Source organism: Hevea brasiliensis, chromosome 15, assembly GCF_030052815.1.
Source record: "Hevea brasiliensis isolate MT/VB/25A 57/8 chromosome 15, ASM3005281v1, whole genome shotgun sequence".
NCBI lineage: Eukaryota > Viridiplantae > Streptophyta > Magnoliopsida > Malpighiales > Euphorbiaceae > Hevea > Hevea brasiliensis.
Genome location: NC_079507.1, coordinates 38,500,754 through 38,572,842, shown reverse-complemented (window position 1 = coordinate 38,572,842; position 72,089 = coordinate 38,500,754). Strand labels below are relative to the sequence as shown.

Here is a 72,089-nt window from a genome sequence, read left to right as displayed (position 1 = left end):
GCTACCTTTTGACCTCAATGTCCATTAAGAATAAATGATATTGCACTTAGGAAATGTCATGAAAAATTAAAATAGGATACAATGTATAAATAGTAAAAGAATGGAGATAAATGAGCAAATAAGGAAACTTTAACTAATTAAACATTAAAAAGAACATAGTGCTCCTCTAACTTGGATATTGGGACACTTATCTAAGCCTTGGTACAGTAGATGGCACTCATTATCATCTTCTTCTTCATCCCACTTCACCTTGCCGAAATGAAGTTCACCATGGAAATCACCATGGCCGCCCCACATGCAACCTATATGGGTGCATGATCAAGCCACCATTTCTACTTGGTTCCTTCATTAAAGCTTGCCTACTTACCTTGAGGAAGATATTGGCAACAAGAAAAATAAGATTTTGTGAAGTTTTGATAAGCTTCAAAAGTGGCAAGTGTCCAAAACCTCTCCCTTGCTTTAGTAAACCTTGTGTTTAGGTTGAGGTGAGTATTTTGGTGAAGAGAAATGAAGAAAATCTTGAGAAATGAAATGGTCCATTTTTGGCAGCCATGATTATGTGTTGTATTTGAGTTTTTCTTACCTCTAATGGATGGAAATTATGGTTGATTAACTTAAATGGAGGATGTAGTAAGTTAAAATCTAAGTATGTACATGTAGTGCTTGAATTAAGGGTGTGAAATGGAACCTTAATGCTTTGGGCAAACTGCCATGTTTGGTAGCCTATTAAATTATGAATTTGTGTGTGAATATGTAGGTTATTAATGAAATATGCTAGTGTTAAATTATGGGCAGCATGTGTAAGTGATATTGAAGTATGATTATGTTGAAGTGTATGTGTAATATTGACATTGAGATATGTTGAATTTTGGTGGAAGTGAATGTTGAACTTAATAGTGAATTGTGTGCATTGAGCACTTGAATGTTCTGCCCAAAATTATTGCTGGAATTGTGTACAATATATATATGGAAGTGTCATTGATTGAATATTGAAGTAATGAGGAGGAGAAGGAATATCAAATTGGAAGTGTATGTGCTTTATGCAGGTTGTGTATTGAAGGCAGTACCTAAATTAGGTCATAAGTGCCAAAATGTGAACCCAATTGGTATGAGGCCAATGGGGGGTGAAACAAGACACCAAATAGGCCAACTTTCATGTAGAAATGTTGCCAAAATTCTTCCTAGAAACTGACCTTAAAAATGACCTAATCCGGAATAGCAACCTTGCAATCTAGATTTTTGACCATATGAACAGTAATCAATAGGATGAACATAACTCACTCAAAACAGTTCCAATTGACCTGAAATTTTTACCATGGATAGCGTAGATATAGAGCTACATTTCTTATGAAGACACCAAAGCCCACAAATGACCAGAACCAAGTCAAATAGCTTGCATAAGTTCGGGTACCAAAACTGCCAGGACTAAAAGTGACCTAAAATTGACAAAATTTTGCGCTAATGGTGCAATCTGTCCAGCTTTAGTAAATTGACCATATCTTGGTCTATACAACTCGGAATGACCTAAAATTTTGCCCTGCATGCAATAAGACATAGAGCTACAATTTTTCTTCTTTGACCAGAAGCTAAAAACCAAGAGAAATAGGACTTTAAGCTAAACCAATCTAGCACACCAAAAATTGAGAATTTGACATTTACATACAATGATGCTTGAAGCACTTTGGCAATGAATGCCAACTTGTAAAAATGGTAAATTGCATTATATTGGCAGCATATTGACATGTTGATGCTAGAAACCACTTATCCATAGTACCTAAAAAGGTTAACATATGCATTGACTTATGAATTACATAATAGTTAGTAAACTCTAAAAATTGAAGGATTAAACAATTAATTTATAATGTACTCTAGTTTGCCTAGTTGACTAGTTTGGATAGGTTGGCATGCCAATAGGATTCTGACAGCTGTTCTGTAAATGGCTTCATGCCATACTGTGTTTTTACGGCTTATTATGCCGCACTGTGACTTTAATAGCCTACGGCTATACGTATTGTGTATTTATTTTTAGCTTATTGCCAAATTGACTATATGGCTTTTTAGCCACGCTATTTGCATACCGAGAGACACTTTGTGACCGATGGTCTGATGGCCCGAGGTACTAGGTACCTAGAGCCAGTGTATCCGTTTATCCAGTTTGGTCAGTATATAGGCTACACGGGCAGTAATTTAAGTACTATTAAATTCAAATACCTAAATCCAGTCTACTGACATACAACACCACCAAAAATTCATAAACACTTTATTTACTTTATTTTAGTGTATATTTCTTTATATTTGGCACCACTAAGCAAAATTGCTTAGCGCGTTGCTTTTGTAACGTGTAGGTATTGGAGACACAGCTGGGGAGCCCAGCAGACCTATGACCGGGTGAGACATCAGATCTGCACAGGAGTCCAGAGTCATCTGCACTGCATTACATACATGATAGGACTTAGGATATCTTGTATTTTGTACTTTTGTTGTATTTTTGAAATTCGGTCTTGTATTTGGTAATGTTATGAAAGCTCTAAAGTTCGTAATATTTTGTATATATTAAATAACATGGAGATTTTCTGGATATATTTGAATTATTATGGAACTGTTTAGTGACTATAAAAGTCTATTGACTTTACTGAGAAATAGAGACTGTGAAATATTTGAGATTTTGATATTATCATATTAAACTGTTTTCAATAAGTTTGGAAGGATAGTTTGTCCGAAATACAGATGACATCTTGCCAAATTTTTATTACCAATCTTAAAACACTGATTTTATCAAAGTATGAAAATAGTATCAGCATGATATGAATATTACATAAAAGACTTCTTAAAATCAAATTGAGCTCAGGAAATGAAATAATCATAGACTAGGTGTTCCGGCACGCCGTGTAGCACGCCTTGCTCGGCTATCTGTAGACGGGTGAAGGGTGTTACACATTACATGCCAGCTTAAAGATTAATGATGAGGGGTAGACAGCAGTTGCATGGCATATACAGCCAGTGTTGATTGATCAGATCAGAATGGCTGCTCAGAATGATCAGAAGTATCTGAAGCTATTGGAAGAAGTCCGGCAGGGCAAGAAACTAGAATTCTCAATAAGAGATGATGGTCTATTGCTACTCCAAGGTAGAATGTGTGTTCCTAATGATGTTGATTTGAGGCAGATCATTTTGAAGGAAGCACATGAGTCTCCTTTTACCATGCACCCTGGTGGTACAAAAATATATAGAGGGCTAAAGAGCATTACTGGTGGATGGGTATGAAGAGAGATGTGGTAGAGTTTATTTCTAAGTGCCTAACTTGTCAGCAAGAGAAGGCAGAACATCAAGTACCAACTGGGTTGTTACATCCACTACCAGTACCAGAATGGAAATGGGAGAGAATAACTATGGATTTTGTGATGGGACTTCTGAGGACACAGAAGAGTCATGATGCAGTTTGGGTCATTATTGATAGACTGACCAAGTCTGCTCATTTTCTGCCTATTCGGATGGACTATAATCTAGAAAGATTGGCCAAATTGTACATTGATAAGATAGTAAGACTGCATGGAGTGCCAGTATCCATCGTATCTAACAGAGATCCTAGGTTCACTTCTAGATTCTGGGGTAGTTATCAGAGAGCCCTAGGAACTAAATTGAACTTTAGTACTGCATTCCACCCACAGACAGATGGCCAATCTGATAGGGTAATTCAAATCTTGGAGGACATGCTACAGGCTTGTGTGATTGAGTTTGAGGGCAGTTGGGACATACACTTGCCTTTGATTGAGTTTGCTTACAACAACAGCTACCAATCAAGCATTAGGATGCCTCCATATAAAGCTTTGTATGGCAGAAAATGTAGAACCCCATTGTGTTGGGATGATGTGGGTGAAAGGAAGATGATTAGGCCCGAAATTGTTCAGCAGACTGAGGAGAAAATCAGGGTGATCAGAGATCGACTTAAGACTGCATCAGACCGTCAGAAGTCCTATGTTGATCTAAAGAGAAGGGATATTGAATATGCAGTGGGTGACAAAGTATTCCTCAAGGTTTCCCCTTGGAAGAGAATTATGAGATTCGGCAGAAAGGGGAAACTGATTCCTCATTTCATTGGGCCTTATGAGGTCCTGGAAAGAGTGGATCCTTTGGCATATCGTTTGGCACTACCTCCAGAGTTAGAAAAGATACATAATGTCTTCCATGTGTCCATGTTAAGGAAGTATAGATCAGACCCATCTCATGTACAACTGGTAGAGGAAATTGAAGTGAATCCAGACCTCACATATGAGGAAGAACCCATAGAGATTCTGGCTTATGAGGTGAAGCAGCTATGGAATAAGCAAATACCATTGGTGAAGGTGTTGTGGAACCATCAGTTGGGCCAAGAAGCTACTTGGGAACGAGAGGAGGATATGAGGAGACAGCACCTACAGCTGTTCAGAGATTGATACCAAGTAAAATTTCGAGACGAAATTTATTTTAAGGGAGGGAGAATTGTAACACCCCTATTTGCATAGCCTGGTATATTTCACTATTTCGGTGACCGGTGCCGGCCTAGATAATTAAGGGAATTAGAACCACACTTAAGACAACTAGATAAGCCATAAACACAAATAATTAGTAATTGTCAATTAGTTAAGTATAAATAAGAAAAACAGAACATAAGAAGTTAAACGAGCCGAGAATCACAGCGATGGGTGACCTTCTCGGGAAGGACTGCAAAGTCGATTTAAACTCAAATTTCGAATCGTAAAATGTGATGTTGCGATCCTTAGGACTATTGCGAACACAGTGGAAAAGAGAAAGTCACAAAAAAAAATTGTTAAGCCAGTCAAATAATTAGGTCAGGGAGCCAGAAGAAATATTGAATTATTTACAAATCGGGTCGAACCGATGAGGGGCAAATTGGTCAATTGACCCCGAGAGCTGACTCCTGACCTAACTGTCAAATAAAATCAGAGAAAAGAAAATTTCAGAACCAGAAATTATGTCACACCCTACCCCTCTGTAAGGCATAACATGATCCCGTAGTATACCTAATGAATTACCAACTCCGTCTACTGATAATCCATTAAATACATTACAAGGGATTTTAAAAACTTTTCTTACCTCTTTTACAGTGGTGAGCACTATTTACAGGTGTTAAAGACTTTGGTGAACTGAAGTGAAACAACTAACTCATTTGGTTTATTTGGAATTTCTGTAAAAATTTTGGCAGAGTGCCATCTGTATTTTGGACAAAACAGTTCTTCAGAAAACCTGTAAAAAGCGCTTCAATAATTTTCCAAATCTCAACTTCAATACATTTCTCAACACAACAATTTATCAACTCAATTCCATAGAAATTTTTCAAAGTTTGAGATAAGGAAATATAATACAATTTTTACAAGTCAAATAACTCATAATTAATTTACAACTTCAAGGTACAATTTGAATTTGCAACTGCTCAAAACCAAAAACAAAATATACATACAGTGAATATACATTACATTACAAAATACAAAATGCGTTATACTCACTATAACCAAAAATCTCTCATTGGTACTAGCGACCTAGTCTCACGCCTCTATCTGTCTGTCTACTGCGATAAAGAATAAAAAGCTATCGCTGAGACAATGTCTCAGTGGTGCACAACATTAACCAAATACAAATTTTAAATCACAATTCATAAATCATATCAATAGTGGATACTTAAAACCATAGTTAAATTCAAGACAATGAATGTCATAAGGAATTTAAACTCCAATTCACAAATTATCAAAATTCATAATAACACAATTTAGTCAAATAGTTTAAGAATCTCAGATTGCCAATTCATGCACAATTTGATCAAATAACTGAATAATACCTTTTTGCAAATCAATAACACAATTGATCAAATAACTGAATAATATCGTTTTGCAAATCAATAACACAATTCGATCAAATAATTGAATAATATCGTTTTGCAAATCAATAACACAATTCGATCAAATAATTGAATAATATCGTTTTGCAAATCAATAACACAATTCGATCAAATAATTGAACAATACAATGTTGCCAATCAATAACACAATTTAGGTCATGACACACATTTTTCCATATATGCCGTGTTGTACACCACGACAAGACATACTCACCCCATTAATCGAAATCAATGAGGGAGGGAGCTAGCTATATAACGAGTACTCATCCATACTCACCTCAGACTGGGAAGTCAAAGAGGGAGGAACATAATCATACTCACCCCAGACTGATAAGTCAAGGGAGGAATAATCACACTCACCCCATTAATGGAGGAGGAACATAGTATCAGTGTCATGCCAATTGTGAGTCAAAACAATTCCAAACATTTTATTCAATGATCCGTAAGAATCCAATAAATTTCCAAAGTTATAATTTCATTCACAAAATGGCAACATAATTCGTAATTCACTTCAATTTCCACAAAAACCATTTACAGTGCTTTTCAATCAATAAGTATCCATCAATATCATTCAAACAATTTTCACGATTTCAAACCATTCACAATGTTTTTCAATCAATAAGTGTCCATCAAACACATTTCCACAATTTAAAACAATAATATACAAATAGTCAATATTTATTTCAATTGAAAATAATTCAAAAGAAACAGTTGTTGTGCACAAACACAATTTAAAACAATAATATACAAATATTCAATATTTATTTCAATGGAAAAATTCAAAAGCAATAGCCGTTGTGCACAAACATCTGATATTTGTCTCCTGGTCCTGACTCGAGATTTCTTTCCCTTTTGAGTCCTTGTTAATCGAGAAACACAATTCAAGTGTTTGATCAAATTAAATTGTCTCTATCGATGGTGTTTGGTAAATAATGCACTGAACTCAATTATTCACTTAATCACCTAATATACCGATCCTCGTTGCGTTTTAGGTAAATTAGGTTTTAGTGTCGTTAATATATCACATTCGATAGGGTTTTAGGTTTGGTACGTTTTGCCAAACTCGTTTCCTTGTTTAGTGCATTTTAATGCAACTTGCTGGATTCCGGGATACTGGTTTGACCTAGCCGGACGGCCTAGTTCCCTCGGTTTTCGGGTTTCAGTCAAAACTACAAACTTGTAGATCTATGTCTTATTGCACGCGGGGCAAAATTTTAGGTCAATCCGAGTTAAGTAGACCAAGTTATGGTCACTATACTACTGCTGGTCAAATGGCACCAATTTAGGTCAATTTTAGGTCAATTTGGTCAACTCTGGTTCGGCCAGTTTTTGGACCCGAACTTGTGCAAGTTGTTTGACTTGCTTATGGTCATTTCTGGGTCTTGGTGTCTTCATAAGACTTGTAGGTATGGGTCTTAACTATTCATGGTTAAAATTTCAGGTCAATTGAACCTGTTTTGAGTAAGTTATGGCCTAAACACTCACTGCTGCCCAAATGGTCAGTTTTTAGGTCTCAAGTGTACCTAATCCGAATTGGTCATTTTCTTAGGTCACCTTGCAAGCAGAATTTTGGTATGTTTTCTCAATGAAAGTTGGCACATTTTGTGCCTAGTTTCACCTCCAATTGGTCTCATACCAATTGAGGTTACACATTTAAACTTATTGGTCTATTTGCACACTGTCCTCTATATATCTTTCAAACCCCAATTCAAACACACATTTAACTTGCTCTACTTTAAATCCCCATACCCAATTCTGATTTTATACCATTCCATATTCATTTATCACTTCTTACTATGGTCAATTTGGACAGAATACAAACATTCTCAATACATCAAATACAACCCTAAACCACAAAGTCCAAATTTAGCAATATATGTACATAAATACACCTAATCATTACATATAATCTCCACTACTAATTTACATATACATTCATCAATTCTTCTATGTCAACATTCTGCCAACACTTCCATCAATACATACAATTATTCAAGGGTTCCCAAGCTGCTGAAAATTGTTCTTCAACATCAAAGTGCCCTACAATTTACCAATTCCCATCCAAGTACATAAATCACCATATATATGTGAAATAATCCTCTAGGATATTAAATCACCATGATCAACATTATTTCTCATCAATTATATGCATAAATATCTCATCAAAAACGTGACTCCATGGCTGTCCAAAATGAAAACAACAATAACTCTTCAAACTCAAAATTTTCCTTCACAAAACCAACACCCATAACATGCACACAAAACTTAACAAAGCTATCTTCAAAATTATGAACTTACCTTATGCTTGGAGCTTGTTAAACCTTGCTTAAACTTCTCAAATTTAGTATCAAACTCTTCCTTGTGATGAGTAGACAAAGTTTCATGAAGGAACCAAAGAGATTGGAGTTGAAAATGGAGAGTTAAGAGAGCTTGCATGAAAAATGGCCATGGTGTTTCCTCTCACCTTCATTCACGGCAATGTTGAGATAACTTTGAGGAAGATGAAGTTCAGCTGATTTAGTGGAGTTACAGCTGCCCTATTATATGTTTATTTTATGCATTAGTGGTCCACTCACAATTTTAATCATATTTTAAGCTAAACTTTCATTTAATCCCACATTAAACCCCTGATTTTAGCTATTTACTTTAGGTACCACCAAATTAATTTTTCATTTTATTTTCTAAGTGTAATATTATTTATTTTTAATGGACATTTAGGTCAAAAGACACTTCGGGGTGTCAAATGACCATAATGCCCCTGTTCGGGTTACGTTCCCGATTTTTCGGTAACACCGGGTTTTGTCTGTTTTTCGATTTCTCACTTTTCTTTGTACTAATTATTTAATTTTTCTTTTATCTTTCTAATGATATTTATTCTTCAATAAGGGTCTATTTAAGTCCTAAAAATGTTTTCCAGGGTTCCCCGCAGTCCAGGGCTAGTCAACGGTCCACGCCGTGACTTCCCGGTGCGGTCACCCATCGCTAGGTTTCCCGGCTCGTTTAACTTGATCACATTTCTTTGCTATCATTTTTCCTTTGTTTTTCTTGTACTTTCTTTTCTTGTATTTCATTATTTTATGTCTCCTCACTCTCATTGAAGTGTGGTTCTAGGCATCCTAGCTGTCCGGACAGCACTGGTCACTGGAACAGCAGAACGCACTACCGAACTTAGGGGTGTTACAATTCTCCCCCCCTTAAATAAATTTCGTCCACGAAATTTTACCCAATAGCTATCTTACAATAGTCATACGTTTATTTTCTCCTGTCTATATGATCGTATAATCTTCTTTTCCTCAAATTTTTATAAGACTTTTAACAATCTAATACCACGTTTAATTTGTTTGTATAATACTAATCTCCTCTTACTATTGTGTTGTCTAATATTTCGGTTCACGTTCCTTCTTGAATGACCCTTGAGGTCATGTTAGAATCATTCATCAGTCATTGGTCCTCTGACCATTCTAGTCCATAGTCTTCCTCACATTTGTAATATTTCTTTGTTACACATGAATCAACTGTTCAATTCTCTACTTTCATAACTCTTTTTATCTGTCAATATTCTATAACTTACTTCCTTTTGTACTGAACTATAACCTTTCGATATTTTAACTTTTGAGTTTTAGATCCCTAAGTAGGATTTTCAAACTTATTTTTAACAATTAAATTCTATCATGGCATAACTATACCAAAACAGATGCCGTTGGCAACTATTCTTATCTAGGTGTACTATCGGGTAGTACGTAGCTCTACACAATAATCTCAAGTCGATCTTTATGTCTGCGACGGTATAAACATCAAGAACATTGCATAGTTACTACGATACATCCCAATAGATCAAACTTTGTTATCTTTTGTTCTTTTTGAATTCACTGATATTCGAATCTTATTCTGATTACAATATCCATTAGCAATTTCTAACAGTAACCTCCTTACCCTCATCTAGAGCAATTCCATTACTGCATCTTACTTTTACGTCCTCTTGCCTTACATTAAGTAGGCTCGCCAATTAACTTTATAATTTATGGTGTGTTAGAAAATACTTTTCGCCGATAAACTCTTTCAAAACTAATTTCACTTATTATCACAATCCTTATCTTAAGGGCTAATCACTAATGCGTCAAAATTTATTCCCCTGTAAAGGAATAACAATAAAACATATAGTTCTAACACTAACGTAAAAATATGCAAATTCCAGGTCAAACAATACATATATATATCTTAGTTGCTAATTGAGAAAGTACCAGCAATGATGTCAAAAGTCTCAGTCTCTTTTCTGTCGTATAGCGTATACTCTAGTTGAAGCATCACCCTGTTTTGGCTGATTCACAGTAGTCTGACTTCTAGGTGTACTACCCCTACCTCTACCTTTGCCTCTACTAACTGATGGTGAACTATTTGGGGTAGAAACTTGGGTTGATCCCTTTGGTGTAGTAAATGATCCAGAACGACCTGGATTTACACAATCCCTAGCAAAATGACCAGTCTCTCCACAGTTAAAGCATGCTCCTACGGCTTTATAACATAGCCCACTATGTGGTTTACCACAAGTTTCACAAAGTCGATCTGACAGCGCATTTCTGGGTTTCTGTTGAGTTTGCTGATCGGATCGAGGTGGTTTCTGTCCAAAAAATCTATTTCTACCGGACTTCTTACTATCTCTGTCGTATCCCCCAAAGTTTTTCCTCTTTCCAGTAGGACCACTAGAACTCTGTTCTACTGACTTTCCCTCTTTTTCTGTCTTCTCTGATTTCTTTTTCTCAGGGGCCACTTCAGATTCAATTCTTTCTAATTCTAGTGCTTGAGAAATAAGTTCAGAGAAGTTGTTATGTTTGAATCCGACCACTTGTAATCTGATACTAGGCTTTAAGCCGGTTTCAAACCTCTTACATCTCTCCCTACTGGTAGAAAGTAGACTTACTGCATAATGGCTTAGGCGGGAAAATTCCCTTTCATACTCAGCCACTGATCTGCCCCCCTGTTTCAGACTTAGGAATTCTTGCAGCTTCTGGTCTACATAAGCATTAGGGACATATTTTTGCCTGAATTCCCTGAGGAATTCATTCCATGTTAGCACTGTAGGTTCTACCAGACTGTGGGGAATGGTTTTCCACCAATCATAAGCATCCCCCTGTAGCAAAGATACTGAGTACTCAAATCTGAGCTCCTCTGTGCAATGCAGTTTCTTGAATACCCTATCCATCCTCTCTAACCATTGTTCAGCTTCTAGAGGATCTACTGTCCCCTCAAACTCTGTAGCCCCATACTTCATCAATTTGTCATATTGTCTAGCAGAAGACTGTGGTTGTACCACTGGAGTCTGTATTGGGGCTTGAGTAGGCACATTACCATCCATTTGTTGGAACATTGCAGCCGTCTGCTGAGCGAACTGAGCAGAGAACTGCGGTACTGCAGGGGCTGGTGCTACTGAACCACTGACATTATGTAGGCATGGGGCATCCCCTTGCACCTCAGCCTCTATCGATTGATCGACTGAACGATCACCCTCTTCCATAATCAATTCGAGGATTTTAGACCTCCTGTACAATGATACAAGGAGATTTCCTCCCGTTAGTGCATTTTTATAATGTAATGTACTGTATGTATCAAATAATGATATTGAGCAGTTGTACTGTGAAGAAAGAATATTCAAATAACATGTGAAAACAGAATTTAAAAACTTTGCTCTGATACCACTAAAACATGTCACACCCTACCCCTCTGTAAGGCATAACATGATCCCGTAGTATACCTAATGAATTACCAACTCCGTCTACTGATAATCCATTAAATACACTACAAGGGATTTTAAAAACTTTTCTTACCTCTTTTACGATGGTGAGCACTATTTACAGTGTTAAAGACTTTGGTGAACTGAAGTGAAACAACTAACTCATTTGGTTTATTTGGAATTTCTGTAAAAATTTTGGCAGAGTGCCATCTGTATTTTGGACAAAACAGTTTCTTCAGAACACCTGTAAAAAGCGCTTCAATAATTTTCCAAATCTCAACTTCAATACATTTCTCAACACAACAATTTATCAACTCAATTCCATAGAAATTTTTCAAAGTTTGAGATAAGGAAATATAATACAATTTTTACAAGTCAAATAACTCATAATTAATTTACAACTTCAAGGTACAATTTGAATTTGCAACTTCTCAAAACCAAAAACAAAATATACATACAGTGAATATACATTACATTACAAAATACAAAATGCGGTATACTCACTATACCCAAAAATCTCTCGCTGGCGGTACTAGCAGCCTAGTCTGCTGCCCTATCTGTCTGTCTACCTGCGACAGCAATAAAAAGCTATCGCTGAGACAATGTCTCAGTGGTGCACAACATTAACCAAATACAAATTTTAAATCACAATTCATAAATCATATCAATAGTGGATACTTAAAACCATAGTTAAATTCAAGACAATGAATGTCATAAGGAATTTAAACTCCAATTCACAAATTATCAAAATTCATAATAACACAATTTAGTCAAATAGTTTAAGAATCTTTGTATTGCCAATTCATGCACAATTTGATCAAATAACTGAATAATACCTTTTGCAAATCAATAACACAATTGATCAAATAACTGAATAATATCGTTTTGCAAATCAATAACACAATTCGATCAAATAATTGAATAATATCGTTTTGCAAATCAATAACACAATTCGATCAAATAATTGAATAATATCGTTTTGCAAATCAATAACACAATTCGATCAAATAATTGAACAATACAATGTTGCCAATCAATAACACAATTTAGGTCATGACACACATTTTTCCATATATGCCGTGTTGTACACCACGACAAGACATACTCACCCCATTAATCGAAATCAATGAGGGAGGGAGCTAGCTATATAACGAGTACTCATCCATACTCACCTCAGACTGGGAAGTCAAAGAGGGAGGAACATAATCATACTCACCCCAGACTGATAAGTCAAAGAGGGAGGAATAATCACACTCACCCCATTAATGGAGGAGGAACATAGTATCAGTGTCATGCCAATTGTGAGTCAAAACAATTCCAAACATTTTATTCAATGATCCGTAAGAATCCAATAAATTTCCAAAGTTATAATTTCATTCACAAAATGGCAACATAATTCGTAATTCACTTCAATTTCCACAAAAACTATTTACAGTGCTTTTTAATCAATAAGTATACAGCAATATCATTCAAACAATTTTTCTGATTTCAAACCATTCACAATGTTTTTCAATCAATAAGTGTCCATCAAACACATTTCCACAATTTAAAACAATAATATACAAATAGTCAATATTTATTTCAATTGAAAATAATTCAAAAGAAACAGTTGTTGTGCACAAACACAATTTAAAACAATAATATACAAATATTCAATATTTATTTCAATTGAAAAATTCAAAAGCAATAGCCGTTGTGCACAAACCTCTGATATTTGTCTCCTGGTCCTGACTCAGTATTTCTTTCCCTTTTGCTGAGTCCTTGTTAACTGAGAAACACAATTCGAAGTGTTTCAGTACCAAATTAAATTGTCTCTATCGATGGTGTTTGGTAAATAATGCACTGAACTCAATTATTCACTTAATCACCTAATATACCGACCCTCGTTGCGTTTTAGGTAAATTAGGTTTTAGTGTCGTTAATATATCACATTCGATAGGGTTTTAGGTTTGGTACGTTTTGCCAAACTCGTTTCCTTGTTTAGTGCATTTTAATGCAACTTGCTGGATTCCGGGATACTGGTTTGACCTAGCCGGACGGCCTAGTTCCCTCGGTTTTCGGGTTTCAGTCAAAACTACAAACTTGTAGATCTATGTCTTATTGCACGCGGGGCAAAATTTTAGGTCAATCCGAGTTAAGTAGACCAAGTTATGGTCACTATACTACTGCTGGTCAAATGGCACCAATTTAGGTCAATTTTAGGTCAATTTGGTCAACTCTGGTTCGGCCAGTTTTTGGACCCGAACTTGTGCAAGTTGTTTGACTTGCTTATGGTCATTTCTGGGTCTTGGTGTCTTCATAAGACTTGTAGGTATGGGTCTTAACTATTCATGGTTAAAATTTCAGGTCAATTGAACCTGTTTTGAGTAAGTTATGGCCTAAACACTCACTGCTGCCCAAATGGTCAGTTTTTAGGTCTCAAGTGTACCTAATCCGAATTGGTCATTTTCTTAGGTCACCTTGCAAGCAGAATTTTGGTATGTTTTCTCAATGAAAGTTGGCACATTTTGTGCCTAGTTTCACCTCCAATTGGTCTCATACCAATTGAGGTTACACATTTAAACTTATTGGTCTATTTGCACACTGTCCTCTATATATCTTTCAAACCCCAATTCAAACACACATTTAACTTGCTCTACTTTAAATCCCCATACCCAATTCTGATTTTATACCATTCCATATTCATTTATCACTTCTTACTATGGTCAATTTGGACAGAATACAAACATTCTCAATACATCAAATACAACCCTAAACCACAAAGTCCAAATTTAGCAATATATGTACATAAATACACCTAATCATTACATATAATCTCCACTACTAATTTACATATACATTCATCAATTCTTCTATGTCAACATTCTGCCAACACTTCCATCAATACATACAATTATTCAAGGGTTCCCAAGCTGCTGAAAATTGTTCTTCAACATCAAAGTGCCCTACAATTTACCAATTCCCATCCAAGTACATAAATCACCATATATATGTGAAATAATCCTCTAGGATATTAAATCACCATGATCAACATTATTTCTCATCAATTATATGCATAAATATCTCATCAAAAACGTGACTCCATGGCTGTCCAAAATGAAAACAACAATAACTCTTCAAACTCAAAATTTTCCTTCACAAAACCAACACCCATAACATGCACACAAAACTTAACAAAGCTATCTTCAAAATTATGAACTTACCTTATGCTTGGAGCTTGTTAAACCTTGCTTAAACTTCTCAAATTTAGTATCAAACTCTTCCTTGTGATGAGTAGACAAAGTTTCATGAAGGAACCAAAGAGATTGGAGTTGAAAATGGAGAGTTAAGAGAGCTTGCATGAAAAATGGCCATGGTGTTTCCTCTCACCTTCATTCACGGCAATGTTGAGATAACTTTGAGGAAGATGAAGTTCAGCTGATTTAGTGGAGTTACAGCTGCCCTATTATATGTTTATTTTATGCATTAGTGGTCCACTCACAATTTTAATCATATTTTAAGCTAAACTTTCATTTAATCCCACATTAAACCCCTGATTTTAGCTATTTACTTTAGGTACAACCAAATTAATTTTTCATTTTATTTTCTAAGTGTAATATTATTTATTTTTAATGGACATTTAGGTCAAAAGACACTTCGGGGTGTCAAATGACCATAATGCAACTGTTCGGTTTACGTTAGCGATTTTTCGGTAACACCAGGTTTTGTCTGTTTTTCGATTTCTCACTTTTCTTTGTACTAATTATTTAATTTTTCTTTTATCTTTCTAATGATATTTATTCTTCAATAAGGGTCTATTTAAGTCCTAAAAATGTTTTCCAGGGTTCCCCGCAGTCCAGGGCTAGTCAACGGTCCACGCCGTGACTTCCCGATGCGGTCACCCATCGCTAGGTTTCCCGGCTCGTTTAACTTGATCACATTTCTTTGCTATCATTTTTCCTTTGTTTTTCTTGTACTTTCTTTTCTTGTATTTCATTATTTTATGTCTCCTCACTCTCATTGAAGTGTGGTTCTAGGCATCCTAGCTGTCCGGACAGCACTGGTCACTGGAACAGCAGAACGCACTACCGAACTTAGGGGTGTTACAAATTAAATTAAAGAACTAATAGAAAAAAATAAATAGAAAAAAAAGGAAAATGAAAAAGGTGAAAAGAGATGACATCATGCATTATGCCATAAATATTATAATTAAAAATTAAATTTATGGTAATTTATGGTCTTTCATAAGACAAAGACATTAAAAAAAAAAAAGAAAAGAAAAAGAAAAAAAAAAAAAGAGAAGTCATCTTCTTCATTGCCGTCACTCACCTCTCTCTCCCTCACCCTCACTTTCCTCCATAAAGCTCATTTTGAGCTTGTAGAACTACTTGATCTAGCCATAAATCCCATAGTCCCCTTAATTAAACTTGGTCTTTTAGTCTTGAAAAGAAGCTTGAGGAAGAAAGAAAGAAGAAAAGAGGAAGGGAATTGAAGTTTTGGAAATCCAAAGTAAGGTTAGTAAGCAAACTTAACACTTTTAGTTTGATTCTTACATTTTTAACTTATTGAACTTGGAAATAAACTTTAAATGAAAAGAAAATTTTTATTGAGGGACCATATGTGAATTCGGCCAGCTTGATAAGGTGTTGGATTTGATAGTGTTTAGTTAAACTAAACATGAATTAGAGCTTAAATAAGGTTGAATATGTGATTAATGTAATGATTTGATTAAGGAATTGATCAATGGCATGAACTAGGGTTTTGGCATCTAGGGTTTTGGAGACAAAAAAGTGGGAATGTGTTAAATGGTGTGTTGGACTTGGTTTGAGATGAGAAATGGTCATTTGTGACCAATTGGAGCATGTTAGAAGTGTTGGAACCAAATGCAAATTCGGATTGCTTAGGGTCATGCTGCAGGCAGCAGGACCAAGGTCCCTTTGAGGGACCAAACTGAAAATTTATAAGTCCAATTGGTATGAGACCATTGGGAATGAAAATGGACACAAAATGGAACATTTTTCATTTAGGAATCATGCCTAAAAAGTGACCAAATGAATAGTGTTTCATTTGGCCAAAACTTGGGCTAAGCAGGTCTAAATGACCTAAAATTTTACCAGTGGAAAGCTGAGATATAGACCTAAAACTTTCATGAAGAAAAAAACCCAAATTACGCCCTTAACCAAGTCATTTAGCCACCCAAAGTTGGTGACTTAAAACTGCCAGAACCAGAATTTGCCCAGAAAATATAGGTTAAGTCCAATCCGGCAACTATGATTCAAATGGCTATAACTTGAGCTACAAAACTCAAATTGGAGTGATTTAAAAGGGAGAATAAAGTTAAGACAATAGGAAACATTTTCTATGAAGAAAATTTTGCCAAATTCTAACAGTAAGATGACCAATGGAACAGTGCAACTTAAGACACCAAAACTGAAAATTTGCAAACTTGCCTAAAAGACTTAGAATTTGAGTAAACAACCAAAACCAACAAAATTGGTGACCAAAATGTGGTATATGGGTGAAGTTGGAGTTCCCATACCTATTAAGCCTTAGAAAGTCAACAAATTGACTTGGATAGTACCATGAATAGTAACTTCAACATGAAATTGCAAGAATGTAAGTTTAAACATATTGGAATTAGTTATTGGAATTGTTAGGAAGTAAAGATACTGAGACACTATAAATTTTGTGTTTCAGCTGAAAAAGACTCAGAAAGTCTGAGAGACTGAGTCAAGACCTAGAGGCGACTCACGTCAGGTTTGTGTACAATAAACCCTATTTCAGCATTTTATCCTTGAAAAATTGATTTAGTATGCATTATGAGTTTAAGAACTTTTATGTTGCCACTTTGTGATGAAATTGTAACTTTGGGAATTGATTTGATTTTTGTATGCAATATTTGAATAAAATGTTCGAAATGGACTTCTGATTCACACTTAGCATGACAGTGCCTCATTATTCCTCCTCCATTTTATGGGGTTGAGATCGATTATTTACCTCCCTCTCTGGTTTACCAGTTGAGGTTGTAGATCAAATGAGTACTCATTAGCTAGCTAGCCACCTCCCTCATTGATTTCGATTAGTGGGGTTGTAGATTGCTTTGTCGTGGTGTACAACACGGCATTGATCGAAAATTTTGTGTCATGGCTTAAGTTGTGTATGAATTAGCAACACTGTGTTTATTAAATTATTTGACCAAAATTATGCTATAATGAGTTTTGATAAATTGTGAAATGTGATTATGAAATATTCAAATTGTGAATGTGTCAAGGAATGTTTTATGTACTGCATTTCAATTTTTATTGTGCACCACTGAGTATTTTTATACTTAGCAATAGCTTATTTTGCTGTCGCAGATAAGGGCAAGGAAAAAGCAGCAGAGTGAGCTGCTGGATTGGCAAGAACTTCTTTGATCACTTTTGTACAGGTATTCATTTATACCCTTGTAATTATTTGATGTAAACATTGTAATGTTTTATGTATCAATGTAAAGTTAAGCAGTTGTATAATAAATTATAATAATAATATTATTTTTGTATTTTATATCTGTAAATTAAACTTGTGAATGTAAATTAGCTTTATTGAATGAAATGATGAAATATTTTGAGATGAAAAACTTGGATTAAATTGTGGAATTATTTTGAAGTGGTTTGATTTGAGAATTTTGAGTTGATTTGGGTTGGGAGTTGTGGAAAAATTTATTGCAAGTGTTTTTCTCATGTATTTGAAGAACTGTTTTCTCAAAATACAGACGGCACTCTGCCTAAATTTTTATAAAATTTGCAGAAAAATAAAATGGGCAAAAGTTTTAACTAGTTTTGAAACTTTAATTAAATGATTTTAATTCCTACCAAAATGCTCACCACTTCCAAAAAGCAAGAAAATGGTTTTAAAATCCCTTGTAGGGTACTTAATGAATTATCGGTAGGTGAAGTTCGGTAGTTCATTAGGTATTCTAAGGGATCATATTGTGCCTTACAGAGGGGTAAGGTGTGACAATCATATCTCATTGCCAATTAGTGATGAGCCTAGTGAGTCATACACATACACAAGTAATCACCAAGTTAAATGTGATTTAATTAATTAGTTAAATAGTTTAATTGATTAATTAAATAGGTTTGGTTCGCAATTAGATTGCAAAGTCCCTAGCATGGCTCGAAACAAAATCTAGGTTATTGGATGTATAGTGTTTAAATATGAATTTAATCATGACAAATTAATTAATAGAGATTAATTAATTTATTTATATTTGATATAAATTGATTAGAAGAGGAGAAATAATTATTTTGGGTTGAAAACTCAAAATTAAGACGCAAGGGTAATTTGGTCATTTCATAGGGTGACATGTGGCACCATGAGATGGTGACGTGTGGCACTACACATAAGCTTGCCATTTTTCTTTTAATCATGCAAGATGATCAAAGTCAAGATTAAATCTAAGTTTGACACTTAGCACAATGTGATTGGGTCAATTAAACTAGGAGCCAATTAGAAGATGACATGTGGCAAGGGTTTTAAGTGATGACCTAGCTATATAAGGGAAAGGATGAAAGAACAAAAATGCAATCTAATTTTCTCAAAGAGGTGCTATCACACTTGTCTTCTTCTTCATCTCTTCTTCTTCATCTCTCATCAATTTAAAGAGAATTGCCAACATTCTCTTGAATTAAAATTGCGAGAAATCGTTTCTAGTGTCCTATATACATCTATAACATCTCTAAAGGCAAAACCTTAATTTCTAATTGATTGAAAAGGCTTGAGAAGCTGTTCAAGGGGCTGCCATCGGTGATCTTGGTTTGGACAAGCTAGAGGAACAACATTTGGGGTCATAGGTGTTCACAAAGGTACCAAACACAACTATAGTGCATCAAAAGGTTAGTGCACATCTTCTTGATTTAATCTAAGGTTCTAATGAATTAATCTATTAATTCTAAAAATCTTAAATGGGAAACATAGATCCAAATACATATTAAAAGAGTTTTAATATGCAATTGAACATTGAAATCAATAGGTAAAAATTGAATCTTGCATTATGCATGAGACCCTAGAAGAAAATTTTAAATTCAATTTTCTAATCTAATAATTTTTCATGCTTCCGCTCCTTCACATACTGCGTACCATATTTAATAGGGTGCGATTTCTTCTTTCAAATACACCATTTAGTTGTGGTGTTCCTGGAGGAGTCAGTTGGGAGACAATGCCATGCTCTTTTAAGTATTCATCAAATTCAGTACTTAAGTATTCGCCTCCACGATCTGATTAAAGAGTTTTAATACTTTTTCCTGCTTGATTTTCTACTTGACATTTAAATTCTTTGAACTTTTCAAAGGATTCATGTTTATATTTCATCAAATAAAATACCCAAACCTTGATTTATCATCAGTAAAGGTAATAAAGTAATGAAAACCGCCTCTAGCCATTTCTTTAAATGGACCACATACATCACTATGTATCAATTCCAAAATATTTTCAGCTCTTAACCCTTGTCCAACAAAAGGTGATCTAATCATTTTGCCTTCAAGGCAGGATTCATAAGTTACATTTTCATAAGTTTCAAAGTAAAATACAAAATAGTTACAAACTCAAAATGTGATAGCAATGCAATGCTTTTTAAATACAAACTGCTCAATGTCCGTACATCCATACATATAGGTACAAAATACATCTAAAGGAATCACAAGGGTATACCTAACGTAAATACCCACAAACAATACCAAAATGATGCTTTTAAGTCTCTCACTCGGCAGCCTTCTCCTTCCCTTACCTGCGACAGCATAAAGAAGCTATCGCTGAGTATATCACTCAGTGGTGCACAACTAATAACTTTAAAACTTAAGGTAAAACACAATTTGTCAAAGTATAATAAATCACATTTTTCTTAAGCATGAAAACTTCACAATAGTTCTAAGTCCATAAGAGCCATTTATTCGAGTAACATTTCAATGAGAAATTACACTTCATAAATCACAATTCACAAAGCATTAGTGTTGCCAACATCAACACACAGTTCAGGCCATGACACAAAATTTCATGATCAGTGCCGTGTTGTACACCATGAAAAAGCAATCTCAACCTCACTAACCGTTATTAATGAGGGAAGGGCTAGCTAGCTAATGAGTACTCATGTAGTCTTACCCCACTAGCCGTTATTAATGAGAGACATAATCAATATCAATTATCAACCCCAAGTAGCCGTTACTACTTGGGAGTTCCGAAAGGGACTTTCATGCTAACTGTGGTTTCAAAACAGTTTTCAAAAATTTTTCACTGAACAATCACATTTATGAACCAATAAACACATTTAAATTCATCATAATATCCATATAAAGGTGGCAACACCTAAATTTCTTAAATGCAAGAGAAAAACCATATTTCAATCAAAGTAAACTCATTTCAAATCAAACTCAATTTACGAAGCTAAAACAAAGAAAAAGGTTAGTTGTGCACAAACCTTCAATAATTCTCCTTCCTTGTTACCTACTTCTCCTTGTCCGTTCTAACTTCTTTTTCTACTGAAAATACACAAATAGAATACCTCAATACCAATCTCAATTGCTGCCAAGAACCCATTATATGCATGTCTAGTGCATCCCAAGTTAGCCTTGAAAATTTTAGAATATTTTGGTTTTGGGACAGCTTGGTGCCCCAATCTTTGAACCCAATTTGTACCTAGTTTCGATCATAATTTGCTGAGGTGTTCTTCATGAAAATTGTTCATTTAGGCCTTAAATTTATTTTCCTTTTTTAATCGCCTAATTCAGAGCTGTGTAGCTCAAGTTATGCCCAAAACATGATTACTATTCAAGTCACTATTTATGCTACAGATTTAGTTCTGGCAGATTTTTTGATCCAACTTCGTTCAGCAATTTGATCAAGTTAAGTCCATAATTTGGTCTAATGTTCTTCATATGAAATGTTCTACTATGTCTTAGGTTTCTATCGGTCCAATACTTGCCTAAATCGGAGTTTTCTAGAGAGAGTTATAGCCTTGCAAAGTTTACTGTTCATTTGGTCAATTTTAGGTGCCCAGATTTTGGCAAATTCGGTGACCCAAATTCGTTCCGCAATTTGATTGAGTTAAGTTCATAATTTGGCCTAACATTTTGCATATGAAATGTTCTAATATATCTTAGGTTTACATCGGTTCAAGAATCACCTAAATTAGTGTTTTCTAGAGAGAGTTATGGCTGTTTAAACTTTACTGTTCACGTGCATAATTCAGCAGGTTTTAGAATTTTATCTCCCATTTCAAGGCTCATTTCGGGTAGCTTAAGGTCATTTTCGGGGTAAGGTATCTTCATGAAAATTCTAGCCCTATGTCTTAAGTTTCATTTCTAATTGGTTTTACACCAATTGGAGTTGTGTAACTCAATTTATGGGATGTTAAACACACTGAACTCAGTGTGCAAATTCTGCCCTAGGTTTAAAATTTTCATTTCTTCAATTATTCCCTCTAACCAACCTCAATTCACATTTAATTCACCCAAAATGACTATAATTTAGCATTGACACATCAATGGCACTTCCTAGCACAAAACCCACAATTTTCAAATACCAAAGTTTGCAATTTTCCTTAATCCTACCATTTCATTACTTCCATTCATCAACCCAATGTCAATTCAAACTAAATAAGCCTCAAATGATCATAATTTAACACTAAACACACTAATTTCACTCTCTAGTACCAAAACCCAATTTCCCCATGAACCCTAATCTTCCATAATTCAATTTATGCAATCCCATGAAATCTTACTACTTCCAATCATGCATACTACTTCACTTTAACTTAGATTTATCATCAATTTAACTAAAAATACATCAAACCCTAATTTTTCTCCCATTTGGCCAAAACCCTAGTTTAGGTTTCATACATGTTTTCTTTCATTTTCTTATGAAATTTCATCATAAATTAACTTCATTCCAAGTTTATACAACTAATCTAACATGAAAAGAAACTTACCTCTTGTTGATTTCTTTCCAACTTCACTTTTCTTCCAATTCTTGTTCTCCTTACTTTTAATCTCTCAATCAAAGATCTCTTTGATGTTTTCTTTTATTGGGCTATGGAATTTATGAAGGGAATTTAAGGGAATTAAAACTTGGGAGGGGAAATCAATGAGGGGAAGAAGTGGAAGAAAAAGAAAAAAAAGAGAGAGAGGAAGAGAGACGAGAGGGTGGTGGCATCTTATGAAAAAAAAGAAATGAAGAAGACATTTGTCTTCTTATTTATATATATATATATATATATATATATATATATATTTATCCCCAAAATTAGCTTATTAAAATTATAAATTTTAATTGTGTCATAAGGAGAATTAAACTTAAATTTTTATTCCTTTTTTTTTTTTTTTACATTTACACTTAATTTTTCCTTTTAATTAAATAATTAAATTTAACTATCAAAAGCCCATAAGTCTTTCATTTTAATTTTGTCATAATGGAAATGAAAGTTTAAGTTTTCATTTCTTAAATTTTTCCTTACATATTTTTACTTGAATTTTTCTTCAATTTTTACCCCATAATTCAATTCATTAATTTCATCTAATTTAATTGACATTTTGATCAAAAGTCAACTCTTGAGGTGAATTGACCAAAATGCCCCTCATCGGGTCATAATCCTTCTTTTTGTAATACCCAATGAGTCCTTAGCTTTTTTGTTCACTAGAATTTTCATTGTGTCTATCTCAATTAATTTTCTATTTATTTTTAGTCCTCAAGGTGTCTTTGAATAGTATTAGTCACGAACAAAAAATGGTACTATTCATAACTCGGAGGTTCGGGGTGCTACATGCCATGCACCCTGGTGGCACAAAAATGTATAAAGGGCTAAAGGAGCATTACTGGTGGATGGGTATGAAAAGAGATGTGGCAGAATTTATTTTCAAATGCCTAACTTGTCAGCAAGTGAAGGTAGAGCATCAAGTACCAGCTAGGTTATTACATCCACTACCAGTACCAGAATAGAAATGGGAGAGAATAACAATAGATTTTGTGATGGGACTTCCGAGGACATAAAAGAGTCATGATGCAGTTTGGGTCATTATTGACGGACTAACCAAGTCTGCTCATTTTCTGCCAGTTCGGATGGACTACAATTTAGAAAGATTGGCCAAGTTGTACATTGATGAGATAGTAAGACTGCATGGAGTGCCAGTATCCATCGTATCTGACAGTTATTCTAGGTTCACTTCTAGATTCTGGGGTAGTCTTCAGAGAGCCCTAGGAACTAGATTGAACTTCAACAGGGCATTCCACCCACACAAAGATGGCCAGTCCGAGAGGGAAATTCAGATCTTGGAGGACATGCTACGAACTTGTGTGAATGAATTTGAGGGTAGTTGGGACACATACTTGCCTTTGATTGAGTTTGCTTACAACAACAGCTACCAATCAAGCATTGGAATGCCTCCATATGAAGCTTTGTATGGTAGAAAATGCAGAACTCCTTTGTGTTGGGATGAAGTAGGTGAAAGGAAGATGATTGGGCTCAAAATTGTTCAGCAAACCGAGGAGAAGATCAGGATGATTAGAGATCAACTTAAGACTGCATCAGACCGTCAGAAGTCCTATATTGATTTAAAGAGAAGGGATATGCTGTGGGTGAGAAAGTATTCCTCAAGGTTTCCCCTTGGAAGAAAATTATGAGATTCAGCAGAAAGGGAAAACTGAGTCCTCGTTTCATCGGGCCATATGAGGTTCTGGAAAGAGTGGGTCCTTTGGCATATCGATTGGCACTACCTCCAGAGTTGGAGAAGATACAAAATGTCTTCCATGTGTCTATGTTGAGGAGGTATCGATCAGACCCATCTCATGTACTATTAGTAGAGGAAATTGAAGTGAATCCAGACCTCACATATGAGGAAGAACCTATAGAGATTCTAGTTTATGAGGTGAAGCAGCTACGGAACAAGCAAATCCCATTAGTGAAAGTGCTGTGGAACCATCATTCGGGCCAAGAAGCTACTTGGGAACGAGAGGAGGATATGAGGAGACAGAACCTACAGCTGTTTAGAGATTGATACTAGGTAAAATTTCGAGACGAAATTTATTTTAAAGGGGGGAGAATTGTAACACCCCTATTTGCATAGCCTGGTATATTTCACTATTTCGGTGACCGGTGTCGGTCTGGACAATTAAGGGGATTAGAACTACACTTAAGACAACTAGATAAGCCCTGAACATAAATAATTAGTAATTGCCAATTAGTTAAGTATAAATAAGAAAAACAGAACATAAGAAGTTAAATGAGCCGAGACTCACAGCGATGGGTAACCTTCTCGGGAAGGATTGCGAAGTCGATTTAAACTCAAATTTCGAATCGTAAAATATGACGCCGCGGTCCTTAGAACTATTACGAACACAGTGGAAAAGAGAAAATCACAAAAAAGAATTGTTAAGCCAGTGAAATAATTAGGTCAGGGAGCCGGAAGAAATATTGAATTATTTGCAAACCGGGTTGAACCGGCGAGGGGCAATTTGGTCAATTGACCCCTAGAGCTGTCTCCTGACCTAACTGTCAAATAAAATTAGAGAAAAGAAAATTTCAGAATCGGAAATTAAATTAAAAAACTAATGGAAAAATAAATAGAAAAATAAAAGGAAAATGAAAAAGGTAAAAAGAGATGACATCATGCATGATGCCATAAATATTATAATTAAAAATTAAATTTATGGTAATTTATGGTCTTCCATAAGAATAAAAACATAAAAGAAAAGAAAAAAAAAAAAAAAGAAAACTTATCTTCTTAAAGCTCAAAATGAGCTTTAATGGAGGAAAGTGAGGGTGAGGGTATGCTGTCGCAAGTGAAAGTAAGGATAGAGCAACTGAGTGAGAATTCCTGTAGCTGCGCCTTGAAGACACATTCAGATTAGCTCCAGGTATATCTTAGGTTTACCCATGTACGTAGGTTTGATGTATGCATATAATAATATGTATATAAATTATTTGAGCAGTTGTATAAAAACTCTTATAAAATATTTTGGTATATAATTAAATGTAAATTATTGTAATGTAAATTTGAGATTTCATTTACCTTTATAATTTTGTAATATTAATTTTTGAGTCTTGTAATCAATGAAATGTTCCTTTTATGATGAGGTTAGTTTGAAAATGAATTGATTTGATTATTGAGATTTGAATTGTGAGATGAAATGAAGTTTATTGGAGTTATATTTGAGAAATCATATTGGGAGTGTTTTCCTTTTCAGGTTTGAAGAACTATTTTTTCAAAATACAATTGGTACTCTGCTGAAATTTTGAAAAATTTTTATAACACCAGATTTTAATCGATGATTTAAATTTCACGAAAATTGATTTAAAATCTCTTGTAGTATATTTAATGGGTTACCGGTAGGCAAAGTACGGTAATTTATTAGGTGTACTACGGGATCATGTTACATCTTACGGATGAGTAGGGCGTGACAGCTCTTACCTAAGAATCAACGTTTCAATGCATTAATTGTGGAAAGTATTCTAAGAATATTATCTCCACTACTCAGGAACATTCTATTCGTAGTGATTTGGATGAGATTTTTCAGGATATTTATGCATTTACCCATTCTTGTTCTACTTAGAATTTACTTTTATTTATAGATCTTGTAATTGTGCTACTCATTCTTTGCAAAAAATGCTACATGATGTCTCTTTTGCTTGTAATCCTTTGGAGCAGACAAATTTTGTAATTTACTCTTTACCTCCTTAGAGGTATAATATAATCCTGCATATTTGAAAAAAAAATGCATAAAAATTGGTCCCATAAACATGCAAATGGGCCTTAAAGAAAAAAAAAAACTATCTAAAATTTTTTTATTTAATATATGTTTTGATCCAAATGTTTAACTTTTAGTGGCTTGCTATTTCTCATTTCTTTCCAATATGGAATCACCGTAATTTTGTAAAATTACTCCTATGTTGTCCTATGATGCCCTTAGTGCTTTTTTAATGCAATTAAATATTGTAATTAAAAAAATTATAATTTTATAATTTCGCTTTAAATTTAAATTTGATAAAAAAAAATCTCCGATATATAGTTCATTTGTTAAATTAAAAAGTTATTTTATTTATATGAAGGAAAATTAAAACCAATGTTATTAAACCAAGTTCTTCCCCACTAAATTATGTAATAAATTGTTCTCAATGGATTGACATGACCTCATTAAATATCATTAATAATTTAATATATATATATATATAGAGAGAGAGAGAGAGAGAGAGAGAGAGAGAGAGGGGGCATGAAGGTAAACAACTTGCCACTTCCTATTAATAACTTTTTTTTATATTAATTATTATTTAATTTTTTTTATTTCTTTTTTAATTATTATTATTATTATTATTATTATTTACAATATTCCGTTAACATTTGTAATTTAAATTGTTATTTTTTAAATTTGATTTTTAAATATTAAAATCTTTTTTTATTAAATGTAATATTTAAAAATTATTTATATTATTTTTTATAAATTTACTTATACAAAAATATTATTTACCACATGTCACCCTCTATAATAATAATAATAATAATAATAATAATAATAATAATAATAATAATAATAAAAGGTCACTGATGGCCATTAGTTTAAAAAAAATTGGCCATTAAATTTATGATCGAATATCACCTGTCTTATAATTTAATCAACTTTAAATTATTTCATATCTTTAATAAATATTTTTATTATATTGTCATATTTTTCTATTAGTTTTATTATGAAAAAATATAGTCTATATAAAAAGTTATAAAAATAAACTATAGATATCTAACTTATTTATAATTAGTATATATATTTTTTATGTTAATAATTTAATATTCTTTTTATTTCACTTTCCTAAAATTAATTAATACTTATTATTATTATTATCATTATGGCCAACTTATAGCCATTGAATTAAAATGGCCAAGTAAATGGAAAATATTTTATTATTATAAGAATTGAATTTAAATGTTTTTGTTACCGTATTTCAATTAAATAATATTTAATTATAAAATTAAAATTTTATTTAAATGGTTTTCATTTGTTTGTTTGTATATAGTATGTCATATGAGCCATTTGATACATATCAATAACTCTCCTCTCATCAAATACTTTTATTTCACCTAAGTGCTCTTAATTCTTTTTTTAATTTAGTTTATTTTTTATTATTTCTTTCAAAGGTTATTAGTTATCATTCTCAAATTTATTTATTTAACTATATCTAATTAATATTTATTTAATTACTAATTTTATTTTACAAATTTCTTATTTAATATTTCTTAAAATTTTCATATTTTATTTCATTATAATTTTATATCGAATGCAATTATAACTAATATTTTAATTATTTATATTTTATTATTATTTATTTTCAATAGAATTATTTTTTAATTTTAATTAAATATCTAAATTTTTATGCATAAATTATCTCTCAACTATATTTTTATATAGAAATAAAAATTAATTAAATTAAATTAAATTAAATAAGATAGAAATTTTAATTAAAAATTAATAGAAATTTTAATTAAAAATTAATTTAATAGTAATAATTAATTTATCTTATTTAGAATGTAATTAAAAATAAATTAAAAAATAAAAATTATAAATTATCCACACATATTATAGACATTATGCTAGTTTATAATAAGTGAGCTACAATATTCAACATTGATTGATTTGTTTTAGGATAAAATTATTATTTTTATAAAAAAAATTACATTTAAATTTAGCTATACTAAGTTTCACATTATATGTAAATTAATTTTAATTATATAGCTATATATTTTATTTAATAAATGAAGATCACACGAATTTTGTAAGTATAATTTTTTTAAAAAGTTTTATCATGTAACTTTTAAAGATTTTATTGGCTATTTAAAATAAAGTTTCCCTTTGAAAAAAAGTCTACAGTGTAAAAAACACCTTATTAGAATTCAAATAAAATTAGGATATGTTAATAATAATAATAATTAGAAATATATATATATATATATATATATATATTGTAATTATAATTTTCATATTAAAAATAATATAACAATTAAAAATGTTTTTATTAGTTTATTAAAAAAATATATAAATATATTATCTTTTTATAATAAATAAAATTAATTATGCAACATTAATAATTTTAAATTTTGAATCTTATTAAAATATTTAAATAATTTAAAAAGTGAATATATTTTATTTATTTTTCTATTGGGATATGAATTTATCTATCTATCTATCTATCTCTCTATATATAAATTTATCTATTTATCTATCTTTGTATATATATATATATATATATATATATATATACAAAGATAGATAAATAGATAAATTTATATATATGGAGATAGATAGATAGATAATTATGTGTAAATTAATTTTAATTATATAGCTATATATTTTATTTGATAAATAAAGATCACACGAATTTTATAAGTATTTTTAAAAAGTTTTATCATGTAACTTTTAAAGATTTTATCGACTATTGAAGATAAAGTTCCCTGCTTTGAAATAATGTCACACCCTACCCCTTTGTAAGGCATAACATGATCCCGTAGTATACCTAATGAATTACCAACTCCGTCTACTAATAACCCATTAAATACACTACAAGGGATTTTAAAAACTTTTCTTACTTATTTTACAGTGGTGAGCACTATTTACAGGTATTAAAAACTTTGGTGAACTGAAGTGAAACAATTAACTCATTTGATTTATTTGGAATTTTTGTAAAAATTTTGGCAGAGTGCCATCTGTATTTTGGATAAAACAGTTCTTCAGAAAACCTGTAAAAGACACTTCAATAATTTTCCAAATCTCAACTCCAATACATTTCTCAACACAACAATTTATCAACTCAATTCCATAGAAATTTTTCAAAGTCTGAGATAAGGAAATATAATACAATTTTCACAAGTCAAATAACTCATAATTAATTTACAACTTCAAGGTACAATTTGAATTTACAACTGCTCAAAACCAAAAACAAAATGTACATACAAAGGTCATACATTACAAAGACAAAATGCCAAATGTGGTATACTCACTATACCCAAAAATCTCTTGCTGGAGGTATATGCAGCCTAGTCTGCTGCCCTGTCTGTCTCTCTACCTGCGACAGCAATAAAAAGCTATCGCTGAGACAATGTCTCAGTGGTGCACAATATTAACCAAATACAATTTAAATCACAATTCATAAATCATATCAATAGTGGATACTTAAAACCATAGTCAATTTCAAGACAGTAATTGTCCATAAGAATTTAAACTCCATTTGTCAATATCACAATAATTTTCATAAGTTAGATCATGTTTGAATTCAAAAGACAGTATATGTCAATGAGAGTTTAAATCCATTTCACAATCTCACAATACATATCAATAAATCACACACAGCTTAATCATGATCCATAGTTCAATTCGTCCCAAAAGCCAATGGCTAATGAGGTATTCAATTCGTCCCAAAAGTCGATGACTAATGAGGAATAACATAGCTAGCTAGCAAAAATATGAGTACTCATCCAATTCGTCCTCAACAGGCACACACCTCAACACTTCAGCCAGAGAGGGAATTCAATTCGTCCCACTAGACAAGCTAATGAGGAATACAATGAATATACATTATAGCTGTGGTTTCAAACCATTTCCAATGCTTTTAAATCAATAAGTATCCATCAATGTCATTCAAACAATTTTTCACAGTTTCAAACCATTCACAATATTTTTCAATCAATAAGTGTCCATCAAACTCATTTCCACAATTTAAAACAATAATATACAAATAGTCAATATTTATTTCAATTGAAAATAATTCAAAAGAAATAGTTGTTGTGCACAAACCTCTGATATTTGTCTCCTGGTCTTGACTCAGTATTTCTTTCCCTTTTGCTGAGTCCTTGTTAACTGAGAAACACAATTTGAAGTGTTTCTGTGCTAAATTAATTTGCCTCTAATGATAATATTCGATAAACAATTCACTGAATACCTTTATTTGCTTAATCACCTAATATACCGACCCTCGATGCGTTTTAGATAAATTAGGTTTTGGTTTCCTTAATATGTCACATTCGATAATGTTTTAGGATTGGTACGTGTTACCAAACTCAATTCTATGTATATTGCGTTTTCTTGCATTTCATTGCAAATTGCTGGATTTCGGGATACTAGTTTGACCTAGCCGGACGGCCTAGTTCCCTCGGTTTTCGGGTTTCGGTCAAAACTACAAACTTGTAGATCTATGTCTTATTGCACGCGGGGCAAAATTTCAGGTCAATCCGAGTTAAGTAGACCAAGTTATGGTCATTATACTATTGCTGGTCAAATGGCATCAAATTAGGTCAATTTTAGGTCAATTTGGTCAACTTTGGTTCGGCCAGTTTTTGGACCCGAACTTGTGCAAGCTTTTTGACTTGCTTCTGGTCATTTCTGGGTTTTGGTGTCTTCATAAGACTTGTAGGTATGGGTCTTAACTATTCATGGTTAAAATTTCAGGTCAATTGGACCTGTTTTGAGTGAGTTATGGCCTAAACACTCACTGCTGCCCAATTGGTCATTTTTCAGGTCCTAATTGTACCTAATCCGAATTGGTCATTTTCTTAGGTCACCTTGCAAGCAGAATTTTGGTATGCTTTCTCAATGAAAGTTGGCACATTTTGTGCCTAGTTCCACCTCCAATTGGTCTCATACCAATTGAGGTTACACATTTAAACTTATTGGCTAAAATGTACACTGCCCTTAGTTACTTTGCTTAACACACATCAATTACACACATTTACCTTGCAATATGTTTACTTCCCTACCAAATCTGTTTTGGTACATTACCAAAACTATATATTACTTTACATTAAAATCACTTTGGGAAGATTACAATTATCCTCAACATACCAAATATAACTCTAATTCCCAAAGTTCAAATACCATTACACATACACATAAACATCACTAGTTTTTACATACACTTTACACAATAATTTCATACACATATCCTTCAATCCTTAATGCCACAATTCTGCCCATATCTTCATGAACACATACACTTATCCAAGAGTTTCAAGGCTGCCGAAATTGTCCTTCAACACCAAAGTGTCCTACAATTCATTAAATCCCATTCCAAGTGCAAAATTCACCATATACATATGAAGTAATTCACTAGGTTATTAAATCATCATGATCAACATCCTTTCTCATTAAATATATGCACAATTATTTCATCAAATACATGACTCCATGGCTGTCCAAAATGAACACAACAATAACTCTTCAAACTCAAAAATTTTCTTCACAAATCCAACACCCATAACATGCACACAAAACTTAACAAAGCTATCTTCAAAAATATGAACTTACCTTATGGTTGAAACTTGCCAAACATTGATTAAACTTCTTAAAATTGGTATCAAACTCTTCCTTGTGATGTGTAGACAATTTTTCATGAAGCTACTTAAGGGATTGGAGTTGAAATAAGGGAAAGGATGAAGCTTTAAGGAAACGTCAATGGAGGTTTCTCCTCCCCTTCAATTCGGCTAGGTTTAGTACAATGAAGAAGATGAAGTTTCTGCCTTGGATAATGGATGTACACCTGCCCCACTTAGTATATATTAATCCATTAATGGTCCACTAACACCAAATAATCATATAATAAGCTAATTGTTCATTTATTCCACATTAACCCATGATTTTAGCTATTTACTTTAGGTACCACCAAATTAATTTTTCATTTTATTTTCTAAGTGTAATACTATTTATTTTTAATGGACATTTAGGTCAAAAGACAATTCGGGATGTCAAATGACCATAATGCCCCTGTTCGGGTGGCATTCCCGATTTTTCGGTATCACCGGGTTTTGTCTGTTTTTCGATTTCTCACTTTTCTTTGTACTAATTATTTAATTTTTCTTTGATCTTTCTAATGATATTTATTCTTCAATAAGGGTCTATTTAAGTCCTAAAAATGTTTTCTAGGGTTCCCCGCAGTCCAGGGCTAATCAACGGTCTACGCCGTGACTTCCCGGTGCGGTCACCCATCGCTAGGGTTTCCGGCTCGCTTAACTTGGTTACATTTCTTTGCTATTATTTTTCCTTTGTTTTTCTTGTATTTTCTTTTCTTGTATTTCATTATTTTATGTCTCCTCACTCATATTGAAGTGTAGTTCTAGTCATCCTAGCTGTCCGGACAACACTGGTCACCGGAGCAGTAGAACGCACTATCGAAGGGGTATTACAATTCTCCCCCCCTTAAATAAATTTTGTCTCGAAATTTTACCTGGCATTAGTCTCTGAACAGCTGTGGGTGCTGTCTCCTCATATCCTCTTCACGTTCCCAAGTAGCTTCCTGGCCTGAATGATGGTTCCACAGCACTTTAACCAGATGTATCTGTTTATTCCTCAGCTGCTTCACCTCATATGCCAGAATTTTTATGGGTTCTTCCTCATATGAGAGGTCTGGATTTACCTCAATCTCTTCAATTGATAGTACATGAGATGGGTCAGATCTGTACTTCCTTAACATGGACACATGGAAGACACTGTGTATCCTTGCTAGCTTTGGAGGTAATGCCAACCAATATGCCAAAGGACCCACTCTTTCTAGAACTTCATATGGTCCGATGAAACGAGGACTCAGTTTCCCCTTTCTGCCAAATCTCATAATCCTCTTCCAAGGAGAAACTTTGAGGAATACTTTATCACCCACTGCATACTCAATATCTCTTCTCTTTAGATCAACATAGGACTTCTGACGGTCTGATGCAGCCTTGAGTCTATCTCTGATCAATCTGATCTTTTCCTCTATCTGCTGGACAATTTCTGGCCCAATCATCTTCCTTTCACCTACCTCATCCCAACATAAGGGAGTTCTGCACTTTCTACCATACAAAGCTTCATATGGAGGCATCCCAATGCTTGATTGGTAGCTGTTGTTATAAGCAACTCAATCAAAGGCAAGTGTGTATCCCAACTACCTTCAAATTCAATCACACAAGCCCGTAGCATATCCTCCAATATCTGAATAACCCTCTCGGTCGCCATCCGTCTGGGTGGAATCTTGTCTTTGAAGTTCAATCTAGTTCCTAGGGCTCTCAAGACTACCCTAATCTAGAAGTGAACCTAGGATCTGTCAGACACAATTGATACCGGCACTCCATGCGCTTTACAATCTCATTTATGTACAATCCGCCAATCTTTTCGTGCTATAGTCCATCCGAATCGCAAAAAGTGAGCAGACTTGGTCAATCACAACTATAACCCATACCGCATCATGACTACTCGTGTCCTTGGAAGTCCTGTAACAAAATCCATAGTTATTTGTTCCCATTTCCACTGCATCGACAAAGGATGTAACAAACCACCGGAACTTGATGTTCTCGCCTTTACTTGGCGACAAGTTAGGCATTTGGAAACGAATTCACTATATCTCTTTTCATGCCCATCCACCAAGAATGCTCTTTCAAATTTCTCAGACATTTTAGTTCCACCAGGGTGCATAGCAAATGGAGACTCATGTGCTTCCTTCATAATGATTTGTCTCAATTCCACATCACTAGGAACGCACACTCTGCCCTGATGTAGCAATAAACCATAATCTCTCATAGAGAATTCAGGTTTCTTGCCCCTGGACTTCTTTCGGAGCTTCGATACTTTTCATCACTGAGCAGCCATTTTGATCTCGATCAATCAACACCGGCTGTACATGCCAAGCAACTACCGCTGTCCCTCATCATCAATCTCTAAACCGCATGTCAGGCTTTCAATTCACATACCATGGACATAGGAGAAACTCTGAGATTTGCCATAGTCTTGCGACTTAAGGCGTCAGCCACCACATTTGCTTTCCCTGGCTGATAGTCTATTAAGCAATCATAATCTTTGATGAGTTCTAACCATCTCCTCTGCCTCAAATTCAATTCCTTCTGGGTGCCTAAGTACTTCAAGCTCTTGTGATCTGTAAATGTAGCATTTCTCCCCATACAAATAGTGTCTCCGGATCTTCAGAGCAAAAACAATAGCCGCTAACTCTGGATCATGTGTTGGGTAGTTCCTCTCATGCGGTTTCAATGGCGTGATGCATAAGCAATGACATTCGATCTTGCATCAAGATACGCCCTAACCCATTGTGAGAAGCATCACTATAAACTGTGTACTATTTACCCTGAGTATGTAAAGTCAGGACTGAGCTTCACCACACACCTCTTCAACTCATCAAAACTCTGCTGACATTTATTTGTCCACTGAAATTTTACATCTTTCCGAAGCAGTTTGGTCAGTGGAGAAGATAACATAGAAAACCCCTTCACAAACCGACGATAATATCTAGCTAGACCCAGAAAACTGCAAATTTCTATGATGTTCCTGGGCGGCTTCCAATTAAGGATAGCTTCTACCTTGCTGAAATCTACCTTAATCCCTTCAGCTGACACAACATGTCCCAAAAAGGAGATTTCTTTCAGCCAAAATTCACATTTCGACAATTTGGCATATAGTTGTTTCTCCCTTAAAGTCCAAAGATAATCCGCAGATGTCTGTCATGCTCCTCTGCATTCCTTGAATATATCAAAATGTCATCAATAAACACCACCACAAATTGATCAAGATATGGTCTGAAGATAGTGTTCATCAGATCCATAAAAGCAGCTGGAGCATTTGTTAACCCGAATGGCATTACTAGAAACTCATAGTGGCCATATCGAGTTCAAAGCGCTTTTGGAATACTCGCTCTTGCACCTTCAATCGATAATAAACAGATCGCAAATCAATTTTGGAGAATACGGTTGCACCCTTCAATCGATCAAACAGATCATCAATGCGAGGCAATGGATATCTTCTTTATTGTCACCTTATTCAACCGCCAGAGTCAATGCATAAGCGAGAGTACCATCCTTCTTCTTAACAAACAACACCGTGCTCCCAAGGTGACACACTAGGCGATGAAGCCCTTTTCAAGTAGTTCTTGCAATTGTATCTTCAACTCCTTCAACTCACTGGTGCCATTCTCGTATGGTGTTATGGAGATTGGATTCACACTGCATAACATTAATTTCAAATCGCACTTCTCTTTCCGAGGTAATCCTAGCAATTCATCAGAAACACATCCGAAAGTCATGTATCAGTAGCGATGTCCTTCAACGCCGACTCCCCACTTGGGTGTCTATCACATGTGCCAAGTAGGCGTCACACCCTTTCTCGATCATTTTTCCGGCTAGTGCAAACGAAATGATGTTTGATGGCAATAATCGCCTCTCCTTGTATCACCACATCATCAGATCGAGGAAGGCCAAAAGTGACTCTTCACCTACGATCAATCATGGCATGATGCCTAGCTAACCAATCCATGCCTAAGATGATATCTTAATCTCTGAAGGGCATTTCAATGAAATCAGACAGGAAAGTGTGTCCTTGGATCACCAAAGGACAATCTCTATACATTCTATTAACTCTAACTTCCTGTCCTAGTGGACTTGTTACTAGCACCTCAAAGTCCATTTTTGTACATGGAACAGCAATGCAATCAATGATGCTAGCACTCACATAAGAATGGGTAGAACCCGGATTAAATAACACAAATACATTTTGGTTAAAAGTTGAGAGGGTACCAGCCACAACATCAGATGTCTCGGCCTCTTCCCTCTGTCTCATGGCATAGACTCTGACTGGAGCACTATCTTGATCTGAATGTTTTACTGTGCCTTGGCTGTCACTGGTTACCTCTACCCCGCTCTACCTCGCTGGGTGGTTGTGAACTTCGTGACAGTGGTTCTCGAATCGACCCTTCCGCAGAGTAGGAGGTGGTCCAACTCGCGACTCATCGGTGCGTCCTTGGCAAAGTGTCCTATGCCTCCACAGTTATAACAGGCTCCAATAGCCTTATAGCATATCCCACCATGATTTTTTCCACAAGTTTCACATTGGCGGGGAGGGTAGGAACCTCTGGTACTCTGCTGACCAGATAGGGGAGGTCTCTGTCCTGAATATCTTCCCCTACCAGATTTCTTGCCACCTCTGCCATGTCCCCCATAGTTTTTCCTCTTCCCAGTATGACCACTGGAACTCTGTTCTACTGACTTTCCCTCTTTCTCTGTCTTCTCTGATCTCTTTTTCTCTGGAGCAGTCTCAAACTCAACTCTTTCCAACTCTAGGGCTTGAGAAACAAGTTCAGAGAAGTTAGTGTGTTTGAAGCCGATCACTTGTACTCTGATACTGGGCTTCAAGCCAGTTTCAAACCTCTTGCATCTCTCCCTGCTGGTAGCAAGCAAACTTACTGCATAATGGCTCAGGCGGGAAAATTCTCTTTCATACTCAGCCACTGATCTGTTCCCCTGTTTCAAACTTAGGAACTCTTGCAGCTTCTGGTCTACATAAGCATCAGGGACATATTTCTGCCTGAATTCCCTGAGGAAGTCATTCCATGTTAGCACTGCAGGCTCTACTGCATCAGGGGAATGGTTTTCCACCACCATAAGCATCCCCTCAGTAGTAAGGACACTGAGTATTCAAATCTAAGCTCTTCTGTACAATGTAGCTTCTTGAACACCCTATCCATCCTCTCTAACCATTGTTCAGCTTCTAGAGGATTTACTGTCCCCTTAAACTCTGTAGCCCCATACTTCATCAATTTGTCATACTGCCTCGTAGGAGACTGTTGTTGTACCACTGGTGTCTGTATTGGGACTTGAGTAGGCACATTACCAGCCATTTGTTGGAACATTGCAGCCATCTCACGAGCAACCGAGCAGAAATCTGCAGATCAGAGGGGCTGGTGCAAACAACCACTAACATTATGTAGGCCTGGGCATCCCCTTGCACCTCACCTCAATAGATTGATCGATCAACGATCACCCTCTTCCATATTCAATGCGAGGATTTAAGATCTCCTGAACCAATAACACAAGGAGATTTCCTCCTGTTAGTGCATATTTATAATGTAATGTACTGTATGTATCAAACAATGATACTGAGCAGTTGTACTATGAAGAAAGAATATTCAAATAACAGGTGAAAACAGAATTTAAAAACTTTACTCTGATACCACTAAAACATGTCACACCCTACCCCTCTATAAGCATAACATGATCCCGTAGTATACCTAATGAATTACCAACTCCGTCTACTGATAACTCATTAAATACACTACAAGGGATTTTAAAAACTTTTCTTACTTATTTTACAGTGGTGAGCACTATTTACAGGTATTAAAAACTTTGGTGAACTGAAGTGAAACAATTAACTCATTTGATTTATTTGGAATTTCTGTAAAAATTTTGGCAGAGTGCCATCTGTATTTTGGATAAAAGCTTCTTGAAAACTCGTAAAAGACACTTCAATAATTTTCCAAATCTCAACTCCAATACATTTCTCAACACAACAATTTATCAACTCAATTCCATAGAAATTTTTCAAAGTCTGAGATAAGGAAATATAATACAATTTTCACAAGTCAAATAACTCATAATTAATTTACAACTTCAAGGTACAATTTGAATTTACAACTGCTCAAAACCAAAAACAAAATGTACATACAAAGGTCATACATTACAAGACAAAATGCCAAATGTGGTATACTCACTATACCCAAAAATCTCTTGTTGGAGGTATATGCACTAGTCTGCACGCCTGTCTGTCTCTACCGCGACAAGAATAAAGCTATCACGAGACAATGTCTCGATGGTGCACAACATTAACCAAATACAATTTAAATCACAATTCATAAATCATATCAATAGTGGATACTTAAAACCATAGTCAATTTCAAGACAGTAATTGTCCATAAGAATTTAAACTCCATTTGTCAATATCACAATAATTTTCATAAGTTAGATCATGTTTGAATTCAAAAGACAGTATATGTCAATGAGAGTTTAAATCCATTTCACAATCTCACAATACATATCAATAAATCACACACAGCTTAATCATGATCCATAGTTCAATTCGTCCCAAAAGCCAATGGCTAATGAGGTATTCAATTCGTCCTAAAAGTAGATGACTAATGAGGAATAACATAGCTAGCTAGCAAAAATATGAGTACTCATCCAATTCGTCCTCAACAGGCACACACCTCAACACTTCAGCAAAAGAGGGAATTCAATTCGTCCCACTAGACAAGCTAATGAGGAATACAATCAATATACATGATAGCTGTGGTTTCAAACCATTTCCAATGCTTTTAAATCAATAAGTATCCATCAATGTCATTCAAACAATTTTTCACAGTTTCAAACCATTCACAATATTTTTCAATCAATAAGTGTCCATCAAACTCATTTCCACAATTTAAAACAATAATATACAAATAGTCAATATTTATTTCAATTGAAAATAATTCAAAAGAAACAGTTGCTGTGCACAAACCTCTGATATTTGTCTCCTGGTCTTGACTCGGTATTTCTTTCCCTTTTGCTGAGTCCTTGTTAACTGAGAAACACAATTTGAAGTGTTTCAGTGCTAAATTAATTTGCCTCTAACGATAATATTCGATAAACAATTCACTGAATACCTTTATTTGCTTAATCACCTAATATACCGACCCTCGATGCGTTTTAGGTAAATTAGGTTTTGGTGTCCTTAATATATCACATTCGATAATGTTTTAGGATTGGTACGTATTACCAAACTCAATTCTATGTATATTGCGTTTTCTTGCATTTCATTGCAAATTGCTGGATTTCGGGATACTAGTTTGACCTAGCCGGACGGCCTAGTTCCCTCTGTTTTCGGGTTTCGGTCAAAACTACAAACTTGTAGATCTATGTCTTATTGCAAGCGGGGAAAAATTTCAGGTCAATCCGAGTTAAGTAGACCAAGTTATGGTCATTATACTATTGCTGGTCAAATGGCATCAAATTAGGTCAATTTTAGGTCAATTTGGTCAACTTTGGTTCGGCCAGTTTTTGGACCCGAACTTGTGCAAGCTTTTTGACTTGCTTCTGGTCATTTCTGGGTTTTGTGTCTTCATAAGACTTGTAGGTATGGGTCTTAACTATTCATGGTTAAAATTTTAGGTCAATTGGACCTGTTTTGAGTGAGTTATGGCCTAAACACTCACTGCTGCCCAATTGGTCATTTTTCAGGTCCTAATTGTACCTAATCCGAATTGGTCATTTTCTTAGGTCACCTTGCAAGCAGAATTTTGGTATGCTTTCTCAATGAAAGTTGGCACATTTTGTGCCTAGTTCCACCTCCAATTGGTCTCATACCAATTGAGGTTACACATTTAAACTTATTGGCTAAAATATACACTGCCCTTAGTTACTTTGCTTAACACACATCAATTACACACATTTACCTTGCAATATGTTTACTTCCCTACCAAATCTATTTTGGTACATTACCAAAACTATATATTACTTTACATTAACATCACTTTGGGCAGATTACAATTATCCTCAATATACCAAATATAACTCTAATTCCCAAAGTTCAAATACCATTACACATACACATAAACATCACTAGTTTTTACATACACTTTACACAATAATTTCATACACATATCCTTCAATACTTAATGCCACAATTCTGCCCATATCTTCATGAACACATACACTTATCCAAGAGTTTCAAGGCTGCCGAAATTGTCCTTCAACACCAAAGTGTCCTACAATTCATTAAATCCCATTCCAAGTGCAAAATTCACCATATACATATGAAGTAATTCACTAGGTTATTAAATCATCATGATCAACATCCTTTCTCATTAAATATATGCACAATTATTTCATCAAATACATGACTCCATGGCTGTCCAAAATGAACACAACAATAACTCTTCAAACTCAAAAATTTTCTTCACAAATCCAACACCCATAACATGCACACAAAACTTAACAAAGCTATCTTCAAAAATATGAACTTACCTTATGGTTGAAATTTGCCAAACCTTGATTAAACTTCTTAAAATTGGTATCAAACTCTTCCTTGTGATGTGTAGACAATTTTTCATGAAGCTACTTAAGGGATTGGAGTTGAAATGAGGGAGAGGATGAAGCTTTAAGGAAACGTCAATGGAGGTTTCTCCTCCCCTTCAATTTGGCTAGGTTTAGTGCAATGAAGAAGATGAAGTTTATGCCTTGGATAATGGATGTACACCTGCCCCACTTAGTATATATTAATCCATTAATGGTCCACTAACTCCAAATAATCATATAATAAGCTAATTGTTCATTTATTCCACAATAACCCATGATTTTAGCTATTTACTTTAGGTACCACCAAATTAATTTTTCATTTTATTTTCTAAGTGTAATACTATTTATTTTTAATGGACATTTAGGTCAAAAGACAATTCGGGATGTCAAATGACCATAATGCCCCTGTTCGGGTGGCATTCCCGATTTTTCGGTATCACCGGGTTTTGTCCGTTTTTCGATTTCTCACTTTTCTTTGTACTAATTATTTAATTTTTCTTTGATCTTTCTAATGATATTTATTCTTCAATAAGGGTCTATTTAAGTCCTAAAAATGTTTTCCAGGGTTCCTCGCAGTCCAGGGCTAATCAACGGTCCACGCCGTGACTTCCCGGTGCGGTCACCCATCGCTAGGGTTTCCGGCTCGCTTAACTTGGTTACATTTCTTTGCTATTATTTTTCCTTTGTTTTTCTTGTATTTTCTTTTCTTGTATTTCATTATTTTATATCTCCTCACTCATATTGAAGTGTAGTTCTAGGCATCCTAGCTGTCCGGACAACACTGGTCACCGGAGCAGTAGAACGCACTATCGAACTTAGGGGTGTTACAAATAAAGTTTACGGTGTAAAAAATACTTTATTAGAATTCAAATAAAATTAGGATATGTTAATAATAATAATTAGAAATTTATATATATATATATATATATATATATATATATATATATATATATATTGTAATTATAATTTTCATATTAAAAATAATATAACAATTAAAAATGTTTTTATTAGTTTATTAAAAAAAATATAAATATATTATCTTTTTATAATAAATAAAATTAATTATGCAACATTAATAATTTTAAATTTTGAATCTTATTAAAATTTTAAATAATTTAAAAAGTGGATATATTTTATTTATTTTTCTATTGGGATGTGAATTTATCAATCTATCTCTATATATATAAATTTATCTATTTATCTATATATATATATATATATATATATATATATATATATATATATATATATATATATATATATATTAATTTTAATTATATAGCTATATATTTTATTTGATAAATGAAGATCACACAAATTTTATAAGTGTAATTTTTTTAAAAAGTTTTATCATGTAACTTTTAAAGATTTTATTGGCTATTGAAGATAAAGTTTTCTGCTTTGAAATAAAGTCTACGGTGTAAAAAACACCTTATTAGAATTCAAATAAAATTAGGGTATGTTAATAATAATAATTAGAAATTTATATATATATATATATATATATATATATATATATATATATATATATATATATATATATATTGTAATTATAATTTTCATATTAAAAATAATATAACAATTAAAAATGTTTTTATTAGTTTATTAAAAAATACATATATAAATATATTATCTTTTTATAATAAATAAAATTAATTATGCAACATTAATAATTTTAAATTTTGAATCTTATTAAAATATTTAAATAATTTAAAAAATAGATATATTTTATTTATTTTTCTATTGGGTTATGAATTTATCTATCTATCTATCTCTATATATATAAATTTATCTATTTATCTATCTTTGTCTAAATTTTGAATCTTATTAAAATATTTAAATAATTTAAAAAGTGGATATATTTTATTTATTTTTCTATTGGGATATGAATTTATCTATTTATCTCTATATATATAAATATATATATCTATAATTTATATATAGAGAGATAGATAGATAAATTCATATTCCAATAGAAAAATAAATAAAATATATACGATCCCATGTTTTAATTTCTCATATTGTTTCTTGCTTTCTATGTAAAGAAAAAAGACATCAAATCTTTGGAGGTACAATAACCCAAGGAGAAGAAGGAGAAGATGGCTGCCAGGAGGAACAACCCTTCAGGTATAGTTCCTACCATACAGAACATTGTATCGACAGTAGATTTGGACTGCGTATTGGATCTTAACCACATAGCACTGCATTCTCGCAATTCTGAGTACTTTCCTAAGCGTTTCTCCGCTGTGATTATGAGAATCAAAGATCCCAAAACTACTGCCTTGATTTTTGCCTCTGGCAAGATGGTCTGCACTGGTGCAAAAACCGAAGCGCAGTCTAAACTTGCTGCCAGGAAGTTTGCAAGAATTATTCAGAAGCTAGGGTTTCCTGCCAAGTTTAGAGACTTCAGGATTCAGAATATTGTTGCCTCTTGCGATGTTCAGTTCACTATCAGACTTGAGAAGTTTGCCTGCACATCCCATGGTGCCTTTTCCACCTACGAACCTGAACTCTTCCCTGGCCTTATCTACCGCATGAAACAGCCAAAGCTCGTGTTGCTTATCTTTGTCTCTGGGAACGTTGTGATCGCTGGAGCCAAGAAAAGGGATGACTTCTACACTGCCTTCGACAACATATACCCTGTTCTTGCAGAGTTCAAGAAGTAAGGGAGGTCTTCTCAGTTATGATCTGTAGAAATAGATAGATTTTGGCCTAGAATTAAACCAATCACTGCAATGACTCATGCCACTCACATTGGGCAATGGGGTCCTATTTTATAATGAAAAATGCTATTCCTTGTTTTACCAAGTTTTACTTTCTTGTTTCCATCAGTATGAGTCCCAATTCTGAATCCGAATTCTCTCCTAAAACACACAAATTTCACATGCAAATTAAGCAAGCAATACATGATGTCATGCGTGTCTTATTGATAAATGTTTGCTTACATCAGATTATAGAAGCAACCCTCTAAAGTATATTCCAATCAATAACGATGCTGAAAAAAAAATTACATATATCTAGAATTCAATCAAATCAGGTAAGCAACAAATTTCTGCAATAAGAACTTCATGGCAGTTAACTTTCTCGTCTCTTTCTCCCCATCTCCTTGGCATCCACAGTGCACATATGCATCTCTGCTTCTAAACATGCAACTGAAGTTTGGGACTAAGAACTAGAGCACCACTAAAAAGTGAAACTTCAAAGTGAAAATTAGACTTAGAACTTGAAGTTTCTAGTGAGTGCCACAACAGCATTAGAACATGATCAATTGCATAAGACAACCAAAATAAGGAGCTCAAGGATATTTTCTCTGTAGTTGTGGCCATTGCACGTAAAACTAATCAGCTACGTGCAACTTGTAGAGAAGCAAAACACTTGAAGAAAGCCTTTTCACTCTTGCTATACTCTCAACATAAAAAACAGATAACCACCTAATCCTTACCACCTTGAATAAAATTTTTTCTCCCTCTCTCTAATGTATAGATTTTATACATTGGCCACATAGGCCAGCCTTCCAATCTTAAACTCCAGATGTGACTTTAGTGCAGTAAATGAATTTTTCAGTTAAATTGTTTATTATAATACAATCAAAGGAAAACTGGGCAAACAAAACAAGAGTTGTAGAAGTTGATACTTTCTAAGCAATATAAAGCCTTCCAACCTTTTTCTCACTGTATTCAATTAAGACACTATAGGAGAAAACATCCCGTCATCATCGATGCCCCTTTTTCTAAATTACTCCTCACCCCTTTTTAAAATTCCTCCCCTCCAAATCATAAAATTAACACCCTTTAAGTCCTAATAATACAATTCTTTCATTCTTCATCAATCATGAGCCACATAGACTTTTCTCTTGGGGAGATAATGGACAGACTCCATAATCTCCCATTTTTCAATTTATTCTTGCTATGGAAACTTAGCCAGAAGCAGGGGACGATATGCATATTTGCTGTCTTTCAAGCTACAGCATATAACTTGAAGGCTTCACATTACACTAAACCTATATCAAAGATACCACTTCCTATGGAAAAGCAAGCAATAGAAGTTTACACATGAAAATTATTTGCAGTCGTTCAGGAATAAAATTTTTGAATCTCTTTTGTTTGTTGTGAAGTTATACAGAAATGAAAGAAAAAATGAAAAAAGAACCCACAGGAATGAAGTCACAGGGCTTGATGAATAACAAAAAGTATACTCTGTTGCTTTAAATACATTTGAACATACAGCTAACAATAGTTGCAAGATGTTCGAGTTTGATGGGATACTATATTGACATGTGATTGCACTACTTAGGCAATGCTTTTAGGTGGACTTTTGCAAAAATTGCAAGTGAAATTTAGCCAAAGTGTTGGGAATAGATATATGCACATTGGAAATGAATACAAATGAAAGGGTGGATATAAGTGATTAGGTTATAATATGACTTGATGAGTCATTTTTATATGTAAAGTAACTCAATCACTTATATAAATTAAAATTAAAATGAATTAATATGAAATTTACCTAGCATTTAGGTGCATAACCACCATATTTAAAAAATAAAATTATATTAATTTTTAGAAAGAAGAATCCATTAACAAGTAATTGTTATCACCATAACACAATGTTTTAGGTCGGCCTTTGTAAACAAGGAAGAGATATAAGGAATATCATATATGAAAAAAAAAAAAAACAATTAGTTGAATTAACGGGAAAGCAATGCAATCCTTAGGATTCAATATGACTATGGATTGGGAATGTAGGACATCAAGATGTAAAAGACTGAAACAGTTACACAAAGCATAGAATTTTAGAGAAAAAAAAAAAAAAAAGAAAACTTCACAAAGCATTGAATTGTGTTTTCCATCAATAATAATAAGAATAAAAAAGAAAATAATACCTTTTAAAAATCAATAGTCTTATCAAGTGAAAGTGTTTCCCATCAATAATAGAGTAGAGATACATTGAGAAACTAACCTAGATTTGAACACCAGAAGAACGCTTGCTTAATGCATAATATTAGTTGATGCAAATTAGAAAAGGATAATTTTAGAGGAAAACGTTAGAGTTAAGTAATTCACTGAACTAGCAATTGCATGTTTATAAAATGTGAAATTTTCCAACACAAACTTAACGCATAAAAGCAATTAAATCTTTGTTGCTACAAATTTGACCTAGACTAACAAGTTGTGCTCAATATGCCTATGTCAATTGCCTCTAAATAAAGGCATATTCTTGCATTACTTCTACTAAACAAAGGCATAGGATAAGCTTTTAAATAAAAAAGGCACTTTCATAGCTCGCCCTTATTTCAATACTAGGATTGACCTTATTTTTTGTAGTGGTAATAGTTGTGCCTCTACTCTTGCTTCTATTCAGGTCATAATTGCCAAAGTGACTAAAGTGTCTGCAAACTGATTCTTTTCATGGCCTAAATGTGCGAATGAGATTTCATCAAACTTTTCAATCAACTCTGAAAGATGCTTCTTGTATGGGATTAACTTTAGATCCAGGATTTGACATTCCCCTTTGACTTGGTAAATTATCAAAGTTAAACCTCCACATACTTTTAATTTCTTTTCCTTCATCTTAATAATAGCTTAAAAACCACCGACACAGGCTTCATACTCAACAATACTATTAATGCACTCAACTCTCAACTTGACCATAACTAGGAAATGTTTCCCTTCAAGGGATACTAAAACTACTCCTATTCCACAATATCTGTCCGGACAGCTAGAATGCCTAGAACTACATTTAAAAGTTAGTGAGGAGATATAAAATAATGAAATACAAGAAAAGAAAATACAAGAAAAACAAAAAAAAAAAATAGCAATGAAATGAAACTAAGTTAAACGAGCCAGCACCGCAGCGATGGGTGACCGCACAGGGAAGTTACGACGCAGACAATAGCCGACCCCAGGACTGCAGGGAACCCTCGAAATTTAGTTTCGAGACATAATTAAAGACTTATTGAAGTATAAATATCATTAGAAATATCAAAGAAAAATTAATTAATTAGTACAAAGAAAAACGAGAAATCGAGAAAATGACAAAACTCAGTGTTACCGAAAAATCGGGAATGTAACCCGAATAGGGGCATTGTGGTTATTTGACATTCCAAGTTGCCTTTTGACCTAAATGTCCATTAAAAATAAACGACATTAAACTTTGAAAATACCATGAAAATTAAAATGGTGGTCCATAATTTAAATAGTAAAAGAAATGAGGCTAAATGTGGGAAATGTGAAACTTTTGATTTAAACAAATATTATAACTTCATTAGTGCTCCACTAACATCACCTAAGTGGACTTTTAATCAGCATATGGATAGAAAATTTTGTCATCTTCAACCTTGGGACAACCAGCCGAAACTTCCTTGGGAGAAACCTCCATGGTCGATTGAGAGAAAGCTTCATGCAACACATTTTGAGCCATCATTTCCACCAAGTCCCTTCATTAAAGTTAATCCTCACCTTGCAAGGAAGAGTTTGATAGCAATTTTAAGAAGTTTAGTGAGGTTTTGATCAAGCTTCAAAAGTGGTAAGTGAGTATTTTCCATTTTTGTTTCATTAAACTTTAAGTGGATGTTGTGGTGAGTTGTTTTGTGGAGGAAGTTTTGAAGTTTGATGGATTAATGCTGAAACACCATTTCGGCAGCCATGGGAACTCACCATGTGTAGCTTGTTTTCACTTGTAAATGGTTGTTTAAGATGTTGATGTAAGTGTTTATGTGTATAGAAATGATTTAGACAATGTGTACTAAGTGTATGTGTGATAGTGCACTTGGTTTTGGAAGCTTGAAAGCAAATTTAAAGGAGATGTGTTCATGAGGTGATTTGGCAACCTTAAAGTTTATTTAGAAATGTGTTGTTTCATGGTTTGGTTTATTGAATTATGATGCTTATGGTGGCAGCATGTGTATGTGTATAATTGTTTGGATTTAGACATGTAAATGAGGTATGTTCATATAGTTAAATTATGTAAATGGACTTTGGAAAATTCTGAGTTATAATGTGTATGTTGAGAATGGTTACAAGCTGTCCAAAATGACCAAAATGTGTTTTTAAGTGTGTTAATGATATGGTACAAACCAGAATTGGCATGAAAGAGTTAGCTTGGTAAGTATAGAATGTGTAATTGGTAAGTGATGAAGAGTGTGTAGCAGGGCAGTGTATGTTTTCGCTTAGAACCTTAAGTGTGTGACTCCAATTGGTATGAGGCCAATTGGAGGTGAAACTAGGCACAAAATGTGCTAACTTTCATGAAGAAAGTTTACCTAAATTCTACCTAGAAGGTGACTTGAAAGCCTGAAAATTAACCATTTGGGTAGCAGTTAGTGTTTTGACCATAACTTACTCAAAACAGGTCCAATTGACCTAAAATTTTTACCATGAATAGTTTAGACATAGATCTACAATTCTTATGAAGACATCAAAGCCCATAAATGGCCAGAACTAAGCCAAATAGCTTGCACAAGTTCAGGTACCAAAACTGGTCGAAGTGAAAATGACCTAAGCCTACCATTTTGGTGCATTCTGTCTAGCATTGGTAAATTGACCATAACTTGGTCTACATAACTTAGAATGACTTGAAATTTTTTCCCGCGTGCAATAAGACATAGACCTACAAGTTTGTAGTTTGGACCAAAACCCGAAAATCGAGGGAACTAGGTCATTCGGCTAGGTCAAATTAGTATACCGAAATCCAGCAAATTGCAATAAAATGCAATATACTTGAAAATGAATTTGGTAACATGTACCAACACTAAAATGCTCTAAAATGTGACATATTGGTAACATTAAAACTTGTTCCCCTAGAGTGCATTAAAGGTCGACATTAAAGGTTGACTACTAAAGAAAATAGAATTAAATTAATTAATTATTGAACCTTATTGTTAGAGACAGTATAAATGAGTACTGAAACACTTTAAATTGTGTGTTTCAGTTAGCAAAGACTCAGGAAAAGGGAAGGAAACACTGAGTCAGGGCCAAGAGGCTACACTTCAGAGGTTTGTGTACAACAGTTATTTCTTTTGAATTTTCAATTGAAATGAATTATGACAATTTGTCTATTAATGTTTAAATTGTGAAAATTTATTTGAATGATATTCGATGGATACTTATTGCTTGAAAACATTGTAAATGGTTAGAAACCACAGCTATCATGTATATTGATTGAATTCCTCGCTAGCTTGTCTAGTGGGATGAATTGACTTTGAATTCCCTCTCTGGCTGAAGTGTTGAGGTGTGTGCCTGTTGAGGACGAATAAAATGAGTACTCATGTTATTGCTAGCTATTTATGTTATTCCTCACTAGCCATCGGCTTTTGGGACGAATTGGACTATGAAATCATGATTAAGCTATGTGTATGATTTATTGATATTTATTGTGATATTGTGAAATGGAGTTTAAATTCTTTATGACATTCACTGTCTTTGAATTTAACTATGGTTTTAAGTATCCACTATTTATACGACTTATGATTTATGATTTAAAGTTGCATTTTGTTAATGTTGTGCACCACTGAGACATTGGCTCAGTGATAGCTTTTCATTGCTGTCGTAGGTAGACAAGCTGACAGGGCAGCAGACTAGGCTGCTAGTGCTACATTGAGAGTTCATCGGGTATATTGAGTATACCATATTTTGCATTTTGTATTGTAATGTATGTTCACTGTATGTATATATTGTTCTTGGTTTTGAGCAGTTGTAAATTAAAATTATAAATTAAAATTGTACATTAAAGTTGTAAACTAAATTTGTAAATTATTTTGGCTTGTAAATATTGTGATATATTTCTTTTATCTCACCTTTTGAAAACACCGAAAAATTATTGTGGATTTGTAACACCCCTAAGTTCGGTAGTGCGTTCTACTGCTCCAGTGACCAGTGTTGTCCGGACAGCTAGGATGCCTAGAACCATACTTCGATATGAGTGAGGAGACATAAAATAATGAAATACAAGAAAAGAAAATACAAGAAAAACAAAGGAAAAAATCATAGCAAAGAAATGTAACCAAGTTAAGCGAGCCGGAAACCCTAGCGATGGGTGACCGCACCGGGAAGTCACGGCGTGGACCGTTGACTGGCCCTGGACTGCGGGGAACCCTGGAAAAACATTTTAGGACATAAATAGAACCTTATGGAAGGATTAATCTCATTAGAAAGATTAAAGAAAAATTAAATAATTAGTACAAAGAAAAGTGAGAAATCTAAAAACAGACAAAACCCGGTAATACCGAAAAATCGGAAACGTAACCCGAACAGGGGCATTATGGTCATTTGACACCCCGAATTGTCTTTTGACCTAAATGTCCATTAAAAATAAATAGTATTACACTTAGAAAATAAAATGAAAAATTAATTTGGTGGTACCTAAAGAAAATAGCTAAAATCATGGGTTAAATGTGGAATAAGTGAAAGTTAACTTATAATATGATTTAATTTTAGTTAGTGGACCACTATAGGATTAATTAAACATGAAATATGGCTGATGTAGGTCCACTAACCACCTGAAATCTCATCTTCCTCAAGTCCACTCAAAATTTCCGAAATGAAGAACCTTGAAACCTCCATTGCCGTTTGGTTTTGAGCTTGATTTCCTCCCTCCATTTCAACTCCAATCCCTTAAGTAGCTTTATGAAAAATGGTCTACACATCACAAGGAAGATATTGATACCAATTTTGAGAAGTTTGGTGAAGGTTTAGCAAGTTACAATTAAAGGTAAGTTTGCATTTTTGAGAATTTCTTTGTTAAAGTTTATGTTCATGTTATGGGTGTTGGTTTGGTGAAGGAAAATTTTGAGTTTGAAGGGTTATTGTTGTTTTCATTTTGGACAGCCATGAGTCACGTTTTTGATGAGATATTTGTGCATATAATTGATGAGAAATGGTGTTGATCATGATGAATTAGTAACCTAGTGAATTATTTCATGTTTATATGGTGATTTATGCACTTGGATGGGAATTGGTAAATTGGATGGCACTTTGATGTTGAAGAATGGTTTGCGCCAGCTTGGGGACACTTGAGTAATGGTATATATTGAAGGAAGTGTGGGCAGAATATTGACCTAGAAGGTTGATGAGATGTATGTAGATTGATATTGTAAAGTGTATGTAAAATTTGTAATGGTTAGGTGTGTTTGTAATGGTAATTAGAAATTGTAATTGTGAATGATATTTGGTGTGTTGAGGGTAATGGTAATCTGCCCAAAATAATGTTAATGTAAAGTAGATAATGCTTTTGGTAATGTACCAAAACAGATTGGTAGGGTATGGAAGTAAACTTTGCAAAGTAAATATGTGTTTGAAGTGGGGTGTGGAAGGCATATTGAGGGCAGTGTACATTTTAACCTATAACCTTAAATGTGTGACCTCAATTGGTATGAGACCAATTTGAGGTGAAACTAGGCACAAAATGTGCCAACTTTCATTGAGAAACCATACCAAAATTCTGCTTGCAAGGTGACCTAAGAAAATGACCAATTCGGATTAGGTGCAATTAGGACCTGAAAAATGACCAATTGGGCAGCAGTGAGTTTTTAGGACATAACTCACTCAAACCAGGTCCAATTGACCTGAAATTTTGACCAAGAATAGTTAAGACCCATACCTACAAGTCTTATGAAGACACCAAAGCCCAGAAATGACCATAAGCAAGTCAAACAACTTGCACAAGTTCGGGTCCAAAAACTGGCCGAACCAGAGTTGATCAAATTGACCAAAAATTGACCTAAAATGGTACCAATTGACCAGCAAGAGTGTAATGACCATAACTCGGTCTACTTAACTTGGATTGACCTGAAATTTTGTACCGCGGTCCATAGGACCTAAATCTACAAGTTTGTAGTTTCGACCGAGACCCGAAAACCGAGGGAACTAGATCGTCCGGTTAGGTCAAACCAGTGTCCCGGAATCTAGCAATTTGCATTAAAATGCACTAAGCAAGGAAATGACTTTGGTAAAACGTACCAAACCTAAAACCCTATCAAATGTGACATATTAATGACACTAAAACCTAATTTACCTAAAACGCAATGAGGGTCGGTATATTAGGTGATTAAGTGAATAATTGAGTTCAGTGCATTATTTACCAAACACCATCGTTAGAGGCAAATTAAATTAGCACTGAAACACTTCAAATTGTGTTTCTCAGTTACTAAAGACTCAGGGAAAGGGAAGGAAATACTGAGTCAGACCAGGGAGACAGTCATCAGAGGTTTGTGCACAACGGCTATTGCTTTTGAATTTTTCAATTGAGATAAATATTGAATATTTGTATATTATTGTTTTAAATTGTGTTTGTGCACAACAACTGTTTCTTTTGAATTATTTTCAATGGAAATAAATATTGACTATTTGCATATCATTGTTTTAAATTGTGGAAATGTGTTTGGTGGACACTTATTGATTGAAAAACATTGTGAATGGTTTGAAACTGTGAAAAATTGTTTGAATGATATTGATGGAAACTTATTGATTGAAAAGCACTGTAAATGGTTTTTGTGGAAATTGAAGTTAATTATGAATTGGGTTGCCATTTTATGAATGAAACTATGAGTTTGGAAATTTATTGGATTCTCACGAATCATTTGAATAAAATGTTTGGAATTGATTTTGTGTTCACACTTAGCATGACAGTATCGTATCATTCCTTCTCCATTTATGGGGTTGTGATCGTTTATTTTCCTTCTCCATTTATGGAGTCGTGATCGTTTATTTTCCCTCTCTGGTTTACCAGTTGAGGTGATCGGATGAGTACTCATTATATAGCTAGCTCCCCTTCCTCATTGATTTCGATTAGTGGGGTTGTGATTGCTTTGTCGTGGTGTACAACACGGCATTGATCGGAAATTTGTGTCATGGCTTAAGTTGTGAATGAATTGGCAACACTGTATTCTTAAATTATTCGACTAAATTGCATTATTATGTATTGTGAGATTGTGAAATTGATTTAAATTCTCATTGACATATACTGTCTTTTGAATTCAAACACGATCTGACTTATGGAAAATTATTGTGATATTGACAAATGGAGTTTAAATTCTTGTTGACATTTATTGTCTTGAATTTAACTATGATTTTAAGTATCCACTATTTACATGACTTATGAATTGTGATTTAAATTGTATTTGGTTAATGTTGTGCACCACTGAGACATTGTCTCAGCGATAGCTATTTAATTGCTGTCGCAGGTAGAGAGACAGACAGGGCAGCAGACTAGGCTGCATATACCTCCAGCGAGAGATTTTTCGGGTATAATGAGTATACCAATATTTTACATTTTGTACTGTAATGTATGACACTGTATGTACATATTGTTTTGGTTTTGAGCAGTTGTAAATTAAATGGTACCTTGAAGTTGTAAAATAATTATGAGTTGTTTTGGATTGTAAAAGCTGTATTATATTTCCTTATCTCAGACTTTGAAAAATTGCTATGGAATTGAGTTGATAAATTGTTGTGTTGAGAAATGTATTGGAGTTGAGATTTGGAAAATTATTGAAGTGCCTTTTTACAAGTTTTCTGAAGAACTGTTTTGTCCAAAATACAAATGGCACTCTGCCAAAAATTTTTACAGAAATTCCAAATAAACCAAATGAGTTAGTTATTTCACTTCAGTTCACCAAAGCCTTTAACACCTGTAAATAGTGCTCACCACTGTAAAAGAAGTAAGAAAAGTTTTTAAAATCCCTTGTAGTGTATTTAATGGGTTATCAGTAGACGGAGTTGGTAATTCATTAGGTATACTACGGGATCATGTTATGCCTTACAGAGGGGTAGGGTGTGACATGTTTTAGTGGTATCAGAGCAAAGTTTTTAAATTCTGTTTTCACCTGTTATTTGAATATTCTTTCTTCATAGTACAACTGCTCATTATCATTGTTTGATACATACAGTACATTACAGTATAAATATGCACTAATGAGAGTAAATATCCTTATGTTATTGTTCAGGAAAGCTAAGATCCTCGCATTGAATATGGAAGAGGGTGATCGTTCAGTCGATCAGTCTATTGAGGCTGAGGTGCAAGGGGATGCCCCAGGCCTACAAAATGTTAGTGGTTCAGCAGCACCAGCCCCTGCAGTACCGCAGTTTCCTGCTCAGTTCGCTCAGCAGATGGCTGCAATATTCCAACAAATGGCTGGTAATGCGCCTACTCAAGTCCCAATACAGACACCAGTGGTACAACCACAGTCTCCTACGAGGCAATATGATAAATTGATGAAATATGGGGCTACAGAGTTCAAGGGGACAGCAGATCCTCTAGAGGCTGAACAGTGGTTAGAGAGGATGGATAGGGTATTCAAGAAACTTCATTGTACAGAGGAGCTCAGACTTGAATACTCCGTATCTTTGTTACAGGGGGATGCTTATGACTGGTGGAAAACCATTCCCCACAGTCTAGTAGAGCCTGCAGTGCTAACATGGAATGACTTCCTCAGGGAATTCAGGCAGAAATATGTGCCTGATGCCTATATAGACCAGAAACTACAAGAATTCCTAAGTCCAAACAAAGGCGGTCGGTGGTGAGTATGAAAGAGAATTCTCCCGCCTTAGCCACTATGCAGTAAGCTTGCTTGCTACCAGCAGGGAGAGATGCAAGAGGTTTGAAACTGGCTTGAAGCCCAGTATCAGAGTACAAGTGCTCGGCTTCAAACATACTAACTTCTCTGAACTTGTTTCTCAAGCCCTAGAGTTGGAAAGAGTTGAGTTTGAGACTGCTCCTGAGAAAAAGAGATCAGAGAAGACAGATGAAGAGGGAAAGTCAGTAGAACAGAGTTCCAGTGGTCCTACTGGAAAGAGGAAGAACTATGAGGGACACAACAGAGGTGGCAAGAAGTCTGGTAGGGGAGGAAATTCAGGACAGAAACCTCCTTTATCCGTCAAGATAGTACCGAGGTTCCTACCATTCCCGCCAATGTGAAAATTGTGGAAGATATCATGGTGGGATATGCTATAAGGCTATTGGAGCCTGTTATAACTGTGGAGGCATGGGACACTTTGCCAAGGATCGCACCAGAGTCGCAGAGTTGGACCACCTCCTACTACTGCGAAGAAGGTCGATTCGAGCCCTATCACCGAGTTCACACCACCCAAACAGAGGTAGAGGGGTAGAGGTAACCCAGCAGCCAAGGCACAATAAAACAATCGAGCAAGATAGTGCTCCGATGCAGTCTATGCCATGAGATAGAGGAAGAGGCGAGATATCTCGATGTTATGGCTGGTACCTTCTCAACTTTTAACCAGGATGTGTTTGTGTTAATCGATCCGGTTCTACCCATTCTTATGTGTGTGCTAGCATCATTGATTGCATTCTCTCCAGTACAAAAATGGATTTTGAGGTGCTAGTAACAAGTCCGTTAGGACAGAGGTCGGGAAATAAATTTTGATGCATTAGTGACTAGTCCTTTAGGATAAGGATTGTGATAACAAGTGAAATTAGTTTTGGAAGAGTTTATCGTGAAAAGTATTTGTGACACACCATAAAATTATAAGCTAATTGGCGAGCCTACTTAATGTAAGGCAAGAGGACGTAAAAATAAGTTACGTAAATAGAATTGCTCTAGATGAAGGCGGAGATGTTCTTGTTAGTAATTGTTAATGGATATTGTAATCGTAATAAGTTCGGATATCGTGAATTCAAAAGGATAAAAGATAGGAAAGTTTGATCTATTGAGTAAGCTGCAGATTTCAAGACTAACTTGAGATTATTGTGTAGAGCTACGCATACCCGATAGTATATCTAGATGAGAATAGTTGCCAACAAAGATCTGCTTTGGTATAGTTATGCCAGATGAATTTAATTGTTAGAAATAAGTTTGAAAATCCTAATTTGTGATCTAAAACTAAAAATTTATATCATAGTAAGGTTTCTGTTAATTACAAAAGGAAGTAAGTTATAGAATATTGACAGATAAAAAGAGTTACGGAAGTAGAGATTTGAACAGTTGATTCATATGTAACAAAGAAATATTACGAATGTGAGGAAGACTATGGATTAGAATGGTCAGAGGACCAATGACTGATGAATGATTCTAACATGACCTCAAGGGTCATTCAAGAAGCAACGTGAACCAAATATTAGACAAAGATAATAGTAAGAGGAGATTGGTGTTATCCAAACAAATCAAACATTGTATTAGATTGTTAAAAGACTTAAACAAATTTGAGGAAAAGAATATTATACGATCATATAGAAAGGAGAAAATAAACGTATGACTATTGTAAGATGACTACTGGGTAAAATTTCGTGGACGAAATTTATTTAAGGGGGGGAGAATTGTAACACCCCTAAGTTCGGTAGTGCGTTCTACTGCTCCAGTGACCAGTGTTGTCCGGACAGCTAGGATGCCTAGAACCATACTTCGATATGAGTGAGAAGACATAAAATAATGAAATACAAGAAAAGAAAATACAAGAAAAACAAAGGAAAAAATCATAGCAAAGAAATGTAACCAAGTTAAGCGAGCCGGAAACCCTAGCAATGGGTGACCGCACCGGGAAGTCACGGCGTGGACCGTTGACTGGCCCTGGACTGCGGGGAACCCTGGAAAAACATTTTAGGACATAAATAGAACCTTATGGAAGGATTAATCTCATTAGAAAGATTAAAGAAAAATTAAATAATTAGTACAAAGAAAAGTGAGAAATCGAAAAACAGACAAAACTTCAGTATCTGAAAAATCGGGAAACGTAACTTGAGCAGGGCATTATGGTCATTTGACACCCCGAATTGTCTTTTGACCTAAATGTCCATTAAAAATAAATAGTATTACACTTAGAAAATAAAATGAAAAATTAATTTGGTGGTACCTAAAGAAAATAGCTAAAATCATGGGTTAAATGTGGAATAAGTGAAAGTTAACTTATAATATGATTTAATTTTAGTTAGTGGACCACTATAGGATTAATTAAACATGAAATATGGCTGATGTAGGTCCACTAACCACCTGAAATCTCATCTTCGTCAAGTCCTCTCAAAATTGCCGAAATGAAGAACCTTGAAACCTCCATTGCCGTTTGGTTTTGAGCTTGATTTCCTCCCTCCATTTCAACTCCAATCCCTTAAGTAGCTTTATGAAAAATGGTCTACACATCACAAGGAAGATATTGATACCAATTTTGAGAAGTTTGGTGAAGGTTTAGCAAGTTACAATTAAAGGTAAGTTTGCATTTTTGAGAATTTCTTTGTTAAAGTTTATGTTCATGTTATGGGTGTTGGTTTGGTGAAGGAAAATTTTGAGTTTGAAGGGTTATTGTTGTTTTCATTTTGGACAGCCATGAGTCACGTTTTTGATGAGATATTTGTGCATATAATTGATGAGAAATGGTGTTGATCATGATGAATTAGTAACCTAGTGAATTATTTCATGTTTATATGGTGATTTATGCACTTCGATGGGAATTGGTAAATTGGATGGCACTTTGATGTTGAAGAATGGTTTGCGCCAGCTTGGGGACACTTGAGTAATGGTATATATTGAAGGAAGTGTGGGCAGAATATTGACCTAGAAGGTTGATGAGATGTATGTAGATTGATATTGTAAAGTGTATGTAAAATTTGTAATGGTTAGGTGTGTTTGTAATGGTAATTAGAAATTGTAATTGTGAATGATATTTGGTGTGTTGAGGGTAATGGTAATCTGCCCAAAATAATGTTAATGTAAAGTAGATAATGCTTTTGGTAATGTACCAAAACAGATTGGTAGGGTATGGAAGTAAACTTTGCAAAGTAAATATGTGTTTGAAGTGGGGTGTGAAAGGCATATTGAGGGCAGTGTACATTTTAACCTATAACCTTAAATGTGTGACCTCAATTGGTATGAGACCAATTTGAGGTGAAACTAGGCACAAAATGTGCCAACTTTCATTGAGAAACCATACCAAAATTCTGCTTGCAAGGTGACCTAAGAAAATGACCAATTCGGATTAGGTGCAATTAGGACCTGAAAAATGACCAATTGGGCAGCAGTGAGTTTTTAGGACATAACTCACTCAAACCAGGTCCAATTGACCTGAAATTTTGACCAAGAATAGTTAAGACCCATACCTACAAGTCTTATGAAGACACCAAAGCCCAGAAATGACCATAAGCAAGTCAAACAACTTGCACAAGTTCGGGTCCAAAAACTGGCCGAACCAGAGTTGACCAAATTGACCAAAAATTGACCTAAAATGGTACCAATTGACCAGCAAGAGTGTAATGACCATAACTCGGTCTACTTAACTCGGATTGACCTGAAATTTTGTACCGCGGTCCATAGGACCTAAATCTACAAGTTTGTAGTTTCGACCGAGACCCGAAAACCGAGGGAACTAGATCGTCCGGTTAGGTCAAACCAGTGTCCCGGAATCCAGCAATTTGCATTAAAATGCACTAAGCAAGGAAATGACTTTGGTAAAACGTACCAAATCTAAAACCCTATCAAATGTGACATATTAATGACACTAAAACCTAATTTACCTAAAACGCAACGAGGGTCGGTATATTAGGTGATTAAGTGAATAATTGAGTTCAGTGCATTATTTACCAAACACCATCGTTAGAGGCAAATTAAATTAGCACTGAAACACTTCAAATTGTGTTTCTCAGTTACTAAAGACTCAGGGAAAGGGAAGGAAATACTGAGTCAGACCAGGGAGACAGTCATCAGAGGTTTGTGCACAACGGCTATTGCTTTTGAATTTTTCAATTGAGATAAATATTGAATATTTGTATATTATTGTTTTAAATTGTGTTTGTGCACAACAACTGTTTCTTTTGAATTATTTTCAATGGAAATAAATATTGACTATTTGCATATCATTGTTTTAAATTGTGGAAATGTGTTTGGTGGACACTTATTGATTGAAAAACATTGTGAATGGTTTGAAACTGTGAAAAATTGTTTGAATGATATTGATGGAAACTTATTGATTGAAAATCAGTAAATGGTTTTGTGGAAATTGAAGTTAATTATGAATTGGGTTTCAATTTTATGATTGAATCTATTAGTTTGTATATTTATTGTATTCTCACAAATCTTTTGAATAAAATGTTTGGAATTGATTTTGTGTTCACACTTAGCATGACAAGATGTCGTATCATTCCTTCTCCATTTATGGGGTTGTGATCGTTTATTTTCCTTCTCCATTTATGGAGTCGTGATCGTTATTTTTCCTCTCTGGTTTACGATTGAGGTGATCGGATGAGTACTCATTATATAGCTAGCTCCCTTCCTCATTGATTTCGATTAGTGGGGTTGTGATTGCATTGTCGTCGTGTACAACACGGCATTGATCGGAAATTTGTGTCATGGCTTAAGTTGTGAATGAATTGGCAACACAGTATTCTTAAATTATTCGACTAAATTGCATTATTATGTATTGTGAGATTGTGAAATTGATTTAAATTCTCATTGACATATCTTGTCTTTTAAATTCAAACATGATCTGACTTATGGAAAATTATTGTGATATTGACAAATGGAGTTTAAATTCTTGTTGACATTTATTGTCTTGAATTTAACTATGATTTTAAGTATCCACTATTTACATGACTTATGAATTGTGATTTAAATTGTATTTGGTTAATGTTGTGCACCACTGAGACATTGTCTCAGCGATAGCTATTTATTTCTTTGTCGCAGTAGAAACAGACAGGTGACATACTAGGTGCATATACCTCCAATGAGAGATTTTTCGGGTATAATGAGTATACCAATATTTTGCATTTTGTACTGTAATGTATGACACTGTATGTACATATTGTTTTGGTTTTGAGCAGTTGTAAATTAAATGGTACCTTGAAGTTGTAAAATAATTATGAGTTGTTTTGGATTGTAAAAGCTGTATTATATTTCCTTATCTCAGACTTTGAAAAATTGCTATGGAATTGAGTTGATAAATTGTTGTGTTGAGAAATGTATTGGAGTTGAGATTTGGAAAATTATTGAAGTGCCTTTTTACAAGTTTTCTGAAGAACTGTTTTGTCCAAAATACAAATGGCACTCTGCCAAAAATTTTTACAGAAATTCCAAATAAACCAAATGAGTTAGTTATTTCACTTCAGTTCACCAAAGCCTTTAACACCTGTAAATAGTGCTCACCACTGTAAAAGAAGTAAGAAAAGTTTTTAAAATCCCTTGTAGTGTATTTAATGGGTTATCAGTAGACGGAGTTGGTAATTCATTAGGTATACTACGGGATCATGTTATGCCTTACAGAGGGGTAGGGTGTGACATGTTTCAGCTCAATTGGTAAGAGGCGAAGCAAACCCGTGAGGTGATAAGGGTTCGAATCCTAGCTCTGCAGGGCGAAGGGATTGAACTCCACCAAAGCGGACAGTACCTTGTGAGTCGCACCGCCGGCCTCTAGGGGGGTACGCCGGCAAGATGGCCACCCAGAGAGGGGCTTGAGCTGGGGCCCGCTAAGTCGGGATGTGACAGGATTTTAGTTGGCAAATATTGAGAAACTTATTGTGTTGATTGGATATTGGAGTTTGGGGATTGAACAAAATATTGGAAGTGCTTTTTACAGGTTTTTGAAGAACTGTTTTATTCAAAATACAGATGGCACTCTGCCAAAATTTTTACAGAAATTATTAATACTTCAAATGTGTTATCTGGTTTCACTTCAGTTAAAAAATTTTTTAACACCTGTAAATAGTGCTCACCACTGTAAAAAGAAGTAAGAAAAGGTTTAAAATCCCTTGTAGCGTATTTAATGGGTTATCAATAGACGAAGTTGGTAATTCATTAGGTATACTACGGGATCATGTTATGCCTTACGGAGGGGTAGAATGTGACATTCTTGTTATGTAAACAATGTCATATTGTGATAACATGACTGGCCATTTTGCTATCCTCCCCTAAATGAATACTGCACCTCGCGTTCATTGAACTTTTTGCTTAAATAATAAATGGCACTATTTCATTTCTCCATATCATCATGCTGCCCTAAGAAATAACCCGTAGATACTTAAAAAACTGTCATGTATAAGATTAATGGTCTACCAGGTATAGGGGAACTAATTAAGATGGGAGGATTCGATACATACTCCATGATCATTTTGAAAGATCCTTAATAATCCCCATCCCATTTTGTATTATTATTCTCTTTTAGCAATTTGAAAATTATCTCTATCGTGCCTATGAGATTAGAGATATATCAGGAAATGTAATTCAGTTTTCTTAGAAAGCTATAAACTTCTCTCTGTTTTTGGATGCAACATTCCGTGAATGGCTTTAATTTTATCAATATCAATTTTCATCCCTTTCTCGGTAACAATAAATTTACCCCAATAATTTTTCAAACTTTACCCTTAGCATGCACTTCACAATATTCAATTTCATATTATATTTCCTCAGCCTTTCAAACACTTCGTGTAAAATTTCTACGTGGCTTTCTATTCCTCTAGATTTGATAATCATATCATCGATATAAATCTTTACTTCTTTATGCATCATATCATGGAATAGTATGACCATGATGTATTTTGGTAGCCTTGGAGTTATGCATATGTAAAGGCAGTGAAGGTCCTAATAATGAAAATTCAATAGGATTTAAAGTCCTGTTTTGAGATGATTTAAAGGCCTTATGAACACTGATGATGTTCTAAGAATTTTGTGAGAATGGACATGCAACACAAGGTAGAAAACACATGGCGGGTTTGTTAGTAGTATGTATTAGAGCATATCATGTATTGTATCTTGTAAATATTTATTTTTTAATGGCATATATCTTTTTCTTTTATTTTTAAATAGTTTAAATTTAATTGAAAATGTCCTTTAACATCTTGTTAGATGTTCCATTTTTAAGTTGTTAAGAATATGAGTGACAGAACATTCTAGTATATGTGTTATAAATTCGGTTCACAATCTAAGATACCTCATTGGACATGATTTATCTGGAATGATTGTCATCTTTGTTTGTTTCCATAAATTAGTATGAGAAACTAATGGGACCGAATGGTGAGTCTCATGCCATAAGGCAAACATTGTGTGCGACACCCCTTACCCGTCTACAGTATAGGTGAGCAAGATATGCCATACAGTGTACCGGAACACCCTATTTTAATTCAATCATTTTTATTCTTCTTAATTTGTTTTTTTCATAGTTATGAAGTACAATTTGCGAAATATAATTCATTTCAGTCATTTATTGAAATCATAAATTTATTTGAGATTCCACAAGTTTTATAGAAAATCCGACAGAGTACCGGCTAAAAATGGAGAAAACAGTTCTTCGGAACCTGTAAAAAACACTTCCAAAATTTTCAATCAATCCCAAACTCCATTTCATCAACAAAATCTCAATATTTTTCAACAACATTTCCATTTCTCAATCATTCATCTCATATGATATTCATGTAAAAGTCATAAATAAATATTCACTTTTTCATTCATAAACACAATTTTCACTATTTACATTAATACCAAAATACATTACATAAGTTTCAATTACATATGAGAAAATAAAAGTTAATTACAAAATACCCTAAATGAAACCTAGTGTCCTACCAATGCACTGACGTCGGTGAGGTGACACAGACACTATGCAGAGGTGCAAAAGGTCTCACCCAGTTTGTGGTCTACTGGGCTCTCGGTCGGTCTCTCTAGAACCTACGCGTGGCAAAAGTAACGCGCTAAGCAATAATGCTTAGTGGTGCCAATAATAAAATAAAAAAGAAATAACAGAAAATAAATATGCAGTGAATGTATTGATGTCTTATGCAGATAAATTTTTTATAATTATTTATAGTCTTATTGATTTTGTACTTGTTATGTTCATTATTTCATTAAATTTATCCACTTTCATTTTTGGTTGCTCAAGTAACCTATACTGAATGACTGGACTGGATAAATGGGTAAACAGGCACTGGGTATCAAGTACCTCGAGCCGTCACACCATCGGTCACATATGTATCTCCCGGTGTGCAGCAGAATAGCTAATGAGCTGTAATAAATATTAGGCACAAGGCCAAGTATCATCACAATGTCAGAATGGCTAAAAGCCTTAAAATCACAAAATGGCATAATGCCATGTGCAGTACTGCTAACTGAACCCTATTGGCATGCCAACCTATCCAAACCAATCTTGCTAGGTATACTAGGGCGTGTTACACTTTTAAATTGTACAATTCTTGAAATTTAAGTTTAGGTGTTACTATTCATTTCATTAGTCAACTAAAATGTTGACTTTTGCATAGGCAATAGGTACATTGGTTCTAATACTCTCAACATACCATATTTTGCATTCTAAAGTTGTTGGTATTGGTTGCCAAAACCATTTCTAAGCTTAGTGCTAGTTGCTCAAAATTTTCAGATTTCAAGCCTTGTGTTTACTATTCCATTGATCATTTTTACAGTAGGAATTTGGTAAAGTTGTCAACATGAAAGTTGTTCCTTATTGTGTCTAGTTATATTTATTTTTTTGAATCACTCCATTTGGAGTTTTGTAGCTCAAGTTATGGCCTAAACACCATAACTAGCCGGATTGCAAACTTTCCAGATTTTCTGGACTGACCAAATCTATAGTGTTTTATCCAGTGACTGCAGGTCACTTTTTGAATATGTTATGGTCAAACTTTGGGTTAGGTTTCTTCATGAAAGTTGTAAATCTATATCTCAGCTTTCCGCTGGTAAAAGTTCAGGTCAATTGGACCTTTCTACACTGAGTTATGACCAAATGAATAGACACTATTCATTTGGACATTTTGCCCAAGCAGAATGTAAGTCACCCAGATTAGGGCAATTTTTAGGTCAACTTGGTTTGGTTTTCTGGGCAAGGTTTCTATACCAAAGTTGTGCCATTATGTGTCTAGTTTCATGTCCAATTGGCCTTGCACCAATTAAACCTCTACAACTCCATTTATAACTGCCCAAACCTACTAGACTCATGCTCAGTCTTGTAGGTCAGCTAAGGCAGCTCACCCACACTCAAATGCCAAGCCTCAACTCACTTCATTTCCTCATTATACACATTCAAATGGTCACTAATTGACCATTACAAAGTTAATGAACCATCACATAAGCAAAACCTAGAATTGTTTAAGTGTCAAATTTTTTCATTTCATACATGCACAATTCTTGCATTTCATTTACTTAATTATGTTCAATACCCCATCCACTACCAAAGGCTGCTCATAACCATTTTTCTATCAAGCAAAATCATCAAACCCTAGCTAACCCTGGCTGCCAAAAATTGTAAGTTGCACACACACAATTGTTTGCTTTATTTCCTTATATTTCCTACACAATTCATGCCATTGAACATGAATTAAAGCAAAAGGAGTAAGAGTTGGACACTAACCTTGTTGGAGCAGAATTTCAAGCCAACTAAACTTGCACTTTCCTTCCTCTTTTGGCTGCCTAGAGGATGTTCAAGTTGCTAAGTAAATTTTTTGTGAAGCTAGGTAAGGGTTTCAAGTGAGATTTGGTGAGCTTGGGAGCTTGGGTGAGCTTTCATGGAGGAAATGGCTTGTCACACCCTACCCCTCTGTAAGGCATAACATGATCCCGTAGTATACCTAATGAATTACCAACTTCATCTACTGATAACCCATTAAATACACTATAAGAGATTTTAAAACTTTTCTTACTTCTTTTTACAGTGGTGAGCACTATTTACAGGTGTTAAAATTTTTTTGAACTGAAGTGAAACAGCTAACAAATTTGAATTATTAGTAATTTCTGTAAAAATTTTGGCGGAGTGCCATCTATATTTTGAATAATACAGTTCTTCAAAAACCTGTAAAAAGCACTTCAAATATATTTCTCAATCTCAAACTCCAACATTTAATCCACATAATATGTTTCTCAACTCAAATCCACAATAATTTTTCAGTATTTTCAAAGGCTGAGATAAAAGAAATATATCACAATATTTACAAACCAAAATAATTTATAATTTATTTTACAACTTCAATGTACAATTTTAATTTATAACTGCTGAAAACCAAGAACACTATATACATACAGTGAACATACATTATAATACAAAATGCAAAATATGGTATACTTAATATACCCGATGATCTCTCAGTGTAGTACTAGCAGCCTAGTCTGCTGCCCTGTCAGTCAGTCTACCTGCGACAGTAATGAAAAGCTATCACTGAGCCAATGTCTCACTGGTGCACAACATTAATACAATGCAACTTTAAATCACAAATCATAAGTCATATAAATAGTGGATACTTAAAACCATAGTTAAATTCAAAGATAATGACTGTCATAAAGAATTTAAACTCCATTTCACAATATCACAATAAATATCAATAAATCACACACACAGCTTAATCATGTTCCAAAGTTCAATTCGTCCCAAAAGCCGATGGCTAGTGAGGAATTCAATTCATTCCAAAAGCTGATGGCTAATGAGGAATAACATAATTAGCTAGCAATAATATGAGTACTCATTCTATTCGTCCTCAACAGGCACACACCTCAACACTTCAGCCAAAGAGGGAATTCAATTCATCACACTAGACAAGCTAGTGAGGAATTCAATCAATATACATGATACCTGTGGTTTCAAACCATTTACAATGCTTTTCAATCAATAAGTATCCATCAAATATCATTCAAACAATTTCTCACAATTTAAAACAATAATATACAAATAGTCATAATTTATTTCAATTGAAAAATTCAAAAGAAATAACTGTTGTGCACAAACCTCTGATAACTGTCTCTTGGCCCTGACTCAGTGTTTTCTTCCCTTTCCCTGAGTCTTTGCTAACTGAAACGCACAATTTGAAGTGTTTCAGTACTTATTTATAATGTCTCTAAGAATAAAACTTAATACTTAATTTATTGAATTCTATTATTTCCTTAGTCAACCTAAGGTGTTGACCCTCGATGCATTATAGGTGAATTAGGTTTTAATGTTACCAATGTGTCATATTTAATAGCCTTTTAGTGTTGGTACATGTTACCCAATTCATTTTCATGTATAGTGCATTTTATTGCAATTTGTTGGATTCTGGTATACTAATTTGACCTAGCCGGATGACCTAGTTCCCTCAGTTTTCAGGTTTCGGTCAAAACTACAAACTTGTAGGTCTATGTCTTATTGCACGTGGGGAAAAATTTAAGGTCATTCTGAGTTGTGTAGGCCAAGTTATGATCAATCTACCAATGCTGGACAGAATGTATCAAAATGGTCACTTTAGGTCATTTTTAGGTCACTTTAGGATGCCTAGAACTACACTTCGATATGAGTGAGGAGACATAAAATAATAAAATACAAGAAAAGAAAATACAAGAAAAACAAAGGAAAAATAATAGCAAAGAAATGCAACCAAGTTAAGCGAGCCGAGAATCCTAGCGATGGGTGACTGCACCGGAAAGTCACGGCGTGGACCGTTGACTAGCCCTGGACCGCGGGGAATCCTGGAAAATATTTTTAGGACTTAAAGAGACATCAATTGAAGTATAAATATCATTAGAAATATCAAAGAAAAATTAATTAGTTAGTACAAAGAAAAGTGAGAAATCGAAAAACGGACAAAACCCGGTGTTACAGAAAATTCGGGAATATAACCCGAACAGGGGCATTGTGGTCATTTGACACCCCGAGTTGTCTTTTGACCTAAATGTCCATTGAAAATACATGATATTACACTTGGAAAATATAATGAAAAATTAAATTAGGGGTACCTAATGTAAATAGCAAAAATGGGATTCAAATTGAGTAATTAACACATTTAACATATTATATCATTATCCTATGGTGAGTGGAGCCCTATGGGGTTAAAATAATCCTTAAGTGGGCAGGTGTAAACCCACTAAACACTTCATCATCTTCATTCCTCCTCCCATGCCGAAATGAATTCCATCAAATCCTCCATAGCCGAATTGTGTGAAGCTTCCAAATCTCCTCCATTTCCACTTCCAAACACCAAAGTTTCTTCAGTAATTTTGATCCCCACCTCACAAGGAAGAAGTAGATACTAAAATCAAGGGATTTTGAGGAAGATTTAACAAGCCTCATCAATAGGTAAGTTTGTGTTTTTGAGTATTATTTTATTAAAGTTTGTAAGGATGTTATGGGTGTTTGATTTATGGAGAGATTTTTAAGGTTTGATGTTTAAAAGGGGATGTGTACTTTTGGCAGCCATGGGAACTCCTTGAAGACAATTTATTTTTGCTTGTAAATGGTAAATTAAATGATTGATTAAATGTTTATGTGTGTAGGAAATTATTTGGGTGATGTATACTTAGTATATGTGAATGTGTATTTGAAATTTCAAGCTTGGAAATTAATGGAATGTAAACGCATGAATCGGCAGCCTGGTTTGGTGAACCATAAGGATGTTATTTTATGTTTGGATTATGGAATATTAATGTTGAATTGTGATAGTTGTTAGGGCAGCTTGGGTATATGTGTGATGGTGTGAGGTTGGACATGTAAATGAGCATGAATAGGTGATTAAATTGTTGTAATTGAGTTTGACAAATTCTGCACTTTATGGTGTATGTTGAATGTGATTGTAAGCTGCCAAAATGATTAACAATATGTGGTAAAATATGAAGGAACGGAAGCGTGAAAAACATAAGTTTATACCATTGAATTCAAAAATTTTCACCTAGGGTCACATGCATCATGCAAGATTTATTTTTATCTATTTGATTTCAATGGTAAACAACATATTAAAACTCTTTTAATATGTTTTTGGATCTGTATTTGCCATTTAAGATTTTAAAATTAATCAGATTAATTTTAGAACCCAAGATTAAATCAAGAACGATTACACTAACCTCTTGATGCACTTTGCAGTGTTCGCGCTTTGAGATTTGTCTTCAGGACACCAAATGTTGTCCCTCTAGCTTGTCCACATCAAGAACACCTATGGCAGCCCTTGAACAGCTTCTAAAGCTTTTTCTATTAATTAGAAATTCAAGTTCTGCCTTTTAAGAGATTAGAGATGTAAACAGGATACTAGAAACAATTTCTAGTGTTCTTAATTCAAGAGATTGATGGCTAATCTCTTTGAATTGATGAGAGATGAAGAAGAATAGATGAAGAACCTCAAAATGGCGTGACAAAGGAGAGGAGTGGCTGCTGGTTGCTTTTCTTTTTCATAACAACACTTATATAGTTAGGTTAACACATTAAACCCTTGCCACATGTCACCTTTTGATTAGCTCTAGGTTTAAGTGACCCAATCACATTGTGCCAAGTGTCAAACCTATATTTAATCTTGATTTTAATCATCTTACATGATTAAAAAACATTTGGCAAGCTTATGTGTAATCCCACGTGTCACCATCTCATGGTGCTGAAGGAACGGAAGCGTGAAAAACACAAGATTGTACCATTGAATTCAAAAATTTTCACCTAGGGTCACAAGCACCATGCAAGATTTATTTTTATCTATTTGATTTCAATGATAAACAACATATTAAAACTCTTTTAATATGTTTTTGGATCTGTATTTGCCATTTAAGATTTTAAAATTAATCAGATTAATTTTAGAACCCTAGATTAAATCAAGAACGATTACACTAACCTCTTGATGTCTTGCCGCGTGTCTGCGCTTTGAGATTCGTCTTGAGGACACCGATGTTGTCCTCTAGCTTGTCCACACCAAGAACACCTATGGCAGCCCATGAACAGCTTCTAAAGCCTTTTCTATTAATTAGAAATTCAAGTTCTGCCTTTTAAGAGATTAGAGATGCAAACAGGACACTAGAAACAATTTCTAGTGTTCTTAATTCAAGAGATTGATGGCTAATCTCTTTGAATTGATGAGAGATGAAGAGAAATAGCTGGAGAGGCTCAAAGTGGCGTGACATATGAGAGGAGAGGCTGCTGGTTATGTTTTCTTTTCATAACCACACTTAAATAGCTAGGTTAACACATTAAACCCTAGCCACATGTCACCTTTTGATTAGCTCTAGGTTTAAGTGACCCAATCACATTGTGCCAAGTGTCAAACCTATATTTAATCTTGATTTTAATCATCTTACATGATTAAAAAACATTTGGCAAGCTTATGTGTTATGCCATGTGTCACCATCTCATGGTGCCACGTGTCACACTGCAAAATGACCAAAATGCCCCTGTGTTTTAATTTTGAGTTCTCAACCCAAAATAATTATTTTTCTTCTTCTAATTAATTTATATCAAATATAAATTAATTAATTAATCTCTATTAATTAATTTCTCATTAATTAAATTCATATTTAAACACTTTAAATATAAATTTAACTTATATTATACATCCAATAATCTAGATTTGGTTTCAAGTCATGCTAGGGACTTTGCAATTTAATTGCAAACCAAATCTATTTAATTAATCAATTAAACTCTTTAATTAATTAATTAAATCATATTTAAATAGGTGATAACTTGTGTATGTGTGTGACTTACTAGGCTCATCACTAATTGGCAATGAGACATGATATCAACTCTTAATATCATCGAACTCTTTCTGACCATAAATGATTTCTCTAAATCATTTTATGAACCTCATAGACCATGGTTAACACCTAGCATAGCATGCCATGGCCACCCAATTAGTAATAAGGTTTACCTTAAATGAACCTATAATCATATGTGACCATGCACTAGAATCTCTCATTACAAAATCCCAACTCAAGCCGAGTCATGGTTTATGTCAAACTCCATTTGCTATGAATATTATGTTCTCTTTTAATTCCAGTTCTTGATTAAAAGATTTTTCTCATCGTAAACTCTTTCTCAATAAATCTATCTGTCTGCCAGAACTTGAAACATCAAGAACAATTAAATGAACATAGGATTTTATCTCTATTTACTTAGAGGAACAGATTCCATCTTGATCAACACCTACCTCCATATATAACTAGCAGAAGCCAACACATGCCCATATACCCATACATAGTACAAGTATGAAAGCGAGATCAAACTCAAACTACCTATATACAAGATAACTGTGCTATCTCAGTCTAAAGATTATATGCATCGATATGATTTATGACAAAACATTGACAAGAGTAAAATCCATGTGCTTGTCATAAGTGTCACCGGTTCGGCCTACTTATCATTTATAAGTGCCTATCATGTTTGTTATATGGCATGAGACTCACCATTCCATCTTATTTATATCTCATATAAATAACTTGGGAACAAACATGAATACAATCTTTCTGGATAAGTCATGTCCTTATTATGAAGTATCCTCGATTGTGAACCTATTTATGATACTTTGTGCTAGAAATATTGTCACTCATATTCTTAACAACTTAAGAATAATATTTCTAACAAAATATCAATGGACCTTTTCTATTACACATAAATATATTATGTAAACGGAAAAGTGGAAATGCCTTTTATTATTAAAAATATGTACAAGATACATACTAAATGATATGCTCTAGGGCATACTACTAACAATCTCCCACTAGCACTAGAGCCATTCATTACAATACCTTAGACCCATCTTCTCAAGATGCCGGTCTAACTGAACTTGTGACAAAAGCTTAGTGAATGGATCAGCTGGATTTTTCAGCTGATGTTATTTTTCTGCATGGCTATATCGCCTTGCCCAACTATATCTCTGATAATGTGGTAGTGCCTTTCTATGTGTTTGGATTTCTGGTGAGACCTTGGTTCCTTAGCCTGTATGACTGCTCCATTGTTGTCACAGTGTAATGGAACTGCTGACTCAATGGAAGGAACTACTGTAAGTTCTGTCACGAACTTCTTTATCCAAACAGCTTCCTTTGCAAGATCTCGATGCAGAATATACTCACCTCGATGAGTGGAATCTGCAATGTGCTCGCTTGGAACTCTTCCAACCGATCGCACCTCCATTACAAATGAACACATATCCAGAGGTAGACTTTCTATCATCGATATCCGATTGGAAATCGTAATCGTATAACCATCCAATTGCAAGTCTCCACCTCCATAAATCAAGAATAAATCCTTAGTTCTTCTCAAGTACTTAAGGATATTCTTGGATACTATCCAGATGTTCTAAACTGGATTGGATTGATACCGCTAGTCAAACTAACAGGATATGCGATATCCGGCCTAGTACACAACATTGCATACATTAAACTTCCAATAGCCGAAGCATATGGAATCCTGGCCATCTTATCTCTTTCTTCAGGTGTCTTTGGAGACATCTCTTTAGAAAGGTGGATACCATGTCTCACTGGTAACAATCCTCTCTTGGAATCAAGCATGTTAAACCTCTTTAACACCTTTTCCAAGAATAGACTTTGGGATAAACCAATTATTCTTTTCGCTCTATCTCTATAGATGCGAATCCCAAGAATATAGGTTGCCTCCCCTAAGTCTTTCATGGAGAATGTATTTGACAACCATACCTTTATAGTCGTCAACATACCTGTATCATTACCCATCAACAGTATGTCATCCACATATAAGACAAGGAAAGTGATAGCACTGTCACTAACCTTCTTATATACACATGGCTCATCCTCATTTTTGATAAAACCAAAAGATTTAATGGCTTCATCAAAACGGATGTTCCAACTCCTCAAAGCTTGTTTCAACCCATAAATGGATCGCTTTAGCTTGCATACTTTGGAACCATCTTGGGATTCAAATCCCCTAGGTTGTTCCATGAAAATGTTTTCTTCAATGTATCCATTGAGAAAAGTCGCTTTGACATCCATCCGCCAAATCTCATAATCATAGTATGCGCTATTGCTAATAAAATCCTAATTGATTTAAGCATGGCAACAAAGTAGAAAGTCTCCTCATAGTCTATTCCTTGCCTTTGGCGAAACCCTTTCGCTACTAGCCTTGCCTTATAGGTCTCTACCTTTCCATCGTAACCAATTTTCTTCTTGAAAACCCATTTGTTCCCTATAGGTACAATACCTTCTGTGGGTCAACAAGATCCAAAACTTGATTCTTATACATGGAATCACTCTCGGATATCATAGCAGCAATCCAGTTTAAAGAGTCTATATCTGCTATAGCTTCTTCATAGGTAAGTGGATCATCTCCATGATCTACTTCTTCATGAGTAGACAACTCTTGTTCTTCTTCATGAAGAAAACCATATCTCAGTGGATGAGATACCCTGGTTGTTCTACGAGGAACAAAGTGTAGATGTTTCATCAATGGGTATAGGTTGACTAGATGGATCTATATCCATCTCGATCATTGGTTGGTCAGAATTCTCCAATTCTAACTCTATTTGCCTTCCTTTGCCTCCTTCTTGAACAAACTGTTGTTCAAGAAATGTGGCATCTCTACTTATCACAACCTTTTGTGAAGTAGGCAAATAAAAATAATATCCAAAATTATCTTTTGGATATCCAACAAATCGACCTCTTTCTGATCTGGTCTCCAATTTATCAGTGTTCAGCTTTTTGATATAAGCTGGACAACCCCAAATCTTAACATGCTTAAGACTTGGTTTTCTTCCATGCCATATCTCATAAGGTGTGGAAGAAACTGATTTTGATGGAATCCTATTCAGAATATATAAAGCTGATTCTAATGCAAATCCCCAAAAGGAGATTGGCATATCAGTATAGCTCATCATACTACGTACCATATCCAATAGGGTACGATTTCTCCTTTCAGATACACCATTCAGCTGTGGTGTTCCTGGAGGAGCCAGCTGAGAAACAATGCCATGCTCTCTCAAGTATTCATCAAATTCAGTACTCAAATATTCACCTCCACGATCTGAT

At 34.3% G+C, this 72,089-nt stretch overlaps 1 protein-coding gene across 1 annotated transcript; it reads left to right on the top strand.

Annotated features, from left to right (window-relative positions):
- The first annotated feature begins 42,558 nt into the window (after positions 1–42,558).
- LOC110662025 (TATA-box-binding protein-like) lies at positions 42,559–43,190 on the top strand. The gene has a single exon (XM_058137066.1). The coding sequence runs from the start codon at positions 42,559–42,561 to the stop codon at positions 43,123–43,125; it is 567 nt and encodes a 188-aa protein (XP_057993049.1). The 3' UTR covers positions 43,126–43,190.
- The last annotated feature ends 28,899 nt before the right edge of the window (positions 43,191–72,089 follow it).

Excerpts from the sequence above, each read along its gene's own strand:
- LOC110662025 (XM_058137066.1), top strand. The coding sequence starts at position 42,559 with ATGGCTGCCAGGAGGAACAACCCTTCAGGTATAGTTCCTACCATACAG.